The following is a 62,880-nucleotide window of genomic DNA, read 5'->3' as shown; positions in this document are numbered from 1 at the left end:
CCTCTACTGCATGAGTTAAAGTATACATGACTGAGCCGAGAGAACCTGATAGTCTTCAGATATGTGAAGAGCTGTTAGAAAAGAGGGTGGTCATCAACTGTTCTCCATATCTGCTGGAGGCAAGACAAGAAGTAATGGGTTTAACATGCAGCAAGGGAGATCAGGGCCGCCCAGAGGGGGGGGCAAAGGGGGCAATTTGCCCCGGGCTCCGCAGGGGCCCTCAAGAGAACAGCGGAGGCTCCCGCCTCCGCCCCTCTCCTGGAGCCTCAGCGCATCAAGCGCCGAGTCTCCGCCGGGGCCCCTGAGCCCCGCCCCGCTCAGAGCCGCGTGGTGAGGGGGCGGGGCTGGGAGCTCCGCTCCCTCCGCTCGGCGTGGAGCTCCCAGCCCCGCCCCCTCACCACGCGGCTCTGAGCGGGGTGGGGCTCAGGCCCCGCCGGCCACACTCTGCGGCTGTTCCGGCGAGGCGCTGAGACTCCGGGTGAGGAGGGAGCCGGGGGTAAGAGGCTGGGGGGAAGCGGGACCCGCCGCCGAAGCGCAGCCCGGTCTTTGGCGGCGGGGGGCCCCTTCCGTTCCAGGACCCGCCGCCGAAGTGCCCCAAAGACCCGCGGCGGGGACCCTCCCCCGCCGAATTACCGCCGAAGACCGGGCTGCACTTCAGCGGCGGGTCCCGCTTCGGCGGTAATTCGGCGGCGGGGGGGCCCCCGCCGCAGGTCTTCAGGGCACTTCGGTGGCGGGTCCCGGAACGGAAGGGCCCCCTGCCGCCGAAGACCCCGGGCCCCCGGAATCCTCTGGGTGGCCCTGAGGGAGATTTAGGTTAGATGTTAGGAAAAATGTTCTAAGTATAAATGAAGTTAAGCCGTGGAATATAGTTCCAAGGGAGGTTGTGGGCCCCCCAACATTGAGGTTTTAAAGAACAGGTTGGACAAACATTTGTCAGGGATGCACTAGGTTTAGTTAGTCCTGCCTCAGTGCAGGTGGCTGGACTTGATATTTTGAGGTCCCTTCCATCTCTACGTTTCTATGAGGGATTGTCAGGCAGGCTGATGCAGTCGACATCCTGTTCTGGATTAATTTTAATTCCTCCCTTCCCTTTCCCCCCAGTTCAATTGTGCTTTTCTCCTTGGTGATTTCAATTTCAGGTGCAAATCATGACACTGTAAGATGTCTATGAGTTTAATTCTTTACTAAGGTTGTTTATAAAGATTCACGTAAAAAACTCATTTTCCCCATTCTTTGAGATTTTTCCCCTTTGGCTTTTAAAGAAGCACTTCATAAGCCTGCATGCTGTTGAGCATAACTTCTGCAACTATCTGTCTTAGTACTTACCCAATCCCTTGCATCACTGTAGCATCCTCACACCTCACGGTCTTTAATGTCGTTATCCTCATAACACCCCAGTGAGGTAGGGCAGTGCTCTTATCTCCATTGTACAGGGGGAGAACAAAGGCACAGAGAACTAAACTCTGTGGCAGAGCAGGGACCAGTACCCTATTGTTCTAACCACGGGAACATCCTTCCTCTCGGTCCATCTCTTTTTAGCACATGCTCTGCTGGTAATGGGGTGGATGCGTGATGGGGGACAAGCTTCTCAGCAACTTTAAGAGCAAAATTTATCTCCACTCTTTCAATCTGATTTAGGGCTAGAAGGCAGCCCACCACCAAAACAAGCAGGGCCAAGCTAAGGCATAGACATCATAGGCATGGGCTTAAGGACTTGACTTCCAGTCATGTGATGGCAACAGAATCTAACTTTTCTATTTTTAAAGTATGTGTTTCTGGCTTTCCTGGTTGTAAAGAAACTGTGTAGCTGATGTAGTGCTGTCTGCCTAACATTTATGTTAATAAAGCCTGCTCCCTGTGCATCCACATCTGACAGGTAGAGCTCATGCTGATGTTTAGAGCCTTGCAAATCTGCGGATCTATGTGGATGTAGGTAGTCACAGGCCATGTTTGCGGATCAGATGTGGCTACAAATTTTGTATCCACGCAGGGCTCTACTGATGTGGATGTTGGGGTGACTTTCCAATATAAACTGATGGCAACCTCCTCCCTCAGCTTTGACCTTGATGATTACAGATCTCTGGCAGTGTGGAAGGTTGGGCTTTTGGTTAAAGCATTGGCCTGAGACTAAGGACTCAAGATTTTCAGAAGTGTCTAATGATTTTTGGGTGCCCAACTTGAGATACCAGTAAGGGCTCTGATGTCCAGAAAGTGCAGAGCATTGAATCAGACTTCTTCCCATTGGACACCCAGAAATTGAGGCACCCAGTATCACTGGGCACTCTTGGCCAATATGTGATGCCATGGCCGGGTCATATTCATCTAAGGTAACCAATTACAATGGGGTAATAAATGATTAATAAAAGTTTTAAGCATGTAACAGCCATGAGTAGTATGTATTAGAGGCACATCGGGGAAGGTGTCAGGTGGCTATAAGCAGCCTATTGGCTTCACAATTGACTAACCAATTATTACAACAGCTATTAATTGATAAAGGGTCAATAATCTATTTATAAATATAAAAGATAACATGTGAACCAATTCTTAATATACTGTAGGACAACTCAATTTTTCTGCTGTGGCACTAGGGTTTTTTCTGAGGCACCTCCCATATACTTGGGTGTTTCCACAATGCTCCGAGTCATAGGTTTCTTAGTTCTTTACAATGCTTTTGGTACATTCTGTATTTCAACTGGATTTTTATTGCTTTGTAATATAGCTAACTCTTATATCATGCTGTTCTTTCATAGACCTCAAAGCGCTTTTACATTAGTCCCATTTACACATGGGGAAACTAAGGCACAGAAGGGTGAAGTGACTTGGCCAAGGTGACCCAGCAGGCCAGTAACAGAACTGGGACTAAAAACCAGGCCTCCTGAATCACAGTCCAGTGCTCTATCAACTAGGCTACACTGCCTCCTCTTAGTCGGGGGGAGGTGGGGCAGGTGATGGCTCTTGGAATAAAAGACCAGTTGTCCTGAGCTGAATAAGAAATAATGTATTTATAGAAAATAGCAAAAGAGAAATCACATTATAATCTGACAGGTGTCTCCAGCATAGGCACAGCCGTGAGGTTACAGTTCTGTAGACAGGCACATTCCACAGAAAACTTCATCCAGAACAATTTGTGTAACACACAAGAAACCACAACACTTGAACCTTTTTAAACCCTGTAATTGAAGAGGGGCGGCAACATGGTCAGTGGCTAGGGCCCTGTTTTAGGAGAGCTGGGTCTGTTCTCTGCCACTGGCCTGTTGTGGGACCTTGGCGGGACGTTATACCTGCCACCATAGGCAGTTAGACCAGCCTTGGCAGTTAGAACAACAGCCTATGCCAGCAGATTGGATGTTGTGCCAAAGTGGAATCCCACTGAAACTGGGAAGGGGAAAATGTCCCATTTCTTTACTGGTTTAAATGCACAATCCCGGCTGCTGGCATCCATGGTACTTGAACTGCACAGTTCTTCATTCTTCCCTGCTTTGCTTTTGTCCCCTTTTTCTTTTTCTTTCCCCTTTAAAATAAATCAATGCAAGTAATGGCTGCATTTTCTCCTCCCTCCTACATGCCCTAGTTACATCCACTTTCAGATTCGATTGCAAGATCTTTCAGACAGGGACTTTGGGTTCTTGCTGTGTGTTTGTAAAGCACCCAGCACACTGCGGCTCTGATCCTGATCACGGTTTTTGGGTGCTACCAAAACAGACATAACAAAGGAGTAATGAAAGCAACATGGAGACTGGTGATATAAACACACAAACTGGGATAAAGTCAATGTTCTCAGAACAATGTCAACTCACCTCTAATCATAGTGAATACACAGTAGTATTGCTGATCAGACTGTATGTAGTTAAATGTAGACCTTAGTATATAGGGCATGTTGAATGTGGCCAAGTTAACATTGCTCTAGGAACGCCTTAATTTACTTCTGTGCATTCACATCATCAGCTGGAGGGTTGCAATAACATCATTACTCTGCATTTGGTAGATTTATACCTGTGTCCTCTAAAACTGATAGAGGACTAAAAAATGGAAAAAGTGCTGTGTCATTTTTGTGCTGTATTCTATAGTGTCCTCTTCCTAGTTATGTAATAGCACTACAGGGTCAGCTTTTAATGTGCACTAATATTGTAATAATGAATAGTTGATGGAATTGCAAATAAATCAGATTTGTTTACTTGATTATATAACACTCTAAATATGTGTCTAAGTGTAGACATTTTTGTCCAGATTCTCAAAGGTATTTAGGTGCCTACTTTCCAGTGGGAGTGAGGCACCTTAAATAACATTGAGAATCTGGCTTTTAGTTCTAATTCTGCACTCCATGCAGTCAATGGCAGAACTTCCATTGACTTCTTAGCTATAGAAGCTGGCCCTCAATGAGAAGGTAGTCAGTGTGCAAAATACAAGTTAATTTAGACTGAGGGTAACATTTTCAAAAGTGCCTATGTGATTTAGGAGCCATTGGAAGTTAATGGGACATAGGCTCTTAAGTCACTTGGGTACTCTTGAAAATTTTCTCCTCAATTATTTTGGTGTGGGTGTTTACATTTCAGCACCTAAGTCCATATTTAGGCCCCTATATATTCAGGTTGGTGATACTTGATTGGCAGATCAAGCGGCACAAGGGAATTCAGTGTGAGCTGACAGGACTCTGCATTTATGAAGACTGAAACATTTATTTAGGTGCCTAATATGGGTTCAGGGGCCTCACCTAAGGCCCCCATATTTAAAATATGGGCCTTTGACCTAAAGTCCAGATCTTCAGTGGGAGTTAGGCAGCAAAATACTGTTGGGAGAGTCTTGGCCTTGGTGTTTGTGAAGGTGCTCCTGGATTGATGGCTCAGGAGTCTTAAATTCTCTGTTTATTCACAAGGCTGGTGCAAGCCAGGTAGCAGTGTTACATGCTTCCTTACACTGCTCTGCCATTGTGGGACCATATCTCTGGGTGCGAGGATTCTTAGTCTCCATAGTGAAGTCCTGGCCTTTTTGCTGAGCTTGCAAATGAGAGCCAATTACTTTATGTCAAGAATGGACATGAAATCACTGATAGCAAATAAATGAGCGTGGGTGTCTGTATCCTACTTAGGCAAAGGAATGTAAAATCATTGTTGTTATGGCTGTCTGTTTACCAAGAAGTGTATAACCTAACTGGGAACAATGAAAATAATTCCAAAGTGGCTGGGAAGGGACTTGAGTCTGCCTTTAATCCTGTGGTGGTACCCTACACCACAGTGACATCTCGTGGTCAAAGTGCAGATTACTTGTTTCAAGAGCTCATCCTGTATGATACCCCCTGAAAGGCACCTGTTTGGATGCCACTCCGAAAGAAAAAGCTCTGGCAAATTCATTTCAGCTAAAATTGCCATTCGTTCTCAGGATGTGGTGGGAAGTTTTATCATGTAACAATAATGTGGTGTAAAAACCAATCCGATTTTAATATTTAGGCAGGACAATGCATCCCAAAGTACTGAGCAGATTCTCCCTCTGTTACTTATAACCCCATTACTGTAGCATCTGTACAGAACCCCTGTGAGGTAGAGAAAAGCAAAAATCACAGAGGGACTACACTGCACTCAGGAGGTATAGGTGGTAGCACTGTGAACATGGCCAAGCTACCTTTGATCTAGCTGGCCCCACGCATCCGGACTCTGGGTGCATACTTGAGAGGCCGCCACCCATGCCACTGCAGCTTCACTACTATTATTAATCGAGCCAGCTAGATCAAAGGTGGCTTAAGTAGGTCTACATAGGCTACAGTCACACCCCTGACTGCAGTATAGACAGACCCCCCAGTGTTTCAAGGTCACACAGGTCATGTGTGGCAGAGTAAGGAATTGAACCAGACCTCTCAAGTCCCAGGCTAGTGCTCTAACTATTGGCCCACCCTTCCTCACCAGAGTGCTGTGACTATTGACTACTGCATTCTCCCCACCACCACCCCGTCATGTCCATGTAGGCCCCCAAAAAATCAGTGGAAGGCTCAACACTGACTTCAGTAGCATTGAATCAGGCCCATCCTGCTTTACAAAGAGAAGATGTTGGCATTTCAAGTCTACTTTGAATTTCTCCGTCATATTTACTGGGTAGTTTGAAAAGCTCCAGAAAGTTTCCTTTGTTTAAAGCTTCCTGATCCTCTCTGTGCCCATGTGAAGATATTTGCTGTTTAGCACAGAACAGTACAATATCAAGCACCCCTTTAATATGCTCCCAATTTGTATCTATTAAGCGCGTATTCATTGCTTCTTTGTTTAACTGGTTAAGAATATTTCCATGGCCTGATAACTGACATTGTTGGTAGCTGACATATTTAGTGAATGCCACTGCATGTGCTTTACTAGTCTCATGTCTGGAGCAGGCCTGGTGCATATGCTTCCAATCACTAAATCCACTGTGACTGAACCTGTCTTCGGAACAAGTCACCAGAATGCCTACACATTTTACAAAACACTGTGTTTTTAGACACACTATATATTCCACCCACTGATGCGTCTCATACCAATGTGTTGCAACGCTTCGTTTTTTACCGCTGATAACAGAAGTGTGAAAAGACTGACGTTTCGGCTGAGTCGGTGGTTTGTTGATATTTGACATATCGGAAGGCCATTTTGTAGTTTTAGTAGAAACAGCATTAGTTGCAGCTGTACTGGTCCCAGGCTCACTTTTAGTTTTACATGTTACCATTTCCTTTGCTGAATCAGATGAAGATGGAGAATTTGCAGATTTAGTGGAAAAAGATGACACGTCGGTTGGTTTTGTGGATTCGCTTTCGGTCCACCATCTTTTTAAGAAATTAAAGCGACTAGTTTGTTTTGACATTTTGATTCTCTGGTTCAAGCATCACATGCAGCTATACAGTGTAATAGAGCTGAACATTAAAACACTTTCTTTGAAGTACTTCCGGCAGATAAATTCCAGTCTCATACATCATACTGGCAATCAAATATTTCTTGCTTATAGTTGGCTGTATAAGCAAAGATCCCACCCACACATTTCCTTACAGACATGGCTTTGTTTTTAATTGGCTCAAGTCTTTTCAAAAATTGTATCTTTACCCAATAGGATGCACCATTTAAAAAAATCCCGGTTGAACTCTGCATTTTTAATGCCGGGTGTTGTGTGAACTAATAAAGATTAATGATTTTCTATGCCAAGTCCTGGCCTCTTTGCTGAGATTGCAAACAAATGGGGCTACGAGTCTGTCACGGACGTCATGGATTCTGTGATTTTTCGTGACCTCGGTGACTTCAGGGCTTCGGCTGTCAGTCCCAGCCCCTTCCTCGGCTGTCAATATGGTTCCACATGATTGAATTTCTGCTTTCCTAGTTCTCTTTTTTAAAAAGCCTAGGAAATTTAACAAATTTTTGTTTGTAAAGATCATAAAGGTTGCAAAGTCAGGCACTTAAGAGTTAGGAAATGCCAGAATTAAGGATGCCTGTGCAAGCTTAATTCAACCCCCTTATGCATATGCAGTATGATACCGTCTTTAATGACATGATCTCATACTTCTTGTTCTACAGCAGCCCTGCCTCATTCACAAGATAGACGGTGAATGAGGTAGATGGTTGCAAGAAAAGAGTGGATGTTCTCTTCTCTTCTGGATATGGTACTGGACCGAAACCCAGAAGGGCTACATTCTACTCCTGGCACAGACTTCTTATATGATATGGCAGGGGAGGGCAAACTAGGGCCGCAGGCTGGATCCGGCCCATCAGGGCTTTCAATCCGGCCTGTGGGATTGCCAGCCTGTAAACGGGTCGACTCACCCCTGCGGTGCCTCCTACTGGTTGCTCTGGGAATTCAGCTCAGTCCAACCCTGGAGCACCCTCTGCAGGCTGGTGATCCACCTGTTCGTAGGCCCCCGTGTCCCTCCCTGGACCCGGTGCCCTTCTACATGGGGTGCTGCCCCCTAGCAGTAACTCCTTTCTCTCTGGGTCTCCCCTTCTGTCTCAGGGAACCCTCACCCTCTATCCCTACCTTGCCTCAGTGTATGGCTACTGCCAGTCATTGTCTAGCCCCACACTCTGGGGCAGACTGCAGACTCAGCCGACTCATCCCTGGCAAGGAGGGTTTGGACCTGCTGCTTTGTCCTACCCCTGGGCTGCCCTCGGCAACCCCCAGTACCTTTGGCCCACTGCTAGGCCGTAGCCTGGGGCTTTCTAGGCTGGAGCTCCCCAGCTCCTCAGCCTTTTCCCCAGCCCTGCTGCACTCAGGTATTCAGCCTCAAGCTAAGCAGCCAGGCCCATCCCTCTCTGAAGGCAGAGAGAGACTGTCTGGCTTCTGGCTTCCCTGCCTTCTTATAAGGCCCTGTTCTTCAGTTTGGGGCGTGGCCCCCAGCTGCAGCCATTTCCCTGATCAGCTCAGCCTTGAGAGCCACTGCTCTCAAGCCCTGTCAGGCCACTTTTTAAACCCCTTCTCAGCAGGAGCAGGATCCACCCTGCTACACAGCCCCATGGCACATTGGGGCTAAGGCAGGCTCCCTGCCTGCCCTGGCCCCCGCGCTGCTCCCGGAAGCGGCCAGCACCACATCCCTGCGGCCCCTGGGGGCGAGGGGGCAGAGGGCTCTGTGCGCTGCCCTCACCTGCAGGCACCACTCCCCACAGTTCCCGTTGGCTGGGAACAGGGAACTACGGCCAATGGGAACTTCGGGGGTGGTACCCACAGGCGAGGGCAGCGTGTGGCGGAGCCACCTGCCCCGCCCCACCCCGAGGAGCCACTGCCGGACATGCTGGCCACTTCCGGGAGTGGCACAGGGCCAGGGAAGGCAGGGAGCCTGCCTTAGCCCTGCTGCCATCCCAGAGCTGCTCGAGGTAAACAGCGCCAGGCTGGAACCCACCCCCCAACCCCCTGCCCTGAGCCCCCTAACCCCCTGCCCTGAGCTCCCTGCTGCACCCCTCCTGCACCCCAACCCCCTGCCCTGAGCCCCCTCCTGCACCCACACCCCGCACTCCCTCCCACACACCAACCCCCTGCCCCAGCCCTACATTCATGGCCCTGCATACAATTTCCCCACCCAGATGTGGCCCTCGGCCCAAAAAGTTTGCCCACCTCTGTGATATGGTCATGCTTGACTTTGCAACTTTAATATTCTTTTAATAAAGTGTTTTGTATGTAATACGTACATATGCTAGATGAAAAAACTTCCCAGATATTCCAGATGCCGAATGTAAATAATGCCTTATTTTTTTTTAAAAAGGAACATATTAAGAGATGAGCAATACATGACAGTCATTTCAAACTGTGGTTAGTAGACATATTTACACGGATGCCTGAAGCAAGGGATCAGTATTTTTAAAAACCATTCAGCAGAAAATGAAGGGCAGTTAGAACTTTATCATAACATTGCTCTTCCTCCTACCCCTTCTGTATATGTAGTCGCTTTAGTGATGCTACACTATTTTGGTAATGTTTGGTTTCTTACAAAGATGGCTGTTAGATAAACTGCTAAAAATATTATAAAAGTTAGCCCAATAAAAGATGGGGGGTTACTTTGGGGAATATTTTTTTTAATTTGGAAAATATTTAATTTACACTCTGTTTAGTTTGATATATGAAGTATAATCATTACATAGAGTGCGGCAGATCCCAAGATGCATTACACAGGGCTACTCTCCAGGTCCTGCTTTGAGCAGGGGGTTGGACTAGATGACCTCCTGAGGTCCCTTCCAACCCTGAGATTCTATGATTCTATGATGACCACTTGCTTCGTGTTTCTGTGGAGAAGTAGCTGAAGCCACGCTATACTCAGGGTGGATTTGATTTAAATCACTAGTCAGGACGACTCAATTTAATCATAGATTTCTACATAAAAGTGCATTCTTGTTGGTTGTTATAACCTTAATACATATTCTTCACAATTAGAGGAACTTCATTAAAATATTCCCAAACTGGGTCTCTTTTACGGCCCGCTGCCATTCTAGGTTTTCCCTTCTAGTGAGAGAATGGTATGGTAGATCTCAAATCAATGAAGGCTACACTCAGAAAGACCTCAAGACTTCTGGAATATGCTGCTCAGTTTCACTTTTGTTGCTACTGCCTGTCCCTCCCTTCTCACATTTATCTCCAGACGTCTTCTCCTTGTCCAGAACTATTCTGCCCCCAACAATCTTCTATTCACTGAACTTTTTGAAACTTTGCACTTTTAGAGAGAGGTCAGGGATTTTGAAGAGGGACAATAGGGTTGAGGTCTGTTATTTCTCACTTCTATATGTTATTTATTTATTTATTTTAAAACACTTTTGCTGTTAAGAAGCATGTTATCTCTGGAGACACAAATCCACAGTTTGAGAACTACAAAACTAAGCATCTCTGAAGGTTTCTTCGAGACACAGCACTGAGTCCCATTGGGTAGATAGAAAGATTAACTAAATAATCTATACAGAAGCCCTGGGAACCCCATAAGATTGGGTCCCTAATCCATGAACTATTGGAACTCATTTACAAAACTTTTCTTAAACATGACATGAATATATTGTCTCATGCTATAGAATTAGAATTTATAATCCCTATTCCATGATGAGATATCTTTGAGCTATAATGTATCTTAAAACTATCACTTTTTATCAAAAATAACCAATTTCAATAAAAAAATCCGATTTTTTTATTTTTTTGATTTTTTTAAAAAATCACTGATTTTTATCCACCCTGGCTATACTTCATCGCTCAGGACAGCAGATGGAAGGAGTGTGTTGGGGTGGACAGTCGATGTCTTAAGGCCCAACCAGAGATGCCCCATGTGCTGTTCTTCCCAATCCACTGCCATAAAGGCAGATGGGAGACCACTCACTATATCACCATATTTCTTGGCAGGCAGACACAGGGCTGATGACTGGTAAAAGGCATCACACACATGGTAAGTGTGCGGCACCTATCACCTTCAAGATCCCTCGGCAGCTTTCTCTAATGCCTCACACGAGAACGTATTTGGCTGAATTTCCAATGGGTGTCACCCCATCTGAGCATCCTGTGTGCAGGAGAGAGCCCAGTCATTCACCCACAATGTGACCAGGGCCCATGTTGCACTGAAATGAACACAGTCATTCTTATATTGGATGGCTTTAATTACTTTCTTAGGCCTGGTCTACACTAGGAGTTTATGTCGAATTTAGCAGCGTTAATTCGATTTAACCATGCACCCGTCCACACCAGGAAGCTAATTAGTTCGACCTAGAGGGCTCTTTAGTTCGAATTCGGTACTCCACCCCGACGAGGGGAGTAGCGCTAAATTCGACATGGCTATGTCGAATTAGGCTAGGTGTGGATGCAAATCGAACTTAGTAGCTTCGGGAGCTATCCCACAATGCACCACTCTGTTGACGCTCTGGACAGTAGTCCGAGCTTCGATGTTCTGACCAGCCACACAGGAAAAGCCCCGGGAAAATTTGAATTCCTTTTCCTGTCTGGACAGTTTGAATCTCATTTCGTGGTTGGACATCGGGGCGAGCTCAGCAGCACCGGCAGCGATGCAGAGCTCTCCAGCAGAGGAGTTCATGTAATCTCTGAATAGAAAGTGGGACCCAGCATAGACTGACTGGGAAGTCTTGGATCTGATCGCTGTGTGGGGCGAGGAGTCTGTGCTTTCGGAGCTGCGCTCCAAATAACGGAATGCAAAGACCTATGAGAAGGTCTCCAAAGCCATGAGAGACAGAGGATACAGGCGGGATGCAACGCAGCACCGCGTGAAAATCAAGGACGCCAGACAAGGCTACCAAAAAATCAAAGCGGCAAACGGACGCTATGGAGCCTGCCACCACTGCCCCACCAGTGACCGTGGACTCTGACGATGGGACAGTGTCGATGGACAGTTCCTCGGCGATGTTCACGGACGGGGAAGATGAGGAAGGGTTTGTGGAGGACGAGGCAGGCGACAGCGCTTACAACGCTGGTTTCCCCGACAGCCAGGATCTCTTCCTCACCGTCACGGAGATCCCCTACCAACCCTCCCTGGCCATTAACCCGGACCCTGAATCAGGGGAAGGAGCAGTCGGTACGTGCTTTAAACATGTAAACTTTTATTCTTAATATAACAGGAAGCTGAAGTATGTGAAAAGGAGGTCTCTACATATATGGGGATAGAATAGAAATCCTCCTGGGAGATCTCCACGAAGCTCTCCTGGAGGTAATCGAAAAGCCTCCGCAGGAGGTTCCTGGGGAGAACTGCCTTATTGGGTGCTCTGTGGTAGCACAGTTTTCCGCGCCAGGCTTTCATGAGCATTGCCTCCCCGAGCACGGCTGCATAGGGCCCTGGTTTGTGCTGGCTTTCACGCAGCATGCGCTCTCTATCTCCTTCAGTGACCCTCCTCAGTGCGATCTCGCTCGGCGACTCCTGCATCTAATTAGGGGAATTACTGTAATGTTACGCCTGGTCCAAAGTATGTTTAAAAAATCTCCGGACAGACGGCATAGCACAGACTCAGCACGCAGCTGCATGACGACCGTAACGGAAAGCCAAAGAATATAATGGATGCTCATGGAGGGAGGGGGGACTGAGGACGCAAGGTATCCCACAGTTCCTGCAGTCTCTGAAAAGCATTTGCATTCTTGGCTGATCTCCCAATACCTGTACGGTCAAACACATTGTCCGCGGCGGTTCAGGGCATAGCTCGTCAATGTACCCCCCTCCCACACCCCCAGAAGGAAAAGGGAAAAAAATCGTCTCTTGACTCTTTTAAATGTCACCCTATGTGTACTGAATGCTGCTGGTAGACGCGATGCTGCGGCACTGTACTGTAGCATCCTCCCCCCCCCGCCTCATGGGTGGCTGATGGTGCAGTATGACTGATATCCGTCGTCATCGTCATCAGCCTTGCTGTAGATGGTGTAGTGCAATACGACTGGTACCCGTCCTCATCATCAGTCCATAAGTAGACGGCCTGCTAACCGTCTTCATCATAGCAACAGGGGGCTGAGCTCCATCAGCCCCCGCCCTTCATGTGTAAAGAAAAGATTCTGTACTGCCTGGACTGTCATAGCAGCAGGATGCTGTTTTCCTCTCCCCCACACTGCTTAATGTCCTGTCTGGACAATCATAGCAGCTGGAGGCTGCTTTCCCCTCATTTCATTTCAGTAACAAGTCACTGTTTCTTATTCCTGCATTCTTTATTACTTCAGCACACAAATCAGGGGACACTGCAACGGTAGCCCGGGAAGGCTGGGGGAGGAGGGAAGCAACAGGTGGGGTTGTTGCAGGAGCACCCCCTGTGAATGCCATGCAGCTCATCATTTCTGCATAATCTGACACGAAGCGGCTGTGCTCTCTGGTTCTCTGAAACACTGGATCTCTACTACACTAGCCCCATCTTCTATGCAGGAATTATTCTATTTTTAGATACCATAAAGGAGGGATTGACTCGGGGAGTCATTCCCAGTTTTGTCTTTTGCGCCCCCGGCTGATCTCGGCCAGGAGCACCTATGACAGCAGCAGAAGGTATAATGCAATACGGCTGGTAACCATCATCACCTTGCCAATTTACAATGGCATGGTAGATGGTACAATATGGCTGATAACCATCTGTGCTGTCATGCAAAAGCAAATGAATGCTGCTGTGTAGCGCTGCTGAATCGCCTCAGTCCGCGGCATCTAGTACACATACGGTGACAGTGACAAGAGGCAAAACAGGCTCCATGGTTGCCACGCTATGGCGTCTGCCAAGGCAATCCAGGGGAAACAGGCTCGAAATGATTGTCTGGCGTTGCTTTCCCGGAGGAAGGAATGAGTGATTACATGTACCCAGAACCACCCGCGACAATGAAATTTGCACCATCAGGCACTGGGATCTCAACCCGGAATTCCAAGGGTCGGGGGACAGTGCGATGGGGTGGAACAGGGGAAGAGTTTATGCTTTCCTGCTGCAGGAGTGCAGACGAGATAGGTGCTGTGCATGGTGTTGTTCACAGACACAGACTAGACTGTGTTCATTGTTCGCAGAAATGTATGTTTGCAAGGAATTCACTCCCTCTTTCCCATCACACAGCTTCGACTGTCTCCAGACCTGCCACAGCATCCCCCTCACAGAGGCTGGCAAAGATTAGGCGGCGAAAGAGAAAGACACGGGACGAGATGATCGCTGAAGTTATGGGGTGCGCCCGAGCCAAGGCGGACCAGCAGAGCCACTGGAGGGAGACCCTCTCTCTGTACCAGCGCTCACACAGCGAACGGGAGGAGAGGTGGCGTGAGGAAGACAAGCAGGCGACTCAAACGCTGCTTGGACTAATGAGGGAGCAAACGGACACGCTCCGGCGCCTTGTGGATGTTCTGCAGGACCGCAGGCAGGAGGACAGAACCCCCCCTCCCCCTGCAGTGTATCTGCAACCGCCCTCCCCCGCCACAAAGTCCCATACCTCCCGTCACCCAAAGTAACCAGAAGGAGTGGCGCCAGGGGCCGTGAAAACTGTCACTGCACCCCAGCAGAGTGCTCAAGTACACAAAAGCTCTCATACCCTAATTTTTGAGAAGTCCTTCCCTTCCAGACTCACCCAAGCCCCAATCCCAGTTTCATCCCCTGACTGTCTGGTTAATTATTAAAAATACTTTGCTGTTAATTACTGTTTCCGTCATGCTTTTTTACACAACGCTGCGTTTGAAGGGGTGGGTGGGGAAGGGGGTAGGGTATTGCATAGGACAGTCACCTTTAGCAGCGTACAGAGACGGGGGCAGGATCAGCAGCAGGTCACACTTTACATCACCGCACACCCTACCCAGCACAGTCTGCGTCCCAGTTTCAACCCTTTAATGCAAAGTCATCAATAAAGAAACCTTTGTAAAGTTACAGTGGAACATGTATTTTATTTTTAAACGTGTGTTGGAAGTGGGGTGGACGGGGTATGTAACTGCAGATGCTGGTCAACAGTAACTTGGTAAAGAAACAGGGGCAGGTTCAGCTTCTCTGTAAAGAAACTGAACAGTCACAGGTCACGCTGCTCGCTGCTCGCTAGTACTTGAAGAGTTCCTTGTCGCTGTGCAAGGTGCCTGCATAGGGCTTCACGAGGCAGGGCATTAGCGGGTAGGCTGGGTCCCTGAGGATCACTATAGGCATCTGCACATCCCCAAGAGTTATTTTATGGTCCGGGAAGAAACTACCTTCCTGCAGGCGTCTAAACAGAGCAGAGTTCCTGAAAACACACGCGTCATGAACTTTGCCTGGCCACCCGACGTTGATGTTGGTAAAACGTCCCCCATGGTCCACCAGTGCTCGCAGCACCATTGAAAAGTAGCCCGATTTCTCAGCAGCTGACTGTGGAAGAGGTGGACGATAAGGTGCGAGGAGTTGACAACGGCCATAACTGCCGCGGGCTCCGTGCTCGCAGTGCTGTGGTGCCCGTGCTGTCACTGAGCAGAAAAGTGCATGAACAGATTGCCCGCAGGCGCTTTTTGGGAGGGAGGGAGGGCGTGATTGACGGTTCAATGATGACAGTTACCCAAAACCACCCTCGATACATTTTTCCCCCCAGCATGCATTGGGGGGAAATCCCAGAATTCCAATGGGCAGCGGGGAGTGCGGGAACTGTGGGATAGCTTCCCACAGTGCACCGCTTCCAAATTCGACGCTGGCCCCGTTACTATGGACTCAGACAGTCGAATTAGTGTATTTAGTGTGGATACACAAATTCGACTTCATAAGGTCGATTCCACAAATTCGACTTAAGTTGATTCGAAATAGTCTTGTAGTGTAGACATACCCTAAGTCATTGATTCAGTGTAAGTTTTCTAAGTTAGTCGCTCCATTGTTCTCCTACTTTATGCTTAGTTCATCACTCTCAGATGGCCTGACCATTCCAGCATTAACCCTCTTCACAGCTTCTTAAAAAGAGAGAGAGAAAACAAAGCAATATTTTACAGCTGTTGGTGTCATGTTAAAAGGTAAAACAGGCAATTTTTTTCACGGTTGCATGTAAGGGTACATCTACACGGCAAACCAAAAACAAGGCAGCCAGTCTGAGCCTGAGTCAACTGACTTGGGCTCATACAACAGGGCTAAAAATAGTAGCGTAGATGTTCCCACCTGGACTGGTCTCAGAGTCCGGGCTCCAGACTGAGTGGGAATGCCTTGTCTGCTATTTTGAGCCCCATAGTGCAAGTCCCGCAGTTGACTCAGGCTCTGAGACTCGTTGCACAGTTTTGATTTGGTTTGGTTTGGGGGGGTTATTTTTGCAGTGTAGACATACCCATTGATATCCGATATGCTTCATGGGTTTGTTCCTATAGAGGGCTAGGCACTTCAGCTCTGTGACAGCTCTGCTGCAGCTGTGCCACTGTAGCATTTCTAGTGTCACCATAGGTAAGGCTTTGCAGCAGGATCAGGCCCTTCATTTAATCCCTGCTTCACCCAATCGCAGCCTTTCATCTTTGTGTGGCTATTATTGTCTACATGAAAGAAAATAGATTACCACCGAATAAACAGAATTATTTAGTCTGGAGTGACCCCCCTGGAGGGCAAAAATTCATACGGTTCTATGTTTTAAACAGGAGATGGTGGTTAAATCTTACCCATAAATTTTCATTCTTTCTGTCCCCAGGCAGTAGCAGATGGAGTTTCCCAGTGCTAAATACTGATGCATTTTACATTCCTATTCAGCCTCAGGACGTTTTAGCTTGCCAAGTCTCAACTAAAACTGTGAATGCCAAGGGGACTGATGATAAATAGACATATTGAGCAGCAGGCCTGATCGCTACACCTGCCTCAAAGGCACTCTGCCACAGAGGTGACACCTACGTGATTGTATAAACTATTCCATAGCCTGTGACTGTCAACCCAGCGATGTGGGAGCTTGGATTAGAGAAGGCGAAGGCCTGATTCTGCTAGTCTGCAAGGAAGGCCCTGATACTAAGCAAGTGACTGTGGTCCCATTAGCTTCACTGGGACTACTCATATGCTTAAAATCAGGCATGTGCACTAAGAACCTTCCTGAGTAAGGGTCTTAATGCTCAAATGTCCAAGCTAATGACAATTAGTATAAAATACAGTTTTTAAAAGACCGCGGAGGGTAATTCTGTAGTTTATCAGTACTTACTGAGTACTGTACCTACTACATTCTATCTTACAGGACAATTTACCTCCTTCCTGTACTTACTGACCTACAAATGTTAAGACATTGTGCAAAAGAATATTACATAACTGACTCCTTTGGGGAGCTCACTCTGTGTGATAGCCTATCATGTTTCTTCTTTGAATACAAGTGTCCAAAATTCCTGAGCTGTAAAGTTCATATTCCTTTCCACCAGCTGTCTCAGTGCTTGGGCTTCTTTCTTGGATTGTTCAAAGCTTGGTATCCACATCTCTTGCAGAGCTGTCCAGCGTATGTTTGAAGAGGAGAACAAGAAAGCCTCAGGTTTCGGGCAGCTCAAGTGGTTAACCTGTGCATTCCATCTCCTGGGTGACAATCCCTGGCAATGGAGGAGAAACACAGGAAGGGTTTAATTAGACTCCAGGTCATGGATAGCTGCACTGATTAGTAGAAAGTATTCTTCCCCTCCTGAATTCTCCCTCTCAGTGAAAGAATATTTCACTGTTCCTTGCCCTTTGTGACGTTCATGCTCTGGACTGTATCCTGCCTGAGTGCTTTGATAGAATGGGCATAGCACATGCAGTGAAACTGAAAACTTCCCTACCCTGCCCTGCATATGATATACCTTAACGATGCCCTGGAGAGTGAAAGAGTAGATTGGTTTCCCTGCCCATCCACATGAGTTGTTTGCAGTGTGTTGTAGCCGTGTTGGGATATGAGAGACACAAGCTGGTTGGTCTTTTTATTGGATCAGCTTCTGTTGGTGGAAGACAGAAGCTTTCGAGCTTCCCAGAGCTTTTCTTCAGGACACTGTGTCAGCTCAAACGCTTGTCTCTTCCACTAACAGAAGTTGGTCCAATAGAAGATATTACCACTTTGTCTCTCTCACATCCACGAGAGTGGCAGTCATGGTGCTGATTTTCGGAAGGGAGACATCTCTTCACTGGGAACGGGACTGAAACCAAATTAGCTTTCATATAGGCCACCAAAAAAAGGAATCAGATAGTAAAAGCTTCCAGATGAGACAGAATTGGGCTACACTGAACTGACAACCTAACTGCGAAGGGTTCTATGTAGCTACCAATCCACTGAGTCATGTCAGCAACATATTCTAATCCCTGCTCTGGAGTCTGATCCTATGCTCGTTGAAGTCATTAGCAAAGCTCACACTGATTTCAATGGATCAGGATCACATTCCTAGAGAATAACAGTCAAAGCCTCAGCTCATATAAATTGGTGATGCTCTTTTGACTTCAACAGAGCTGCACTGATTTATACCAGCTGAGATTCTGACTGTAAGAGTTTAGCAATTAATTGTTATCATTTCAATATATATACGCATTGTGTGGTAGGAGCTATGAAGCAGGCACTGGTGAACTCAGCGGGCCTTTTGGTCCTGGAAGCCTCCTTCATTAGGGAGACCTAGCAATATGGGAACTAGGAGAATCTCAGCTTTCAGTTCTATAGTTACTCTCTCCTACACCTGCTTCCTACACTTGCATGGTTAAGCAAAAAAGAGGTTGTCTGACCAGAAATTTGCAGAGTCAGTTAAAGGCTCCATAGAATTGACAATCCTAGATAAGCTAAATGCTCAATAACTTGCATGGCAAAATTTTTACTCCCCTTTAACTAATTATCAGCAGACAAATAGCTGAAAATAACATGAATATTCTTAATCCCGTTTTCCATAGGAGTACAGTTCATCTTCCTAAGAGTTTTCTGTCTCCCCTTGCTGGTTGATGAGAAAGTGGTACAGTTCAGACTGCCACAGTAGAAAACAGCAGAGGAGATACAGTATCACAAGCCAGATTGTGTAGTGATGTAAATGTAAGCAAAGTTCCTGATTTGGATAAACAGATGTAAAAATAATTCAATCTATATTGATAAATGACCAAGGGGAAAAAATTCAAAATAGATTTTGGGCACCTCCGTTCTTGGTGTTTGAAATTGGACACCTAAACTTCTGTGGAATCTATAATCAGTGGCCACTTTTGAAAAGATGGCTGCCCATCTTTATTGCATGATGATTGAGGCAGATGTTAAATGAGTTTGTGGTTTCAGTCTAATTCCAGGTGTGCTGTGCCTCATCAGAAAAATCCACCACAAGTAGTAATCCCAGGAGAGAGGCCTAGGAGACAGAACTACTCTCTGACCCTAACAAGTGGCCCCTCATGATTGTAACTGATGAACTTATGAGGCAGTGTTCTCTAACTAAAGTGTATGTCGGTCTGTGTATGTCAGCATGGCACTGGAGTTTTAGCCCTGCTGGAAGATCAGTCAGATTCTATGCGCCAAAGCTAGCTGTACTTAAAAGAAAACAACCCCAAACACAATGAGAGTTATGAGTACCTTTTCCTGCCTTCTGATGTTTTCCCACACCCTATTACACACCATGCACTCAAACACATCAATATAATTGTCCTGCGTGATATCCTGGACTCCCCATTTGCGTTCTTGGATAGCAGCAAGCAGTCGTTGATTAGAGATGGCCCCTTTCACTTTCCATTCTAGGTAGGCCTCATACTCTTGGTCATTTGTATCCAGTGCCTTGATGTAGTGCGCCAGCTCCCTGGGATGTGAAAATCTTGTTACGAGGATTGCACTCTTATTGCTAGGAAGCCAGTCCGTAATGCTGGGGGACCCATAGTACACTGGTACCACTCCCAACTTGAGGGGCCTCCAGAGCTTTTCAGTGATGTAATCCTCGCAGACAGCGTTTTCAAAAGCAAGAATGAATTTGTACTGAGCAAGTATTCTATAGAAGTTACCGTCGTCCATGGAGGCTGGGTTTCTGAGGTGCTGGGGAAGGTCTCTGTTATGTAAGCATTCACCATAGGAGTCCACCTGGATGTAGCTCATCAGCTCACGCACGTAGCTGTCGCGGTCTGAAGGAGGGTCGCAATCGGACTGCACATACACAAGTGGTGCAAGTCCTTTTCTCAAGCTATTCTTCTTTTGCAACGGAACCATGTATCTCAGAGACTTTATGACCTCTATGCCTTCCAGATACTGAGTAGTCAGCGGCAGATGGGAGTGGCGACTGAAGGTAGCTGTATGGTTGAACAAGGTGATGGTAGGTTTGTGGAAGAGCTTGTAGTTGTTTTTGGGTGACTCTTCATGGAAAAGGGCCCAGTCGTGATGGCGTTTACGAGGGAGGGGTAAGCTATCTATATTAAAGTCAGTACCTAGAGAAACACAAATAATGTTACTAGCCATATCCTTAATATATTGAACTAGGAAAAAAAAATTTTAATCACTGTTAAAGGCCCTTGTAATTTACTTCGGGCCTAACTGTGCCACTGTTACTCACAATGAATACGATTGTATGTGTAGTAAGGTTCTGTTGACTGCAAAAGGACTAGTCCTGTAGTAAGGTACTACTCACCATAAGTAAAGGTGGCACAACTGGCCTCTTAATATTTCCAGTAAACTCTGTAATGGAATAGCAGTGTTTTAGATTACAGATAGGCCAAAAAGGGTTGTGTTAATTTTGCATTTTAGTGGACTCGTTATTATCTTTAATTGTTGTAAGACACTTAGAAATAACAGGATTGCTTCCTTCTCTGGAACGATGGGCCACAGAGTCAAAATAAAATTCCAGATACAATAAGTCATCATTATGAAACCAACAATTACAGCACAACAATAAACACTAGTTTGGGGATGTGGGGATCTGTACCACATGTTCTTGTGTAACCAAGTTCTCAGATTATGGGCTTTGGAGCATATGAGTTACCATTAAGGTGAATCACGTGTGATGGAGCTGCTAAGCTGGGGACTTCAACTCCCATGTGCCTCCTCCTCACTGTACATCCCCTTCCCCTGGCCAGGTAAGGTCCTGAACGAGGATGTGGCAGGGCCCTGTTTGGGACTCAGGAGTGGGAGCCACTTAGTGGCAGGAAGCTAAAGAGACACCTTGGGAACTGTTGACAGGGCCACAAATGGACAGGCTGTGACTGCTGGACATCATAGCTGGGTGCAGGTCTCTGTGGGGCTTCTGGAGGAGCAGCAGTAGCTGCGCAGGGAACCAGTGCAATGGGCCCCCACAATGAGGGACACTAACTGAGCCTGGCTTGGAAGCCTGCAGATGCTTATTTGCTTGAGTACAGACTGGACTGGAGAGGGCACCCCAGGCACCAGGCCTGAAGCGCCCTGCCTCTCGATTGGACTGCCCACAGGGGCCCAAAAAAGAACCACAATTGCTCACTTTGAACTGTAACTAAGCCTCTGTATCAGCAACCTTTCTCCTTTCCTGTCAGCCCTAGTAAAAACCTTTCCTTAGCCATGTGTCTGATTGGCTATTGGGACCCACCAGGGCTAGTGTCTACAAGACCTACCTGCTGAAGCACCTACCATGCTTGCCTGCAAAATGTGGTACCCCAAGCATGCTAGTGGGCACCCCTAGAGGTTTGGGGTACACAGTAACCCCAATAATTACACATGCTTATTGGAGCTTGTGCCCATTTACCTTTAAAGTAACTGTACTTTCCCCACCCCCCTCCAAGAATAAGAAAAAGTAGAAAGAACAGGAGTACTTGTGGCACCTTAGAGACCAACAAATTTATTTAGTCTCTAAGGTGCCACAAGGACTCCTGTTCTTTTTGCAGATACGGACTAACATGGCTGCTCCTCTGAAAGAAAAAGTAAGACATTATTCCAAAAAGCTTTAGTAACCAAATACCAAGCAGTTATAACAGATAAGAGAATTAGATTCACTCAGACCACTCCAGCAATGCAAAGTAGCCATAAACTTGGCCTTTCAACTGTCCCCTTAGACCGGGTTTTTGGCTGCTTTGCATCACTAGAATGGCCCAAAGCAGCCAGAGGATGGTGGTAAATTAGACACTCTCGATCCAGTACTTCTTGTGTGAAGTTCCTTTGATTAGTATGTGATTTGTGTTTTAGGATTAACTGCAAAGTGCTTTAAAAAATTATATTAGGACAACTCCTTATTGGTTGGGGGCTATGGCATATATTATTTGATTGTAGTTTAAGTACTAGCAGTTTGGAGATGATATTTTAATCATTATTCTCGATCCGGGGATCTGGCCATGGAACAAATGTCCAGAGGTCATCAGGTGAAGCCAAAGTCTGACCATCTTTAGGAAACGCAGCAAGACCTGATTCTTTGAAAACGACTCCCATCATAAGAATGACACTCTCTTCAGTCCAACCAGCTCCTACAGTGATGGGTGGCAGTATAAAATCCTAATACCAATAGTGCAAGAGCCATAAATGACAATGGATGGTATTTGGGGGAGCTAAAGCCTTCTGTATCCTCTTCTTTTTACATATGATTCTGTGTGGTGACCATATGCTCCCACGATGAGGCATCATACTGCACATAGGAAAATGATCCTCATTTTTTCTGTTTTCGCTGTTGCGATGTGAGCTGCTAGCAGTGGAGGTAAATTATTAGAACAGTAGCTCATGAGGGCTATTTTATTTTTAAAACATGCTTTCAAGTGGTGTTAGGAAGAGCTAAAGCGTAGAGGATAGTGAAATACCATAGGCTTCTGAGTAACCTTGACTTCACTGGCTTTTACATGTACACTTCCTCTCTGAGGAGGTGTCAAGAAAAACGGGACTATAAAGAGGATGTGAGAAAGCAGAGTGAGATGAGGGAGTGGAAATGGGAGTGTAAAACTGACTAACTGAGAAGAGGAGAATTAGGCAAAGGGAAGCCTGTAGAAATAGGCACTCGAGGTAAAAGTACTGAAATGATTGATTCCAATAGCACACACTTAATCTTGGTCAAGCTGGTAGACAAAGAATTTTTAAGGATTAAAGAGATGATGACAGAACCTGCCACTGTGGGACAAAGGGGAATTAATAAGATTATGATGAGATGAAGGTGGAACAAGATGGAAAATGCTCATAATTATAGTCTCCAAAGTATTAATTAGGAAACCGTGATACGTGGCGAAGTGCAGAGGGGAATGGGGGATATGAAAAGGCTCTGCTCCTTTGAAGGCACCTTGCACACAGGGTTTCATCCCCAGGGGTAGACAGGGCAGAACTCCCCGGCTCTTAAGGTACGTCTACACTGCAGTCACCGGGTGCGGTTGCAGCTCGTGTAGACATACCCGAGCTAGATTTCATCTAGCTAGCTCAGGTACCAGAGCAGTGAAGCTACACGGTCAGCCTATACTGAGCATGCACTGCCTGGCTTCTTGGCTCCAGTGCTCAAGCCAGCTGGATTAAAGCTAGTTTGGGCATGTCCACATCAGCTGCAATCACACACCATGACTGCTGGCTTTGGTAGTGGGTACGCCACCCCCTGCCAAGAGGTTCACTTCTAGCAGCTGCTGCCTTGGCAGAACCTTCTGAGGGTTTGTCTCCACTGCAATCCGGGGTGTGACTGAAGCTAAGAGAGATATACCTGAGCTAGCTTTACTTGTGCTAGTATGGCTAAAAATAGCAATGTAAATGCAAAGCGCGGGTTTCAGCACATGCGGGACCCTAGGTACATAGTCACATTACTAGCCCGTGCTGGGGTCCGTTCTTCCACAGCTATACTGCTATTTTTGTCATTCTAGCTAGATTAAAGCTAGGCAGAATGGCTACCCTAGCGTCAATCACATGTCTGACTGCAGTGGAGACATACCCTTAGTTGGCTCCTAAATCCACAGGAAGTAGGAGCTCTCCCTGCAAATGTAAACACTGTGATCACAGTTTTTAAAAGGGAACTGCATGGAAACCCTCCCACGGGCAGGACAAGAGTAAAATCCACTGTTGGGAGCAACGCTCCACCTTTGAACAGAACCCTGAACTCTGAGGAGAGGAGTGGGCCTTTGTGTGATACTTTTCAAAGAAGGGAAATGACAGGTCAGCAGCGCCTCTTTAGAGACATCACCCACACAGGATGCCTGGGAGAGTACAGACGGATGATTCACCATAAACAAAAGCAAGTATTGCTAGTAAAGCAATTCCACCTTTTACTTTAAGGCACAAAATCTTCTGAATATCCACAGGCAAAAATTTCAGAGGCAGAGCAGGGACGCTTCTCCTTTGAGGATGCAATTCCCTGGCAGGTATCTAGAGCTGTGGTTCTCAACCTATTTACCATTGTGGCCGCATCTATATGGCCATGAGGATGCCAGCTCTGTGCTGACTGGGCTGCAAGCAGCCCGCAGGTAGAGATCTTGAGATACAAACACCCAGATTTCCACCCACAAGCCAATGGCAGGTGTAAACTTCACAGTAGTAAACTGCACCCTCCAAGAGATGGTTGCCCTTGTGAAAAGCTTATGCAGAATGTACAATAAAGGCAAGTTAATGCTAATACGAGAGCTTGCTCTATGCATTCCTTAACTTTCCTATGTTTAAATATGTGACAGCCTAGCATTAACATAGGGTTTCTTTTCCACATTTAATATAATAGGCGAGCTTTGAGTCTGCTTTGACTGGCAGTGATAGATCATTCCCTGCTATTTTAAAAATGAACATTTTTTAATTTGCCTTTGCAAAAGGTTTCAAAATGTGCACTGTCATCATGATTTTAAAAAAGGACTTGGAGGGTCTTTTTGCTAATATATTAATTCCAATTTAATTAAGTACATTTAATCATCTCCCCAAGCTTGGTACAATGAGCCACTTGTATTTCTGTTAGAGCTGGGGGTGGCAAACAGAAGCACTGTCATAGGCCAGAAATATCACAGACTTTATAGTACTGTATACGTGTGATGTAAGCTTTGGTTTCCTTTTATTTAAAATGGATCAGCTTTTGATTCCTTGGCTAATTTTTTCTTCCCATTCATGCTTCAGCACAGCCTCACTAATAGACTAAACTGACCTACTTATCCTTTGGAATTTGGTGTAATTTAGAGCTCTCAGAATGGAAGAGATGGGAAGTTTGTGTTAAATAAAGCTAACTGATTATCACAAGCCATTTCTTTCCTGTAGTTCACATGTTGTAAAAAAAATAAATAAATAAATAAAAACCACATGCACCTCCCCTGAGCTAATGAATCAAGGTACTGAACCCTGAAATAGTCTAATATCAGATATTTTAGTTGATGGCAGCCTACAGTCAGAGAATAAAAAAATCTTCCTTGCACTAAATGCATAAAATGCAATTTTTCTCTAAAAAGAAATTCTGTAAAAATTGCAGCTTCTTAACTGATACAGTTTGAGTTATATCTGCTTACATTAGTGACAAAAATGTTGCTTCTGCTTTTGACTTCTGCTACCCTGCAGAGCCAACACTGCTCAGAGAGAGAGCCAGATTCTACTCTTTGGGCATCGTCAATGGTAATTGTTTACTACTGAGTTCCCCTCACAGTCAGCTAGTTACCCCTTTGGCGTGGAAGGGAATGGCACTGGTATCACATAAGACAAATGGGCGAGGCTAGGAAAGAAACAAGCTTGACTCTCAGATCTGAGGCTGACTTTTCAGGGCTGGCAGGGAGAAGAATGTCCATGTCACATGTAAACCGAGCACATTTGATCTAGAAGTCAGCAAGAGACAATACACAAGTCATTCCACAATGCCATTTCACAAGATCACTTCTCAGAGTAAGTGCCAGTGGAGATACTTGCTAGTGCACTGAGTCACCGAAGAGACTTTAACAACTTCTGCTGTGGAGGTTTACAGTTGCTCTGTACTTGATCTATAACAGAGAAATAGCAGGGGAATAACAGAAATAGTCACTCATTTAAAATGACTCAATTCCTTACCATAGAAGAGAAAGGCTTTTGTCATGTGATTATGCTGGTAGGTCCTCTTGATAGTAAAGAAACAGACATCCTGTCCACACTGACCTAACCTCCCAGTCTCGCCAGTCAGTGGGGACCACCAAAGCAGGATAGGGTATCTGTCCGCATCTAAAACTCTCCTGGTATTGCTGTAGAGTTCCTGTTTATTAAAAAACTGATATGCATGTTTCTGCTGCTCCTCCAGTTTTAATGAACCATCTTGTAAACTGGAGACTTTTATCTTCCTTTCAGACTTGCCCAGTTCAAGAACCACCTTTGGAGAAAAACACATACATTTTAACTTGCATGGCCAGGGACATAGAGTTTGGCTAGCAGATGCTAATTTCCTTGTGGAAAGTTTGTCGGTGAAATGCAGCCATCTCTTGGGGGACTTCGGCAGCTGTTTAGTAGCATTAAGCAGCACTTGATGGCTGTTTTAGTATAGGAAGTGAAAAATACTATACCCATTTGAAACTGTAAAGGGAATTTAAGTAGACAAAGTAAATTATTCAGCTTGAAGCTGGTGAGGGCCCCTGTGGTTTATAATATACCTTCTGCTGTCTTTCTGGTAAAGACTTACAAAATGGAGGGTGGCCCATTTTTAAAATTAGCCCTGCCTGTTACAGGCATGCTCTAGAAAAGGGAGGTGTCAGAAAACAGTGAAATTACAAGAGAAGAGGCAAGTAGATGACGCTCGAGAATACACAAAATTGCCCCGGGTTTTGTAGGAACACTAAAACCTTGTTATGTTGCACTGGAAATGGTTCTTTGTGCACAGGGCGAAGGATGAGATTGCTTAATAGTTGGGAGCAGGGGCGAGGGTTACACGCTAATATCTATGATTATATAATTCAACTCCTGGCCGGATCAAATGAACCTGCTTAGCTTGTGAGAGCTATTGAGATTGCAGCCTAGAGGAGTCTGACTGCAAGCCAAGACTGACTTACATTAGCCGTGGTTGCTGTCTATTAATAAAGGCCAGTCTGGTCTAAGGCAGCAGCAAATTAAGATACTGCCATGCCGGTTCAGCTGTGCCGGCTGGCATGGTGTGAGGCAGAGCAACGTCCCACTGCTCTCCTCCCAGCTGCACTGGGTGGAAGGAAGTGGGCACACAGCAGACTGAGAGATCCTGGAGGGCGGAGAGGAGGGACTCAGACTTCAGGAGAAGAGGACCAGCAAAACGCAGGACAAAGAACAATTTAGGGGCGGGAAAGGGGAAATGAAGCCCCAGCTTTTTTCAGGGGAAGAGGAACTGCCCTGAAGATACTGCAGGAGAAATGGGCCTGTTTTCTGCTTTCCAAAGATGTGTTAATTAAATATACTCTGCAATCGGTAAGATTATTTATATATCATGGAAAAAGATGAGCATATTTATCTTTCATATCAGACTTTTTTGCTGGCCTGACACTGTGCTTCCTACCACCATAAATGGCCATTGGGTCAGTACAGACTTGGAAGGAAGAATGCCACTTACTGAGTCACCATCACCATCCGTGGCAGCGCCTAGGTTTCCCTGGTGGTCTATTGTCCAAGAACTTAACAGGTGGCCCTGCCTACCTCATGGGAGAATACAAGCCCCGGGCTACTATGGAATGGCTGCAGGTCCAAACCGCCAGGATTTAGGAGTTTTGTGATACTATGATTGAAGGACAATGCATTGGAGACAATGCTCCAGGAGACACCCAGCTCTGAGAACACTTTCTCAACTCTAAAAAGAACAGGAGGACTTGTGGCACCTTAGAGACTAACAAATGTATTTGAGCATAAGCTTTCGTGGGCTACAGCCCACTTCTTCGGATGCATAGACTGGAACATATAGTGAGGAGATATATATACACATACAGGGAGCATGAAAAGGTGGGAGTTGTCTTACCAACTCTGAGAAGCCAATTAAGTAAGAGAAAAAACTTTTGAAGTGATAATCAAGATAGCCCAGTACAGACAGTTTGATAAGAAGTGTGAGAATACTTACATGGGGAGACAGATTCAATGTTTGTAATGGCTCAGCCATTCCCAGTCTCTATTCAAGCCTAAATTGATTGTATCTAGTTTGCTTATCAATTCGAGTTCAGCAGTTTCTCATTGGAGTTTGTTTTTGAAGCTTTGCAGTTGCAAAATTGCCACCCTCGGGTCTGTTATTGAGTGACCAGACAGGTTAAAGTGTTCTCCTGCTGGTTTTTTTAATGTTATGATTCCTGATGTCAGATTTGTGTCCATGTATTCTTTTGCGTAGAGACTGTCCGGTTTGGCCAATGTACATGGCAGAGGGGCATTGCTGGCACATGATGGCATATATCACATTGGTAGATGTGCAGGTGAATGAGCCTCTGATGGCATGGCTGATGTGATTAGGTCCTATGATGATGTCACTTGAATAGATATGTGGACAGAGTTGGCATCGGGCTTTGTTGCAAGGATAGGTTCTTGGGTTAGTGTTTTTGTTCAGTGGTGTCTGGTTGCAGGTAAGTATTTGCTTCAGGTTGGGGGGCTGTCTGTAAGCGAGGACAGGTCTGTCTCCCAAGATCTGTGAGAGTGAGGGATCATCTTTCAGGATAGGTTGTAGATCTTTGATGATGCGCTGGAGAGGTTTTAGTTGGGGGCTGAAGGTGACAGCTAGTGGTGTTCTGTTATTTTCTTTGTTGGGCCTGTCTTGTAGGAGGTGACTTCTGGGTATTTGTCTGGTTCTGTCAATCTGTTTTTTCACTTCAGCAAGTGGGCATTGTAGTTTTAAGAATGCTTGATAGAGATCTTGTAGGTGCTTGTCTCTGTCTGAGGGATTGGAGCAAATGCGGTTGTATCTTAGAACTTGGCTGTAGACAATGGATCGTGTGGTGTGTCCTGGATGGAAGCTGGAGGCATGTAGGTAAGTATAGTGGTCAGTAGGTTTCCAGTATAGGGTGGTATTTATGTGACCATCGCTTATTAGCACAGTAGTGTCCAGGAAATGGACCGCTTGTTTGGATTGATCTAGGCTGAGGTTGATGGTGAGATGGAAATTATTGAAATCATGGTGGAATTCCTCAAGGGCTTCTTTTCCATGGGTCCAGATGATGAAGATGTCATCAATGTAGCGCAAGTAGAGTAGGAGCATTAGGGGATGAGAGCTAAGGAAGCGTTATTCTAAGTCAGCCATAAAAATGTTGGCATACTGTGGGGCCATGCGGGTACCCATAGCAGTGCCGCTGACTTGAAGGTATATATTGTCCCCAAATGTGAAATTGTTGTGGGTGAGGACAAAGTCACAAAGTTCAGCCACCAGATGTGCTGTGACATTATCGGGGATACTCGTGCTCTCTGTATGTGTATATGTATCTCCTCACTATATGTTCCATTCTATGCATCCGATGAAGTGGGCTGTAGCCCACGAAAGCTTATGCTCAAATAAATTTGTTAGTCTCTAAGGTGCCACAAGTACTCCTGTTCTTTTTGCGAATACAGACTAACACAGCTGCTACTCTGAAACCTTTCTCAACTCTGTCAACTGTATCAGGGCTTCCTGGCCACAGTTTGCAGTCAGTAGTTGAGTCCAAACTTATTAATGATTTTAGACATCTTTAAACATGCATCAAAATTTCATTTGTCTGGAGGAGAAGGGCTACTGATGAATGCCTATAAATAATAATAAAAAAGTAGAAAGATCAGACTTTAAAGGAATTGTGGCCTTTTGTCTTCATTTTTTATACAAGATGCCATAATTATTAGTATCATTGAAAATTTTCTAAGCCCTTATTACCCACATTGAGTCTTTGCCCTTGGGTTTTGTCTTTTCTCCTTGTTTTGTAAGAAAGTTATTAATTCATTTACCTTTCCCCTCCAGCCCTGTGCTCTCAGTGAAGTACACAACTAATAGAAATTCTTTACATGGATTCTTCCGAAAGTGTTATTTATTAATGAAAATATTCAGGGCCTTTTATGGCATCTTTGTCCTGCCAGAATTGTGCAACAGTTGGAGTGCAACCACATCCATCTCTTTTCCCTCCCTTCCCCGACTAGAACTCTTCAGCTACCCAGTCTGAGGATTAACAGTACCTGGAGTGTAACAAGAAGAAAAAAGAAGGCCGTAAAGCAGAAGAAAGATGCCCAAAGTCTCTTCTTCCCAATTCTAATCATGCTGCGCTGCCAGGCACACAGAGTGCCAAGTGGTGGTCAAGGCCTGTTATGATGGATACTAGCTCCTCCTGCAGCTTCAGTCATTCCTGCCGTGCCTTCCCATTCTGTCATTGTTTTTCTCAATGGCCACAGCTGCTCAGAAGGAGGCTCCATCAAGGACTGTATTCCAAGCTCAGTGTTTGGTTCAGTGTCTAGACAGGACTGTGTTCTTCTGTAGACATCAGAGCAGCGTTTTGAACCAGAGAGACCTTGGAGGTGGATGCACTAGCTAAATCAAACACAGAGTGAAGGGGCAAATATTAGAAACCTATGTGTTGTAAACACAAATGCAGTTAAAATTAGTACCAGGTGGAAGATTGAGATGCACTTAGCTGATACCTTTACTACCTACATTTCAGATAGAAGCCAGGCCTGCAAAGCACACTAACAAACTAGACAGAACCTGATTCTCCACTGATATGAACTGCATAGGCATTGACCTGTGTGCAAAATGGGTATAAAATACCTGTAAAAACACCTATGTCACTGAACGGAGGATTCTGATTTGCACTCTCTGTACACAGGTGTAAAAGATCAGAGCTTGACAATTTACCCAACACCTACGAGCCTGGGAACTAATAACAAGAGCTAGAAATACCTCTATCCGCCCCATCAGAAACCATTTATTATTATTTGTCCTTGCTATCAAGACAGTGCCTAGAGACCCCCTTGTGGACATCACCAGCTGGAGAGGATTAAAGCACCCACTAGGTTGCTCTACTCTGCGCCTGGCTGGCCTCAAACTGGGCCTAGAATCATGGAGCTACGACCGGCTCCTTTGTGAACCCCCCCTCAGACAGAGACCAACACCTACAAAATCTTCACCAAGCATTCTCAAAACAACGACATCCACACGAGGAAATAAGGAAACAGATCAACAGAGCCAGACGTGTACCCAGAAGCCTCCTACTGCAAGACAAACCCAAGAAAGAAACCAACAGAACTCCACTGGCCATCACATACAGTCCCCAGCTAAAACCCCTCCAATGCATCATCAGGGATCTACAACCCATCCTGGACAATGTTCCCTCACTTTCACAGGCCTTGGGTGGCAGGCCAGTCCTCGCCCACAGACAACCTGCCAACCTGAAGCATATTCTCACCAGTAACTGCACACTGCACCATAGTAATTCTAACTCAGGAACAAATCCATGCAACAAACCTTAGAATCATAGAATCTCAGGGTTGGAAGGGACCTCAGGAGGTCATCTAGTCCAACCCCCTGCTCAAAGCAGGACCAAACCCAACTAAATCATCCCAGCCAGGACTTTGTCAGGCCTGACCTTAAAAACCTCTAAGGAAGGAGATTCCACCACCTCCCTAGGTAACCCATTCCAGTGCTTCACCACCCTACTAGTGAAAAAGTTTTTCCTAATATCCAGCCTAAACCTCCCCCTCTGCAACTTGAGACCATTATTCTTTGTTCTGTCATCTTCTACCACTGAGAACAGTCTAGATCCATCCTCTTTGGAACCCCCTTTCAGGTAGTTGAAAGCAGCTATCAAATCCCCCCTCATTCTTCTCTTCTGCAGACTAAACAATCCCAGTTCCCTCAGCCTCTCCTCATAAGTCATGTGCTCCAGCCCCCTAATCATTTTTGTTGCCCTTCGCTGGACTCTCTCCAATTTATCCACATCCTTCTTGTAGTGTGGGGCCCAAAACTGGACACAGTACTCCAAATGAGGCCTCACCAGTGCTGAGTAGAGGGGGATGATCACATCCCTCAATCTGCTGGAAATGCCCCTACTTATACAACCCAAAATGCCGTTAGCCTTCTTGGCAACAAGGGCACACTGTTGACTCATATTCAGCTTTTTGTCTACAGTAACCCCTAGGTCCTTTTCTGCAGAACTGCTGCCCAGCCATTCGGTCCCTAGTCTGTAGGAGTGCATGGGATTCTTCCGTCCTAAGTGCAGGACTCTGCACTTGTCCTTGTTGAACCTCATCATATTTCTTTTGGCCCAATCCTCTAATTTGTCTAGGTCCCTCTGTATCCTAGCCCTACCCTCCAGCGTATCAACCACTCCTCCCAGTTTAGTGTCATCTGCAAACTTGCTAAGGGTGCAGTCCACACCATCCTCCAGATCGTTAATGAAGATATTGAATAAAACCGGCCCCAGCACCGACCCTTGGGGCACTCCACTTGATACCGGCTGCCAACTAGACATGGAACCATTGATCACTACCCGTTGAGCCCGACCATCTAGCCAGCTTTCTATCCACCTTACCGTCCATTCATCCAGCCCATACTTCTTTAACTTGCTGGCAAGAATACTGTGATGCCAACTCTGTCCACATATCTACACCAGCAACACCATCACAGGATCTAACCAGATCAGCCACATCATCACCGGTTCATTCACCTGCACGTCCACCAATGTAATATACGCCATCATATGCCAGCAATGCCCCTCTGCTATGTACATCAGTGTAAACGGGTCGACTCACCCCTGTAGGGACCTCCTACTGGTTGCTCTGCAAATTAGCTCAGTCCAGCAGTGGAGCACCCTCTGCAGGCTGGTGATCCACCTGTTCGTAGGCCCCCCGTGTCCCTCCCTGGACCCGGTGCCCTTTTACATGGGGTGCTGCCCCCTAGCAGTAACCCCCCATCTCTCTGGGTCTCCCCTCCTTAGGGAACCCCACCCTCTATCCCCACCTTGCCTCAGTGTATGGCTACTGCCAGTCATTGTCTAGCCCCCACACTCTGGGGCAGACTGCAGTATCAGCCTACTCATCCCTGGCAAGAAGGGTTTGGACCTGCTGCTTTGTCCTACCCCTGGGCCGCCCTCTGCAACCCCCAGTACCTGTTAGCCCAATGCTAGGCCGCAGCCTGGGGCTTTCCAGGCCAGAGCTCCCCAGCTCCTTAGCCTGTCCCCAGCCCTGCTTCACTCAGGTACCTGGTCTCTATTTCCCAGCAGCTAGGCCCATCTCTCTCTATAGCCAGAGAGAGACTGCCTGGGCTCCTGGCTCATAGCCTTTTATAGGGGCCAGCTGTGGCCTGACTGGGGTGTGGCCCAGCTGCAGCTACTTCCCCAATCAGCCCAGCTTGAGAGTAGCAGCTCTCAAACCCTGCCAAGCTGCTTTTAAACCCCTTAAAAACCCCGGAGCAGGGAATCCACCCTGCTACAATCAGCCAAACTGGACAGTCCCTACGGAAAAGGATAAATGGACACAAATCAGACATTAGGAATGGCAATATACAAAAACCTGTAGGAGAACACTTCAATCTCCCTGGCCACACAACAGCAGATTTAAAGGAAGCCATCCTGCAGCAAAAAAACTTCAGGACCAGACTTCAAAGAGAAACTGCTGAGCTTCAGTTCATCTGCAAATTTGACACCATCAGCTCAGGATTAAACAAAGACTGTGAATGGCTTGCCAATTACAGAACCAGTTTCTCCTCCCTTGGTGTTCACACCTCAACTGCTAGAACAGGGCCTCATCCTCCCTTATTGAACTAACTTCATTATCTCTAGCTTGCTTCTTGCTTGCATATATATACCTGCCCCTGGAAATTTCCACTACATGCATCCGACCAAGTGGGTATTCACCCACGAAAGCTCATGCTCCAGTATGTCTGTTAGTCTATAAGGTGCCACAGGACTCTTTGCTGCTTTCCCCTCTCAACTGTGCCCCACAGAAGCTGGTTGCAGCAGCAGCAAATGTTGCCCAATGAGTTTGCCACCATGTTCTCCATCTGTGCAGCGTAGGGCTGAACTATTAGCATGCTGAGGTGAGAGGGTTTTACACGCCCTTTGCATAGTATAATTGGCCGCACACATTGGCGCGGGAAGTACAGGTGCTGGATCTCCTGCATGCTACAAGACTGAGCCAGAGGACATACATCTCTACATTGGGATGAATGGGAAACTAGACGGTTTCAAAGCTCTTTGAGGCAAACTACACCAGGAGTTCAGCTGGGAGACCCTATCAACATAAGTCTGTAGTGAAAATCAAGCCTTAGATATTTCATAGACTAATATTTAAATGGTTCAATAATTTTATATTAAAATGTCTTCAACCATATCTCTTTTCCAGGGTCTTCCTCTGGAGTGTGCTAGACTTTTTGTACCTTTCTGCTTGTTAACAAAACACATTCAAATGAATTCCTCATTAATATTTTCATTGTGTACAACAGTTAATATTAATATAAAACATCCAAAACCACGACATTAAAAGCATATTCACATTACAAAGTTAAGCACTCAAAAGTTTTTCCATGTATTTTATGAAACAGACTTTAATTACATGATCACATACTATTTTTTCCACAGGACCCGGCCTCCTTCAGTGAATAAGTGGTTATTCAATAACTCTATTATCGTCATTCAATAGGTGGCCTTAAACCTTGTTTACCACACACCATTCAAACCCCAGCACTGAATACAGAATTATGAATTTCCACCCAAGTGGAGAGACTTTAACTACCTGATCAAGGCCTTTGACATAATGAATCACTAGGGCCTATGGAAACTCCTTCATACACTTAGTGGCCTGGAGAAGATGATTGCTGTTATTCACTTATTCCACGGTGGCCAGGGTGATGGAGTGTGCCGACTCATCAGAAGCCTTCATTGTCACCAGCGGCACCAAATAAGGCTGCGTAATGGCTCCAGACCACGCTTTTGTTTGCATTCCAAAACTTTGATGGAGGTGTACACAGCCAGTTCAGATTGGATGGGGGCTTTTCAATCTACAGTGACTCAGGGCCCGCACCAACAGGGGCAATACTAGGGGTGGCTTGTGGGGCTATAGTCACCCCAAAATTTGCCTTAGCTCCCCTATAGCCTCCCTTCCCCAATCAGGAAGGGCTCCCGCCACCGGACTGCTCATGTTCCCACAGCTCTGCTCACTGTCCCCTGCCATGCTGCTAGCACCACTGTTTTCAGTTCTCAAACTGGGGGGCACAGAATGTATTTGGGGTGGAGTGAGTTCTGAAGGCAGGGCAGAGAGCAGCGTCTGCTGGCCGGGCACCCAGCTCTGAAGGCAGGGCGGAGAGCAGCGGCTGCTGGCCGGGCACCCAGCTCTGAAGGCAGGGCAGAGAGCAGCGGCTGCTGGCCGGGCACCCAGCTCTGAAGGCAGAGCAGAGAGCAGCGGCTGCTGGCTGGGTGCCCAGCTCTGAAGGCGGGGCGGAGAGCAGCGGCTGCTGGCCGGGCGCCCAGTTCTGAAGGCAGTGCGGAGAGCAGCGTCTGCTGGCCGGGCACCCAGCTCTGAAGGCAGGGCAGAGAGCAGCGGCTGCTGGCCGGGCACCCAGCTCTGAAGGCAGGGCAGAGAGCAGCGGCTGCTGGCCGGGCACCCAGCTCTGAAGGCAGTGCGCAGACCAGCGGCTGCTGGCCGGGCGCCCAGCTCTGAAGGCGGGGCGGAGAGCAGCGGCTGCTGGCCGGGCGCCCAGCTCTGAAGGCAGGGTGCAGAGCAGCGGCTGCTGGCCGGGCGCCCAGCTCTGAAGGCAGGGCGGAGAGCAGCGTCTGCTGGCCGGGCACCCAGCTCTGAAGGCAGGGCAGAGAGCAGCGGCTGCTGGCCGGGCACCCAGCTCTGAAGGCAGTGCGCAGACCAGCGTCTGCTGGCCGGGCGCCCAGCTCTGAAGGCGGGGCGGAGAGCAGCGGCTGCTGGCCGGGCGCCCAGCTCTGAAGGCAGGGTGCAGAGCAGCGTCTGCTGGCCGGGCACCCAGCTCTGAAGGCAGGGCGGAGAGCAGCGTCTGCTGGCCGGGCACCCAGCTCTGAAGGCAGGGCGGAGAGCAGCGTCTGCTGGCCGGGCACCCAGCTCTGAAGGCAGGGCGGAGAGCAGCGGCTGCTGGCCGGGCGCCCAGCTCTGAAGGCAGGGCGGAGAGCAGCGTCTGCTGGCCGGGCGCCCAGCTCTGAAGGCAGGGCGGAGAGCAGCGTCTGCTGGCCGGGCGCCCAGCTCTGAAGGCAGGGCGGAGAGCAGCGTCTGCTGGCCGGGCGCCCAGCTCTGAAGGCAGAGTGGAGAGCAGCGTCTGCTGGCCGGGCGCCCAGCTCTGAAGGCAGGGCGGAGAGCAGCGTCTGCTGGCCGGGCGCCCAGCTCTGAAGGCAGAGCGCAGAGCAGCGTCTGCTGGCCGGGCGCCCAGCTCTGAAGGCAGGGCGGAGAGCAGCGGCTGCTGGCCGGGCGCCCAGCTCTGAAGGCAGGGCGGAGAGCAGCGGCTGCTGGCCGGGCGCCCAGCTCTGAAGGCAGGGCGGAGAGCAGCGGCTGCTGGCCGGGCGCCCAGCTCTGAAGGCAGGGCGGAGAGCAGCGGCTGCTGGCCGGGCGCCCAGCTCTGAAGGCAGGGCGGAGAGCAGCGGCTGCTGGCCGGGCACCCAGCTCTGAAGGCAGGGCAGAGAGCAGCGGCTGCTGGCCGGGCACCCAGCTCTGAAGGCAGGGCAGTCCTGTAGGCGGCCCTGGTTTGTGAATCTCTCTGAGGTTTAGATGGGAGCTAAGCACCCAGACACCCACAAGGAGGCAGCAGTGCACACAGGACTGGCTCTAGGCACCAGCAAAGCAAGCACGTGCTTGGGGCGGCACAAATCCAGGGGCAGCTTTCCTGCCTTTTTTTTTTTTTTTGGCTTGGGCAGTTGCGCTCTCAAAGCTTGGTGCGGCAAAATTTTTGCTTGGGGTGGCAAAAAACCTAGAGATGGCCCTGAGTTCACATGCTCAGAGGCAGAAATGTAAGTGCCTAAGGAACTTTTACTGCAAAAACTTAGGAGCTTAGTGAGGCTAACCTATAGGATTTTAGCTGGAGTTGTTTGCATTGCATTGGTGCCCAAAACTGGGACGTGGATGCCTAACTCCTTTGGGGCATTCACACCTTTGTGCTTCGTCTCACAATAGTAAGATTGTCAAAAGAGCTGAGTTCCCATTTAGGTACCTAAATGAATCAGCCTTTTTAAAATGTGCTCAGTGCCTCAACAGCTCCTATTATTCTCTGTGGGAGCTGCTGGCTGCTGAGCATGGTGTTCCCTCAAGAAGTGAGGGGGAAAGCAGTTAAATATGCTATGCCATGACTTCTAAAAACGGTTGCCTGAAGTTAGGCTCGTACGGGTGACTTGGCGAGAGTTGGCAACACTGGATTTTTATTACATGCCTCGTGGATTTGACATTTTTATTAAAGCCGCAGCTCCTGATGTCACATAAATACATGCCAATCTCAGCTTCTGTTTTTAAAATCGTACATTTCAAATAATCTTTATCGCTGCAGACAAGAGTTTGAAAACATGAATCCACTCTGAAAGCTGAAAAACCAGAAGACAAAGAACACAACATGTATTATTATTTTTTAGGTCTGTCTGATGATTTTTGAATGCTTTGGGGTTGCCAATACTGCCGAGGTGCTCAGCACTTTTGGAAATCAAGCCACTTGTTCTGGGGCTGACTGCAGTGCTTGAAATGCACAGGAAACAAAGTGCACATATATAGTGAACTAAATTCTACCCTCTGTTAGACTGGCGTAAATCCAGAATATCTACATCCAGAGCACAACAGAATTCAGTTCGGTGTCTTTAATACAATGCACCATCTCTTTTCCTGCTTAGACCAAAACTAAGAATCTGATTGAGTAAAAAATTTCAGCTAGAAATGAGGCTAGCGTTGCTAATTTTGGAGGATGGGGGTGACATTTCCTTTCTCCACAAAGTACTGGCATGTTGTGTCTGACATCTGTGATGATATTACAGGATCATGTGCTGATGCACTGAATCTGCAATGCCCAAAGTAAGTTCAGAACTTTCAAAAAGTGGTAACAGTAAATATTTGTTTTATGGTAGCACCCCTAGTTGTTTTGAAAGCTTAGCTGGCCACCTATCACTATCAGGATTGCCCAATGAATTTCAAAATGGGTGGAGATGCTTGGGATTTGAGCCATGACTGGAATACATTACAAACTTTTAGTCTCCTATGGAGTGAAACAACCTCATTTAAATTCACACAAATGCATGTTGGAAACCTCATCTATTCAAAATGCCAGATTTTACAGCCCAGCAACACACGTAGATTAATTGTTTTCCAACATCCAACTACATCTGTTTAAACAATCCAGTTCATAACAACAATCAAAGGCTCTAGGGTTTGCTGATCCTGTTCTCCATCTCAGCCCTTTACAGGGTTGCAGACAGCTCTTTGCATCTTTCTCAGCATCCCTGCATCCTATGCTGTTAGATAACCAAGAAATCCACACCAGTGATGATTTTTTTTCCCTTACCTCAGGAAAACTGCTGCGCTCTTATGCCATTGTTGCTATGCACTTTTTACTTTCAGTTTGTGCAGCTGTTCGAGATCAGGATAAAAACCTGGAGCTCAGATTATTTCTCTTAGCAAAATAAATATGCAGAGAATCCCTCTGAGAGGGGCCAGTTCCTGTTAATCCAGTATCCATAGTTTCACTAGTCCTATTGCAAAGCAGAGCCACAGCCAGGATTGGAATCAAATCTTTTCTAGATCCTGAATGTTCTGCAAAGGAAAACTCGGGAGACTAATTACATTAATTGTGCTATCATTTTTGTGAAGATTGCGCTTCCTGGAAGTCCCGGACAAGGAAATCTCAGCAAAGATCTGTTCTCTGTGATGACTTCTTTTTTTGATAACAGTGCAGTTATTTTAGCCAGTCCCAGTCTCCTAACAGGACTTAGATTCACAGTATTCTGCCAGAGGAGGGCTGTTCAGTTGTAAAAAGAAATGCGTCATAAAAGTTTGGAGTTGTGTGCTCTGTGCTTCTCAGGCCAAGAGCAGGCTAAACTTGGCGAAGTCTGTGATCAGATGTGTCACTTGGAAATAAAGTTGACATGTCGAGTATAAAACTGGCGAGACCGATTCTCTCTTGCCTGGTGCATCTCTCTACATAGGCATCTCTCTACTGAGCAAAGTGAATGTAAAGCAGGACTATCCCAAGCTGCTAGCACTCTGTGTAGCTGGAAGTGCTACGCACAGGCAAAGAGAACTCAGGCCCTCTGGGTCGAAGAAGCCTATGGAAGTTGCTTCCATTATTTGGATTAAAGATGTGCTTGTTTTTGAAAGCAGGTTTGTAGTGAGGCGGCCTGGCTCCCGACGGCCCCAGAGAGAGAGGAACCGGAACAGCCACCTCAGTGGGCGGAGCCACCGCCACCTGTTCCCGCCCCCGGAAGTCAAGGGGTGGGACAGGAAGTATAAAAGCCCGGCCTCAGCGCTCAGTTGGAGCCCAGCGGCCGGAGAGGACAGACGCTCCTGATCGGGCTCCTACTGGACCGAGCCTGCCCCGAGCCCGGTATCCTGACGTGGACCGACCGAGCCTCCCTCGAGCCAGGTATCCTGACGTGGACCGAACGAGCCTCCCTCGAGCCCGGTACCCTGAGGTGGACTGGCCGAGCCTGCCCCGAGCCCGGTACCCTGAGGAGCAGCCCGAGCGTATCCCTGACCCAAGTCCGGAGGAGCAGCTCGACCTAGACCGCCTTCAGCACGCCGAGGAGCCCATGGTGTGGGACCCCGCTGCCGAGCCCAGCGATGAGCAGGTACCCGAGGAGGGGGAGATGGAGTGTAGCCTGGGGGTAGCCAACCCCTGTCCGGCTGAGGGCACCGATATGCCCATGTCAGTGTGTTGCGGCCAGGATCCCCACTGACTGCAGCGGATCCACGCCACTGCTAGGGCCCCGGGCTGGGACACAGTGGAGTGGGTGGGCCTGTGTTCCCCCTGCCACCCCACTCACGGGTGGCAGACTCCCCCTCCTACCAGTGTTCAGGCAGAGAAGCCTGCACTTACCTGGGCTTCCTGAACTGTTGTTACAGCTCAGCTCCTGCTACAAGGACCTGAGCCTTGAACTATTGTTTGTTGCCCCGCCCTGACTAAGGGCCTGGGCTTCCTGAACTGTTGTTACAGCTCAGCTCCTGCTACAAGGACCTGAGCCTTGAACTATTGTTTGTTGCCCCGCCCTAACTAAGGGCCTGGGCTTCCTGAACTGCTGCTACAGCTCAGCTCCTGCAACAAGGGCCTGAGCTCTGAAACTGTTACTACTGCTCAGCTCCCGAGGCAAGGACCGGAGCCCTAAACCTCGTACTAAGTTTGGTGCCCCGCCCTGAGCTAGGACTTGGGCTTACTGACTCTGTGATTGCTCAGCTCCGGCTGCAAGGACCGGCGCTTAGAACTGGTTTGCTGCCCCGCCCTGACTGAGGGCCGGGGCTTATTGACTTTATTGGTGCTCAGCCTGCAGGAAGGATCTGAGCCTAGAACTAGTGTTTGCTGCCCCGCCCTGACTGAGGGCTGGGGCTCATTGCAGTGACCGTGTGCCTTCTGTTCAGCCCCTGCCTGAGGGGCCGAACCCGGAGACTGATTTGGGCCATGTAGTGAGGCGGCCTGGCTCCCGACGGCCCCTGAGAGGGCACGGCCCCAACACTCGACTATTACAAGGTTACTTTGGCCCGAGTTGGGTTTCGTTTGTATAAACTAGAAAATCTCATGTTTTATGCCTGGCACATCAAAGGGGCAAGTGGATTGTGTTTGGGGGGAATTAGAATTCCCTGCTCCCCCAGAATATAGGTGTCTTGTTCTGCAACTGATGGCCCAAGATGAGCCCAGCCTGTGTGTGATGTAATTAATGGTGTGGGGGAGGGGGGCTCAATGATGGAGGAGAACTGAGAAACGGATAGTAGTGGAAGGGAAGGTTCATGGGCTATGGCGAAGGAGACTGGAATGGCAAAGCAGTTTAAAAGTGTGGAGAAGCGTTTGGGTGGGACTTAGGTGGGGCTGGTGGTGTTGGGGCGGTGGGAGGGATAGTAGGGGAACATGGATGGTTTGGGAAAGGAAGGTGGGGATGGAGAGAGGGGGGCAGGGAGAGAGACAGGATCACTAGAAGAAGGGAATGGAAGGGTATAAATGACAGCTTTTCCCAGCACAGGCATTTTTAAGGACTGGCTGTAGAACTGTATGAATAGACATGGACATTGTTGTAGTGCAGAGCATTGACTTAGGAAATCAAATGTTAATTGGATGGTGCATGCTCCTGACCCCACCTGGTTTTAGATAGAGCTTGTGGCGATATGGTCTAGCAAACAGTGCCAGCATCATTTATAATGTTCCTGTCAGTCAACTATTGCGTGGAATAGAGCATGCAATAACCATAAGCTATATAGAGATTCTCAGATGGGGTCTAGTGACTAGAACACTGGACTAGGAGGCAGGAAGCCTGTATTCCATTCCCAGCTCTGCCTCTAACCTGCTATGTGGCCTTCGGCAATTCACTGCCTCTCTCTGAGCTTCTTTTTCCCCTTCTACCCTTTGTCGTATCTGTTTTGACTGTAAGCTCTCTGGGGCAGGGATTGTCTTGCTACATGTATGGATAGTAGCTCTGTCAATGGAGCTCTGTCTTCTCTTGGAGCTTCTGGGTGCTGCTATTATGCACATAATCATTGCCACCAAACTACTGGGACATATTTTAAGAGTCTGAATACAGGCGAGTCTCATCTTACGCGGGGGTTCCATTCCATGGTTAGCGCATAAAGCGAAAACCACATATAGTCAAAATTACATTGAGTTGAATTGCGGGCTAAATCGCCCGCACTACAGATACAATATTAAAATTGTTATTTTTCTCTTTTTTTGTTTTGTTTTTTGTTTTTACCAACTGCGTAAAGCTGAAATCGTGCATGTTAAATGCACGTAAGATGCGACAGACCTGTAACATCAGTGCATCTCTCCATTGTTTGTTCCCAGTCTGTGGTGCTACCTTTCAAAACTTTAGCACGTCTGAAATATTTGATGTTTTTCTTAAGGGCCCAGCTCCTGGAGTCCTGTTATTAGCTGGAAATCTCAGTGTAGCAGGGTGAACTCTTGCTCCTGCCCTGAGGGGTTTAAAAAGCAGCCTGGCAGGGCTTGAGAGCTGCTGCTCTAGGCTGGGCTGATTGGGAAAGTGGCTGCAGCTGGGGCCATGCCCCAAACTGAGCCAAGGGCCTTATAACAAGGCCAGGGAAGCCAGAAGCCCATATAGGCTCTCTCTAGAGAGAGATGGGCCTGGCTGCTTAGGAGCTGGAGACTGGATACCTGAGTGAAGCAGGGCTGGGGAAGGCTGAGGAGCTGGGGCGCTCCAGCCTAGAAAGCCCCAGGCTGCGGCCTAACAGTGGGCCAACAGGTACTGGGGGTTGCAGAGGGCAGCCCAGGTGTACGCCAAGGCAGCAGGTCCAACCCCTTTGCCAGTGATGAATAGGCTGATACTGCAGTCTGCCCCAGAGTGTGGGGCTAGACAATGACTGGCAGTAGCCACTACTGAGGCAAGGTGGGGATAGAGGGTGAGGGTTCCCTAAGAAGGGGAGACCCAGAGAGAAAGGGGTTACTGCTAGGGGGCAGCACCCCATGTAAGAGGGCACCGGGGTCCAGGGAGGGACTCGGGGGCCAATAGTAAACAGGTGGATCACCAGCCTGCAGAGGGCGCTCCAGCGCTGGACAGAGCTAATTCCCGGAGTCACCAGCAGGGAGGCGCTGCAGGGGTGAGTCCGGACCTGTTACACTCAGCTTTCGTGGTTTTTTTAAGTAAGTTTCTAGCCTTCATGGTTGCAGAGACTGAAAATATGATCCAAGTGCACCCTAAATGGTCAGGAACCAGAAAACAAATAAAATGAATGCAAAATCTCATGATTTTAAGTTTCTCGTGATTTTTGAATACGATGAGTAGTCCAGGGTGCAGCAGACAGAATCAGAATTTAGGGGCTGATTCAAAGTCCACTGAAGTCAATGAAGGTCACATTGATTTCAAGGGCTTTAGATCAGGCCCTCATTCTGCTGCTAGATGGTCATGAGACTGTCAATGTTTTGCTTCTTAAATAACACCTCCCCATATTTCATAGTCTGACAATGTTCATTCTGGACAGAGTATCCCTTGTAGTTAATGCTGATAGCAATATGGTGTCACACCGTTATAGAGTCTGGAAAGAGAAAGTGGGTGTGTAGGTGGTCCAGCTGTGCCATCCAGAGGAATTAAGCTGCTATTGCAGCCTCTCACCTGACCAGTTCGCACAAAATAAACATTTAGCAATGATTGTATAGACATGAGCAAATTATGCATTATATACAACATGCTCAGCATCATGGGGGGTTAGTCCTGCTGAAAGCAGAATGATCAAGGAAGAATAAACATCATGGTTAGAGGCTATATCCCTCAATTCCCAGTAAAAACCTGCAGTGGCAGATTCAAATTAATGTGATAGATGAGGGTATAACTGAGTGTGAGGGGGAGATATTAAGAAAAAGAAAATGTGGTCCAAGCATCACGAAAAGCCTGACAAAGTGGTGTATGAGGCTGTAGACTAATCTCCCAGGGAAGTGGTGCAAACCCTTTTGCTTAGGACTTCATACTGTAGGAAGCAATGGTATTCTCAGAGAGAGACTGGATGATGTAATAATATTCTAATTTAATTTCTATGGTCCATATCCATAATATCATCCTCATATTTTTGTTGCCTTTCCCTCAGTGTAGGATCTATTAATTTTATCTTCTTCACATCATTCATTTTTGATCTTGAAATGTCATTGCATGCGTCATCTTTCATAATCCCAAAGTGTAATGAGCCAGATCCCCAGCTGGTGTAAAGCAGCAAAGCTCAGGATTTGCCCAATAACATCACTGTATGATTCAATATCTCTTTTTATTTTGCTTTATATTTTCTTTATATTTCTCTGGTCAAGTTTTGTCTAAAACCCAAGAATTATTTTGCTTGTGCTCATTTTTCCCTGCCCTGCATTTCTATGTGCTTTCGTATGCTTCCCCATGGTTATGTTCGATTTCTCTTGACTGTGTTATGTAAGTTGCATGATGGAAATTTTTCTCCATTCCTTGTATCGCTCTCTTCCAGCATATGTTACATTTTCTCAGTATTGTCTATCATTTTTCTCTCTTGGTTTTTCTGGAGTTCTTGTTTTATTATTTTATATGCTGCATTTTGTAACAATTATTTTAGCTATTTTGGGTTATCTGCTCTCCCATTTTGTATGCTGTTCTGTTTTCTTTGTGTATCTATTCATAATCCTATAGTTCAGAACAGCCTTTCTTTACCTTACACTGGTTAGTCCCTTACTACGTTATATCATTTGTATTACAGTCGTGCCTATAGGCACCTACTGAGATAAGCACTTCATTGTTCTGTGCGCTGTACAAACCCAGTGTGAGAGAGAATCTATGGCCCAGAGCACTTGCACTCTAAATAGACAAGACAGATGAAGAATGGGAGGGGAAACAAAGGCACAAGGAAGTAATTTGACCAAAGATGTGCATTAGTTCAGTGGGAGGGCTTGGAATGGAACCAAGGGCCCTGGGTCTCCATTGCGCTACACCTTGTATTGTCATTTATATCAGTGCAAAGTGAAGTAGTGTTTTACACCCACCTCACTTTGCACTGGTGTAAATGACCACACAAGGTGCATGGCAACGGAGAATCAGGCCCTGCAGTCCCTGGCCCCCAGTTTGGTACTCTATCTACCACACTATGCTTCGGCCTTCATATGGAATATACTTCAGTACTTCTCCCCAGTGCTCAAGCATTTATCTCCCTTCTGTAGGTTGAATTCACTATAAAATAATATTTGGCATTTCTATAACACTTTTCACTTAGGGACCTCAAAACACTTTACAAACATTAGAGTTAACCCTTTTAATCCCTTCTGAATGAAGTGTCCCACTCCACTGGTGACGCAGCACAGACACACACAACCCTTGGCATGCTGCGCATCCCAGCAATCCACACACACTAGCCAGTGAACACCAGCAAACAACCCCCAGACATCACAGCCCACCCCTGCCTGGACTCAGGGCCGGCTCCAGACCCCAGCACGCCAAGCGTGCGCTTGGGGCGGCGTCCCGCGGGAGGGCGGCAGGCGGCTCCGGTGGACCTCCCGCAGACGTGCCTGCAGAGGGTCCGCTGGTCCCGCAGCTCCGGTGGAGCATCTGCAGGCATGCCTGCGGGAGGTCCACCGGAGCCGCGGGACCAGTGGACCCTCCGCAGGCACGTCTGCAGGAGGTCCACCGGAGCCGCGGGACCGGCGACTGCCAGAGCGCCCCCCGCGGCGTGCCACCCTGCTTGGGGCGGCGCAAATCCTAGAGCCGCCCCTGCCTGGACTACATCTAATGTCCTACACACCCACCTCCCCAGAACTCCACCCCACCAGGCACCATAATCTGCCACCTAGTACCCCACCAATCCAGAGGCCTGGCTCCCTCCCCACTATCAACATCACTGCCCAGCTGCTATGGAGCCTTGTAAGGAGGGACATGATGCTGCTGCTGCTGCTGGGGAGCTCCTAAGGCCTGGCTCCACCTCTGGAAATAATAGACTACAGGGGGTATCTGTGTGCTATACTGGCTGCTATTGGGGTTTTGCTGTTGTTGAGGGGTTACTTACTACCTCATCCCTGTCCTCCTGGGCCACTGAAATACTGCTGTCGTAATTACTTCCCTGATCAGGCTTCTGGTAGTGGGAGGGATTTAAAAAACACTTTCTCCTCACCATCTATCAGCTTACATGGCCCCCATCACTGAAGTGTCCAGCAATCACTAAGGAAGTTTTGCCATCACCACACTCTTGTGAGGCAGGGCAGTGCTATTATCCCCATGTTACAGATGGGGAACTGAGGCACAGAGAGACTATGCAACTTTCCTAAAATCACACAAGAATTGAACTTGGGTCTCCACGTTTATCACAAGACCAGCATCCTTCCTCTCTAGGTAGTTGGGGCTCTCCTCCCACTGGTACACTGCAGAATAGCTTCTCTGAGACTGTATTGGAAGGCTGTTCCTCATGTATTTAATATGATTTTATTCCCTTTTCTGCACTGAGGCCTCTATTTTCTTGTGGTTGGTTGCAAGAACCCATGTTTTATATCTATATTATGTGGGCAATATTGGTTAGAAACCCAGGTAAGGTCAATCCTCAGAAGAGACCCTATTCAGTCTCCAAGAGAAACTGTATCATTAGAGGTGAGACAAGCCATTGACTCTAAAGAGAACAGGCCTCAGAGTTTTGAGAATATAAAATAAGGCAGTGTTTCCCAAACTTGGGACACCGCTTGTGTAGGGAAAGCCCCTGGCGGACCATCTGCAGGTTCGACCGATCACGGCTCCCACTGGCCACGGTTCGCTGCTCCAGGCCAACGGGGGCTGCGCTGCGGGAAGGGTGGCCAGCACATCCCTCGGCCCGTGCCGCTTCCTGCAGCTCCCATTGGCCTGGAAGCAGTGAACCGCGGCCAATGGGAGCCGCAATTGGCTGGACCTGCGGATGCGGCAGGTAAACAAACCAGCCCGGCCCGCCAGGGGCTTTCCCCTACCCAAGCAGCGTCCCAAGTTTGGGAAACACTGAGATAGAGCAATGAAGTCCCTGGTCTTGTACTTGCAGTATATTATTCAACCACTACGCGTTGCTGTGTGCTGTATGGAATATGGGATAGGATGTGGTTCCTGGAGACCAAGCTGGGACTGGAGCTGCGGGGAAGCTTGTCTGTCTGTACGTGGTAGCCCCTTTCTTTAGTAAGCCCCTCGGCTGTACGGAGGGCTGATTCCAGAGCGCGGGGGTGACGCAGCAGTGCTCTGCAGACCTTCCTACAGCTCGCAGGGGGTTACACGTTCTCGGAGGGGCTCCCTGCTGACCTCACGGGTCTGTCTACACTGCAGTTACACACCTGGGCCTGGCCTCTGCCCGCTAACTGCGGCTCAGGGGGCGTGGGCGGCGGGGCTGTTTAGCTGCACTGTGCACAGCGGGCTCTGGGCCAGGTCCCAGCCGTTAAACAGCCCCGCCGCCAGCCCTAACAGCCGTGTAGCCAGGCCCTGGGTGCTCTGCGCCCCGCCACGCCTGACGCGCCGGTACAGTCCCGGCTGGAGCGACCTTGCGCCCTGGAAGTCAGAGCTGGTAGCCCCGGCGGCGCCTGTATCCACCCCCGCGGGCGGTCTGAGGCTACAGCCCCGGCCGCCTCTCTATGGTGTGCGGAGGTGTCCCCGGGCCGGCTGAGCCGTGGGGCCGGGCGGGGCGCCGAGCGGCTACGGGCTGTCCAGGTACCAGCTCCGCAGGGACGCAGCCGCTCAGTGCCCGGGCGGGGCAGGCTCGAGCCGGACGCTGGGCCCCGTCACGGTGACGGTCTCCTGGCTCCGCCCCCCGCTCTGCCTGGAGCCAATAGGCCGCGCGGGGGGAAGGACCGGAAGGGCCGAGGCTCGTGGGCACCGCCCGTCAGGCCCCCTGGAGGAGACTCTCTAGCTAGCCCCGGTCTCCTCTCCATGGTGTGCGGAGCTGTTCCCGGAAGCGTCCCTCCCGTCTCCCGGCGATGGCGGAGGTGCAGGGCCCGGAGGCGCAGGACGGGGAGCCCCTGGAGCCGGAGCCGGAGGAAGGGGAGCCCCTGGAGCCGGGCGGCTACCTGCTGTACAGGTACCGGTCCCTTCCGCCAGAGACCGGAGCAGCCCCGCGGGGGCCTGGGCGCTCCCGGGGGAGACAAGCGCCCCGTGCCCGGGGGCAGAGACGGGTCTCCCGCCCGCCAGTGCCCGGGGGCTGCGCGCAGCAGCGCAGCGTGTCCGGCCTGAGGGGGCGGGGGGCAGGCAGGTGCTCACAGCTCCTAGGCCGCGGGGTTTGGCTGCTGTGCCCGTGTCTCTTTGCTGGGCGTCAGGCGGGGGCGGCCCAGCGCGGGGGGAGAGAGCCCCTGTCGGAAAGGAGAGACGCTGTCAGGGGGGTGGGAGGCTCGGAGCTTCCCCGCTGGGAACGTATTACGTGCCACCAGATACGTTCATGTAAACGTACCTGCCAATGATTTGGGGTTCTGGGGTGCCTGGTAAAGTAACCCTCGTTAGTCCAAACATTGAGCTGTGTTGAGAGCACAGCATTTGAGTTTGTGCAGCTTGTGGTCGAAACTCATGACAGAAATGAGCAAGGTCAATGGACCCGAAGAAGAGCTCTGCATAAGCTCCAAAGTTTCACTCGCTCACCAACAGAAGTTGGTCAATAAACGATATTACCTCACCCACCTTGTTTCTCCAAGATCAAGGAACATAGTCGCTCTCTAGGCTGCATGACCAGCTAATGTGACTTTTACCATATCACTTATGTCTGTATCATACAATTCTATGGCAAAGATAATGACCACTATGAAGAATGGTGCAGCTGAAATACATGTGTTTTTGGGGGGTAGCTTCAGTAGTTTTTCCTAATAAAACATTGAAAAGAAAATGTAAATTTACAGGCACAGAAAAGAATGGGCTGACATCGAACCAGTACCTCAAAACGATGGACCAAATCCTGTGGTTCAAATCATCTATAGTGAAAAATGTAAGTTTGTTTGTTTGGTTTTTTTTAAGAGTTTAAGTATAATTAAACCTTGGTAAAGTGAAAATAGCTGTGTAATATGTCAGTGGCACCACTGAAGCTAGACTTTAGTTTTCAGTAATATACGTTTTTGTGCTGGATGTCACTGCTAGTAACTATATAAAAACATGAGTTGTCTTTAAGGTTCCTGTAGTCATCTAGAAGTGAATTTTAAATGTTGAGAATTTAATATTAAAATGGTAAATACACTAGATAAAATTACCATACACATTTGGTTTTTTTGATTATTTATTTGTTGTAAACCAACTTGAGCCTAGGACAAAGCTTAGGTATTTCACTTTGTCATAATTACTGGGTATTATTGAAACTAAAAAACTGAAGTATGGAAATGGCCTTAATACTGTCCTTGTTTTTAAAGGAACATTTCCATAAACTTGCATTTTTCTAGAGACTGGAGAATCTTGAGTTTCTCAAAGCTCCAAAGATAATGTTTGCCTGCTTTACAACCTTCACATTCTGCAGTTTGTTTAAAAACAAAGACAAAACCCTCCAGTTTCTTTTCAATTTTTCAGAAATGATCTTTTAAAAATTACAGAGTTTTTTAAAACTACTTGGTAGGCATCCACGTTCCAGGTAATGCAAGCAATTAGGATGGTGTGGCTAGGCCTAGAGGAAAATACAATAATGGATCTCAAGAATGTAGAGAGAGAGCATGACTCATAGTGCCGTCATGACTATTTTGGACATTATCTAGATGATATGTTGAAAGATGTTTTAGGAGCTTTCTAGTCTGAGCTCTGTAAAGCATCCCACCAGAATGATTCTAGTGAACGATGCTATTGTATCAGTATGCAGACTGTTAGGACCAAACACTTTAGGGAATAGTATTTGATGCACACAAATACATCAATGGGTTGCCAGTCTTAAATCCTCTATTCAGGATTTCTTCTAGTTGTTTTGGGTAACATGCTCTCATCTATCCAGTCAGAGATGTCTATGATTACTTTCGGGCTGTTCTGCAGCGGGATGAAAGGAGTGAAAGAGCTTTTCAGCTAACGGGGGATGCCATTGAACTGAATGCTGCAAATTACACAGTGTGGTAAGTAATAGTCATTAAATTACCTGATTAGATTACCTGATTTCTTTTTCAACTATCCTGGCAGTGTATTGTTCAAAATATGACTGGCCTTGCTTGCTTTCTGGGAGGCTGAGGATTATTGGAAGCAGTATTACTAATTTTGATGCAGTATTGCTAATTTCTGGGAAATGCTATCTGATAGTCTAAACTTTCAAACAAGATTAGGACTAGCCATTAAAAACCACCACTGATTAAGATGACATGACAAATCATATTGAAAGTGTCTCTCTGATGGCACACATTCCTAGTGAAAAGATTGGAACCATTTCCTGCTTGTTTCAAAGGAAGTTCTTGTATCTAAATATATTAGCTGCTAGTTTTTTGTAGTAAATATTACTGAAGTAATTCTATAATCCCTTTTGTAATACCTGCCAGTTTAATTTTCAAGTAAATACTCAACTTGTAAGGCCTTCTGAATTCACAGGACTAGATTTCTCAACCAATAGGTACTGTCATAGAATTATAGAATATCAGGGTTGGAAGGGACCTTAGGAGGTCATCTAGTCCAATCCCCTGCTCAAAGCAGGACCAATTCCCAACTAAATCATCCTAGCCAGGGCATGTCAAGCCTGATCTTAAAAACCTCTAAGCAAGGATATTACACCACCTCCTTAGGTAACCCATTCCAGTGCTTCACCACCCTCCTAATGAAAAAGTTTTTCCTAATATGTCAAATACACCTCTACCCCGATATAACGCTGTTTTCGGGAGCCAAAAATTCTTACTGCGTTATAGGTGAAACTGCCGGAATGTGCAGCACCGCCCCCCCAGAGCGCTGCTTTACCACATTATAGCCAAATTCATGTTATATCGGATCGCGTTATATCAGGGTAGAGGTATACTTGTATACCTGTGTATTTTTCCTACTAATATGATTGCACTGATTTATACCAGTTATTTTCATATCAGGTAGACCAGGGGTCGGCAACCTTTCAGAAGTGCTGTGCTGAGTCTTCATTTATTCACTTTAATTGAAGGTTTTGCGTGCCAGTAATACAGTTTAACGTTTTTAGAAGGTCTCTTTCTATAAGTCTATAATATATAACTAAACTATAGTTGTATGTAAAGTAAATAAGTTTTTTAAAATGTTTGAGAAGCTTCATTTAAAATTAAATTAAAATGCAGAGCCCCCCCGGACCCGTGGCCAGGACCCGGGCAGTGTGAATGCCACTGAAAATCAGCTCACGTGCCATAGATTGCCTACCCCTGAGGTAGACGATGTTCAGTGACATTGCAACAGGTGTGGGGTAGACAAGTCTTCAATAGAAACTTAAAGTTGCCAAGATCTTGGATATTAATATATTTGTAACCTTACCTATTTTGATTACCACCAGCTACCCAATAATGAATACATCTTCAGAATTAGTTGTGTTCTTTAAAATTGCTTTAATTCTTAAAGTACTTTTAACTGAATTTACTCCAGCTCTTTTTTTTTTTTTTTTTTTTTAATAAACCTCCTAAATGGTATGTGTGTGTTTTATTTTTCTTTAGGCATTTCCGGAGAGTCCTCCTGCATTCATTGAAAAAGGACCTTAATGAGGAAATTAACTATATTACAGCTATCATTGAAGACCAGCCAAAGAATTACCAAGTCTGGTAAAATCTTTTTGATTTCTAGAGACAAACTGTCTTACCTTTTACCATCTCAGAAATGGACATGGCTGCCAGTTTAAAAGTGCGGAGGTGAGGATTCACCCTTCCTCCTTGGATGGAGCCAGTTTCAGAGGTGTTAAACAGGACTGCCCCCCGGCAGAGTTCTCCATAACTCTCTACTCCAATTCTATGAGTACTAAGTAATGTAGTTAGGCATGTGAAAAGTTTTTAAAACTACCAAACTTATTCTGACACAACAAAAATGAAGCAATTACAAATGAAGAATTTTAGCTTTCAGCAGCTCTTGGATGTTGCTTTTTTGTTGTAAAAATCCTCCCAAATGAAATGCATGGAGAGAGATGACTGTGTTCTTTTTTTAGAGAAATTATCAGCTTATAGGCCATTTATCTCTGGGAAAGGCCATGGCTATGAATTCTAACAGGGAGTGGATGTATCTTGTAGTAGAGTATACAGAAATATTTCTGCCAAAGATACAGGTGGGTGAAGTTACATATCACAGCAGTTTCCAACCATGTAAAATAAATATACAAAAGTGTCTCATCTACTTAGCTTTCCACTACCTGGAAGCCTACAGAACAGTTATGTTGCTGGTCTGCAGATCTTCCAGTCTAGGGCAGAGCCATTGTCAACACACTGCAGAACAAACCAGGGGACAAGCTGGCTGACCGTCCCAGATGCTATGAATGCTTCAGATATGCTGGCCTTCAGCTATTCTAGTCTCATGAGACTTTATCTCTTCATCCAAGGTGAAAAGCACCAAACAGGGCAGGAGATTACCAGTATGCTTTATAAGGCCTTGAATTTAAATTGTTACTTTATTCTTAGTGCAAGTTTTGGATTAGAACAAAAAGAATGCGAGGTTAGCCCTTGGATTTTATATTAGAGGCTCATTTGGGCAAAATCTTCAAAACTCTGTGGAAAAATACAATAGTTTTTTCAATAGAAAGGGCTTCCACTTAATACCTTCCTGGACAGCCATTACTAAAATGGCTACTTTAATAGAGGGTGATGGGGGAAATGCAAGGAATCCACAGGCCTGAAGGGATAACTTTTTAGCTCACGAAAGACCAAACTGAATTTTCTTGTTGGGTATTTCATACATTTGGGTGGACTGGCCAACTGCTCTGAGAAATATTGATATGAAGATGAGTGAGACCTATTGTGTTCAGGGAAATGAGGACACTTCTTATTGCTGTAGGATTAATTTCTAAGGGCTGAGCCAGACCTATAGCCTTGATTTTATTTATAGGGAGTATCTGTGACATATTCCAGCTTTATGCAGGGTGACCAAATTTTCAGTGTAGCACTGAGCAGATCTTCCCCAGATCCTAGGACTTTGTGGCATGGTAGAGTGCTTCCTGGCCATCTGTATCTGGACCAGCTTAGGGCTATTTAGATTGAAGGCAAGTCTATGCTGCAGCGCTATATATTCACACCCTTGAGTGACGTAAGTTGTATCAACTTAGGCTGTGTAGACCTGTCCAAAGAGAGAGACTTTGCAGCGAACCTTAGCCACAAAGGAAAGAAGAGGGAAAAAACAGGTGAGGTGCCTGGGGCAGTATTAAGACAAGGAACCCACTGCTCTTAGTTTTTTGTGCTTGCATCTTGGAAAATCAACCATGAGTCTTTGCATTGAGCTTTGATGCAAAATGAATCAAACTTTGGGACTCCCCATAGGACTATTAACATATGAGAACATGTTTGAGATCCTACACCATCTAGTAAGGTTGTCCAAGTGTAGTGATACTTTGATGTGAACCACCTTGAGTGAGTAAAGGAAGTTGCAGCTGAGCCTACTGAAAAGGAAACATATCATGTTTCTGGAGCCTCCCTTTTCAGATGTGCTGTGGTCAAGGAATTGTCTGGTATGATTAGAAGATGTGTTTCTCTGACTGCGGAGTGGCCTCTGGGAAAGAGCAAAGGTAATTTAATGAATCCTGCTCCTCTGTCCAGGAAGACTTTGGGTGGAAGTGTCTGTGCCAACTGGAGAAAAAGCCAAGAATAGCTGGAGAAGATGTATAAAGGAAGACAACTAACAAGTCCTTTGGAGACAGGAGTTGAAACCCTTGGTCATTTTATTTGCCCACTGAGATTTTCTGGTAGTCCGTACCTTCTGCTTCCCTCCATTTGAGTAGTGTGGGAAGGAGAAGCTTGTATGCTTCTCGAATAGCATATTTGTTATGGAGGAAGTGCATCTGCCCATTCATTTTGGCCTCTGAATCTGACAGCTGATGAGGATTGGATAAATTAAGGTTTCACTGCCACCTCTGTCCCCAGATACAGAGGAGGACAGGTTGCAGGAGCAAGCAGAACATTTGCAAACTTTTGTGCTCTCATCTTTAGCTGGAGACCGACCACCAATATGATGCCTGAGCAAGCAGCAAGAAACTAATTGGGTGTCACCTCTGCCAACCCTGACCCAAAGGGTAGTTAAATGTTGCCATGAAGAGGCCTCTGAAATCTAAGTGCTGGGTCCCAAGAATAGGAAAAATCATATTAGGGCTACGGAGTAATGGAAGTCTCTGAAATGTTGTTCACTGCTTGACAGAGGCCAAAGAATTGAATTGGATAATTCGTGCTAGGGTGATCCTTGCTAATGTTATGACTGGCTCTGCTTTCTGACTTCATTTGAGAAACTTTGGTTTGAAACTAGTACTCGTGCCCTTGCTCTGGTTTCCCAGAAATGAAGTGGTGGGACAAATAAGGCCTTAGTAAAATGTTTACAACACTTACTTTAGAAGTTGGGAGTGACTATGGGCAGGTTTTCATGTGTACTGGAACACGCTGAATCTGAAAGCTTAGGAAGGCATTCTAAATTCAGTGACAAATGCCAATGTAAAATAGATGGGGAAAATATTTTGAAAAAAATAAGCGATAGAGAGAACTTCACAGTGTTCATAGGGAAAAAATTGTTAGGTTTTTAGGTGGGTTTCTATTAGAACGATTGGTCTAACCGTGAAGATCACTTGTTGGCGATATGCCAAGTTTCTAAGTGTGATACTATCTCAAGCACAACCCATCTTGTGTACTCAAACTCAGTTCTATTTAAATTATTATACCCTCCTTCTGTGTGGCTTTTCTCACCCACTTCTCAAGCATGTCAAACATAGCAATTATCCTTCTTTAAGAGGTTATATGCCAATATGTAAATTCACTTTTGGCATTTTCTTGTTGTAAGTTTACACTGTAGCAATCCCTAGAAAAGCTAGGTGAAATGTTTCATGGTTCTTTTAAAAAGTACTAATCTGGTGATGGGTTGGTGTCTTGGTATTTTGTGTTTTGTTTTTTTGGTTTTTGGTGGTTCTGGTAAATATTGTAATTGGGTGGTATCTTTATAAAGTCTAATGTTCAGGCAGATATTGGAAGGGAAGCTTTTTAAATTCTCATACTTTGTCTTTAGGCACCACAGACGGGTGTTGGTAGAGTGGCTGAAGGATCCATCTCAAGAGCTTGAGTTTATAGCTGAAATTCTTAACCAGGATGCCAAGAATTACCACGCTTGGCAGCACAGACAGTGGGTTATTCAGGTATTGTATCCAGGTCTGCTGCTTTCTCTGGAGGGAGAATCCTCCCAAAATTGTAGAGGTTTGTTTCTTAAATTTAACTTTACACGCTGACTTGTGTAGATGGAGTGAAAACAATTAAGTGGGTGTGAACTCAGAATTCAGCTGTAAACTAACCTTTCAGCTAACTAGTTCAAAAATTTGCTGCTGGCTACTTGCCTTTGTGCCTTTTGTTACAGGAAGCACTAGTAGCACCCTCTATAGCAGCGTTTCTCAAATGCTGCCACTAGCTGCGTTTCTTGTGGCCACAGCCTCCTGAGCTGTGATTTGGGGGGAGGAAGGGCAAAGCAGGGGCCCCTCCCCCTACATGTTGCTTCTGGATGCATCGCCTTGGTGTTGTCTGCTGGGGCTGCAAGCAGGGGTGGGACACAGCTGGGGCACAAAGCTGGAGGAGCCTGCAGCCAGTGAGTTTCCCAGCTTCCCCTGGGGTGGTGGGGCAGCAGGCTGCGGTTGCACAGCTTCAGACTCAATCCCCGTCTCCTGGCCACAAGGCTTTGGGCTCTGGCTACGGGACTTTAGGCTCTGGCCCCCCATTGTCTCCCCCCGGACTGCCCCCAAATCTGTTGCCCCTGGCCCCTACTGCCTATCCTGACCTTCTCCCCCCCCCCCATCCCCATCCAGAGCTTAATTTGTCCCCAGGCTTGCCGGGGCTGATAACGTCTTTCTTTTGTGAAAAGTGATACTTTTATGTTTAATATCACTTTTCACAAAAGCCTTAGTATCTAGCAATAAATAAATTACAATGATTTGGACATGTATATATGCATATTTATTTGTTTTTCCTAAAGCTAACTACGTAGCGGCCACCAGCAAGAGTTCATGGCCATACTCTGAGGCCACCAAAAATTTGTCCTGAGAACCCCTGCTCTGTATAATGAGGGTTGCCTAACACTTCCCATTATACTCCTGTTTTTCCTCAAAATTTACTAATTTCACAACTTACTACATTGATTTCTTCATCTAGATCTAATCTTGGGGTCCAGAATGTGAAAAGTTAAGTTGGAATTCTTCAAATGAAGAAGGAAGTAACTAGAATTTGTTAAAACATGTTTAAATATGTGTGGGGGGTTATTTTGTTTTTCTCTTCTCACCATTGTAGGAGTTCAAGTTGTGGGATAATGAACTGGAGTACGTAGACCAGCTTCTGAAAGAGGATGTGAGAAACAACTCTGTTTGGAACCAAAGATACTTTGTAATTTCCAACACTACTGGCTACAACGATCCTGCTGTTCTAGAGAGAGAAGTCCAGTTAGTAATACTGTGCACAATTACATTTGGTGCCCTCCATTTCTCATAGGCAAAAGAAGTGAGGCGTGTTCTTGAATGCTTCAGAGGCTTCAGCTCCCCTTGACCTTTCCCTGTCTGGGTACAGAATAAAAGCTACACTGCTGGCATTGGTCAGAGATTTTGAAAAATAATCAGGAGATCAATCATCCGTAGCTCATGTTAGGTCTATCAGATGCCTTTGATACCGTTGATAATTAGGTGATGACTTGTCTGCAAGCTACTTTTGGGTTGGAGAGGCCAATCTTGAGTGGCTCTCTTACTTGCTGAGCATTCTGAAAGGTTGATAGTGGGTAACTTCTTTTCCTCCCCCACAGCACTCATGAAGGGTTCTATCTTATGTCCCCTCTTGTTGAATGTATATCTAGGTCTATTTGGGACAGTTAGTGTAGAGATATGGATTGCGGTATCCTACGTATGTAGATGACACCTAGTGCTTGCTTGAGGTTGGGGCATGAATGAGAACTAGGTGGCCAAGGCTCAGGCGAGGTGATGTTGGTCATGAGAAGAAAGCAGAAAAATGTATGGTGATATCTGTCCTTCTGTGTCTTGTTTGTTCAAGTTTGCAACCTAGTGGACTTGTTAGAGTCTCAGCTGCCACTGGCTGATCAGAGCTCAGCAATAGCCAGAATGGCTTTTATGGGGGTCCGACGGGTAGCACCTGTTTCTTTGATGCAGAACTTGCTATTTCTTTCCATGCCTTTGTCACCTCCAGCTTACATTACTACTATGCAGTTGTGTTTTATGCCACCACCTCAGATGAGCAGCAAAATGTCTGCTTTAGTCTGTATTTTAAAAAGCCTGTGCAGAGAAGGGTTGAGAACAGTGAGATGGGGAGGAGGCTGCAAAGGAGATCTGAGTCTGGGTAAAGAAAACATGTTTCTCTTTTTGGCTCGTTGACCTCTGACAGAAGTTTAACCCGTGTTTTCCCTCACAGGTACACTCTAGAAATGATCAAGACAGTGCCACATAATGAGAGTGCATGGAACTATCTAAAAGGGTGAGACTTGTATTTCATATCTGTGGGGTGAGGGCTTCTGGTAAGGGGGATTGTTGCAGGTTGGTGTTACTTGCAGGCCATTTCACTTTTAATGTTTCATGCCTAGACGTGTGTACAGCTCTGGGAGAACAACTGAAAAGCAAGGATCTAGATGAGCCTGAGGTTATACCCACATAAAGGACTAATATAGTAACCTAATCTCCTGGCCCCCCTTTCTGTAAAATTACTGACTAGGTAGCTTTGACAGGGGGATCGTCAATACTTTTCACATTTGAAAGTGCCCAACAGGTTGTTTCTATTTACTGGATCCAAAAAAAAGTCTTAAGTACTTATATGGTATTTTTAAATTACAAAAAGAACAGGAGTACTTGTGGCACCTTAAAGACTAACAAATTTATTTTAGCATGAGCTTTCGTGAGCTGCAGCTAAAATAAATTTGTTAGTCTTTAAGGTGCCACAAGTACTCCTGTTCTTTTTGCGGATACAGACTAACACGGCTGCTGCTCTGAAACATATAAATTACTTTATTCATGGAGTGCTGACAGTGTGCTAGCCTCTCTGCAGAAGATGGTGCTTTGTAAAGAAATGAAAAATCTTTGATAGTACAGAACGTGGGAAGAGAAATGGTAGCGCATAGTTAGTTGGTTGACTGGAGGCAAGCGTGTCTCTTTTTGGGTCTCATCTGAATGAGGTGGGTGGCGTAGTCAGCTTTCTGATTCTGTTTATTAGAGCATACTGACAGTGTCTCCAGAATCCCTGTTAAAGATGCAGTAAAGAGAAACTGACTTTCCCTGACCTGGAAGAGTTAGAGTTCTGCATTACATAGTGCCATGCTGCTCCTGTCATCACACATATACTTTCCACCTCTCCTTCCTAGCTGTGCTGACACTGAATTCGGTTTCTCAGACGGGGCTGGTGATAGGAAGGAGATGGGACTTCAGAGTCCCAACAACTTAAAATATTTTCATAGTAGTAGAGGAAAGCAGTTTATAACCTTTTTGCTTTATCCTGCTCCTCTCTCTGTGAGCCGTACTTAATAATGGAAGGATATGTGGCATAAAACCACCAAAAGTTGACTTAAAAGGGGGGGCCAAAATAATAGTATTAGGCTATCCCTGAGCTATGCGCTAGGAGGTTGTTGGCTAAAGGCACCTTGCCTCATGTCTCCCTGTGCACTTGAGATGTTCCTCAATAGCTTACTGCAGCAGTGGTTTTCAACCTGTGGGCCCCGGGGGTCTGCAGATTGTCTAAGATTTCCAAAGGGGTCTGCACCTCCATTTGAAATATTTTATGAGTCCGCAAATGAAAAAAGCATTGCTGTAGCAGTGGTTTTCAACCTGACTTGTTGCTATATTGAACTACATCTGTTACCCTCTGCCTCTTTTATATTTATAGCTCCTATTAGATTAAAATCTTCAGATACATCTATCAAGCCAAAACTTGCTTAATTCTTTGTCAGAGCTGCCAGCAGTACTTACTAATCTCTGTTTTAGGATTCTGCAGGATCATGGTCTTTCCAAATATCAAAATCTATTAGAGCAACTGGTGGATTTACAGCCAAGCCACAGTTCTCCGTATCTGATTGCCTTCCTTGTGGATATATATGAAGACATGCTAGAAAACCAATGTGACAACAAGGAAGAAACACTAAACAAAGCATTAGAGGTGAGTTGAGAGAGCTCACATTTTCTATCTCAGTGAGTTTGTCTAGCTGAACCTATTGCCACACAAAGCAAAGACTGGATTATTTTAATGGAACAGCTGTCTTGTAAAATAGACTTGTACACTAATTGCACAGTTATTAGGAGATGTGATAGCATTAAGTAGTTGTTTCCATTACTGTAGAAGCAGCAAAGAATCCTGTGGCACCTTATAGACTAACACGTTTTGCAGCATGAGCTTTCGTGGGTGAATACCCACTTCTTCGGATGCAAGTGGTGGAAATTTCCTGGGGCAGGTATATATAAGCAAGCAAGAAGCAAGCTAGAGATAACGAGGTTAGATCAATCAGGGTGGATGAGGCCCTGTTCTAGCAGTTGAGGTGTGAAAACCAAGGGAGGAGAAACTGGTTCTGTAATTGGCAAGCCATTCACAGTCTTTGTTTAGTCCTGAGCTGATGGTGTCAAATTTGCAGATGAACTGGAGCTCAGCAGTTTCTCTTTGAAGTCTGGTCCTAAAGTTTTTTTTGCTGTAGGATGGCCACCTTAAGATCTGCTATTGTGTGGCCAGGGAGGTTGAAGTGTTCTCCTACAGGTTTTTGTATATTGCCATTCAGACATTAGGAATGGCAATATACAAAAACCTGTAGGAGAACGCTTCAACCTCCCTGGCCACACAATAGCAGAACTTAAGGTGGCCATCCTACAGCAAAAAAACTTTAGGACCAGACTTCAAAGAGAAACTGCTGAGCTCCAGTTCATCTGCAAATTTGACACCATCAGCTCAGGACTAAACAAAGACTGTGAATGGCTTGCCAATTACAGAACCAGTTTCTCCTCCCTTGGTTTTCACACCTCAACTGCTAGAACAGGGCCTCATCCACCCTGATTGATCTAACCTCGTTATCTCTAGCTTGCTTCTTGCTTGCTTATATATACCTGCCCCAGGAAATTTCCACCACTTGCATCCGAAGAAGTGGGTATTCACCCACGAAAGCTCATGCTGCAAAACGTCTGTTAGTCTATAAGGTGCCACAGGATTCTTTGCTGCTTCTACAGAACCAGACTAACACGGCTACCCCTCTGATACTTGTTTCCATTACTGTTACTGTGCACTGTGGTTAATAAATTGTTACTGTGCAGTATCTGTCTACTACTACTACTCATTATACTGAAGAGAAATCCTCTTGGCCACTCAAAAGTTCAAGGATGTTGGTGAGTGGTTTTTTCTCTGCACTCAGAAGGCATTTGACTTCCATTAGCAGTGTCCTGTTCTTAATAATCATACAGTATATGAATCCTCAGCCTCTGACTGTCAACCAGTCTGCATGCAAGAATTTTCATTGTAGCTTGCCAGCAACAGAGGCCACCTCTGCTTCACCGACAGAAGTGAAAAGCAGAAAGATCCCAAACATTACATGCAAGAAAAGGAGGAAATGCCAATAAGTAAAGAAAATAAATGAGCTTTCAAATTGCTGAAAGAGCAGTTTTGTTTTGTTTTTAAAAAAAAACCTTTGTGTAAGTTCCTAACATGCTCTTACTTCCCTCTACCTAGTTTAGCAGAGGGCTCTTATCCTCAAAATAACTGATATATGTATAGGGAGAATCCCTTAGCTTCCTGGTCCACAAGACTGGCAGTGCAGAACTCAACATAGCTCTTAAAGAGCTTTTTTTTAAATCTCTGAGGGTAACAGTAATGGAATTTAGCATGAGGTAGATCGATGGACCTGTCCTGCATGAACTTACTTAGTTCTTTTTTGAACTGTTATAGTCTTGGCCTTCACAACATCCTCTGGCAAAGAGTTCCACGGGTTGACTGTGCGTTTTGTGAAGAAATACCTCCTTTTGTTTTTAAACTTGCTGCCTATTTTCATTTGGTGACCCCTTGTTCTTGTGTTATGAGAAGGAGTAAATAACACTTCCTTATTTACTTTCTCCACACCAGTCATGATTTTATAGACCTCTATCAAATCCCCCCTTAGTTGCCTCTTTTCCAAGCTGAAAAGTCCCAGTCTTATTAATCTCTTCTCATATGGAAGCCGTTCCATACCCCCTAATTATTTTTGTTGCCCTTTTCTAACCCTTTTCCAATTCTAATGTATCTTTTTTGCGATGGGGCGACCACATCTGCATGCAGTATTCAAGATGTGGGCGTACCATGGATTTATACCATTCATTCTTCACAGTCCACCAGCACCAAAATTTGCCTTGATGCCTTAAAATTTCATACCTCTTAAGTGTCAGCACTGTTCTGCTCAGCATTTAATATATTTGAGGCTTAACGTTGGTGGTACTGAGCTCTGGCACATCAAACAAGGCGCAGTGTTCTGCTTAGCAAAAAGAACTGAATGGGACATTTGAAGGGCAGTATACCCAGGGGATGGAGCAAAATATCCGGATGTCCTGTGAGGTGGGGAGGGGAAGATGGGGGCAGAGAAAGCTATTAGAGTTAACCTAGAACTGGAGAGTCACAGGAGACAAACTTCTGTTTGGCATCCAGGGCTGGATTAACGCAGGGGCTGTAGGCCAGGGCCTTGGACTAAGGGGGGCCCTGCAGGCCCATGGGCCGGATGCAGCCCACTGCTTCTTTTCATCCAGCCCCCAAGCCTCAGCACTCCCCCACTCCCACCCCCCACGGTGGGGCTGGAGCTGCAAGCGCGGACTCGCCAGCATGCCCCTGCGGCCCCTAGGCGAGGGGGCATTCAGGGAATCTCTGCATGCTGCCCCCAGCACCAGTCTTGCAGCTCCCATTGGCTGGATATGCTGGCCAGCTCAGGGAGCAGAGCAGCACAGAGCCAGGGCAGGCAGGGATCCTGCCTTAGCTCTGCTGCACTGCTGACCAGGAACCGCCCAAGGTAAGCGCCTCTGGGCTGGAGCCCCCGCCCCTACCCCAGCCCAGAGCCCCCTCCTGCACCCAAACTCCCACCCAGAGCCTGCACCCCAAACCTCCTGCTGCACACCAACCTCCTGTCCCATCTCAGGTCCCACCCCCCAGCTAGAGCTGCACCCGAATCCCCTTCCCCAGCCCTGAGCCCCCTCCCATACTCCAAACCCCCTAGTGCTCCACAAAATCTAATAGTTAATCCAGCTCTGTGGGCATCAACTATAGAGATCATTGATTTCCTTTTAGGAAGATGCATGTATCAGAAGTCTATGGATACTAGTGCAAAATTTGTGGCTGAAAAGCCATGCTTTGCTTGCTGAAGAGAAGGCCATGCTTAATGTGTGTTTTTAAGGGTTGTTAAGGTTTTAGTTTAATATATCGCAACTTTGTAACTTTTCCTTCTTAGTTATGTGACATTCTGGCTAACGAAAAAGACACAATCCGAAAGGAATATTGGAAGTATATTGGAAGGTCCCTTCAGAACAAGCACAGCACAGGCAGTGAACCAGAGTTGCCGACAGATCCGCAGCAATAACTGCAAGTGGCAGAAGATGGTGTCAAGCTCTAAGATACTTACAAAGGAACTCCAAGTAGGGGGGCACGAGCCAGTATAAACTTAGAGGTACTATTCCCCTCTGCCTGAGTGTGATGTAACTATATGTGCACTGCACAGGTGTTGCTTTTAACAGGAACTGAGTGAAGTGTTCAGTATAACACAATCCCCTTTGGTCACTGCTGCTATTGACAATAGCTATAGGTAGATCAAGTAATTAAGACTTCAATTCATTTTAGAAGTATGCAAAATAAAGGACTTGTTCTTAATACGCAATACATAATGCTCTGTTTGCTATTTTTAAGGCACTGAATAAATTTCTCACACTCCAGCCTAATCCACTCCATGCCGCCCCCCTCCCTTTCCTAATGCAGAACTTACAAATTATCTGCAATGAACCTTATATGTAATGGTTATAAAGCAACTTAATTTTAGTTACTTTAAGCAGGGAATGCAATTGTTGCCATAGGCCAGAACAGCTCTGCAGCAGCAACGCAATTGTGCTATTATTGTACCCAACTAATGCCAACAACCTGGTTTTGTAATAAAAGTGTAGATATACGAGTACTTGAAATATGTGTTTTAGCACATTTCTCTCTTCTATACACAATGTCTTGTAGCACCAAGACATTGCTTCCTGTCATTAACTATCTCTTACCATAAATTAAAAGACAGGCCTTGGAGGTGTACACACTCCAGCATACATGCTTTTTAGGTGTCAGTCCCTGGGTTAGGCGTTTTAAACTCCCATGTTGCTTTAATGTATCTTGTGCCTTGGAATATTCTGATCTGGACAGAACCAGGGAGCTTTCATCATACTTGACGTAAAGAGCAGCCTTGAGTTATTTGTATGGGACAGCGACAGTGGTGAGTACCTTGAACTTCTCAGAGAGCCAACCAAACCCTCTCACAGAAGAACATTCAGACCCGTCTTCATTTCAAAATCAAAATGTCTGGGTGTTTTGTTTTTTTGTTTTTTTTCCCCCCTCCAGCTTCACCTAACCTCAGCTTTGTGGCAAACGGAGGAGCAATTTTGCTCACATAGATCAAAACAAATGCAATCAACATAGTGTCACTCTTACCTAACTAAATCTGGATGGGCTGA

At 46.6% G+C, this 62,880-nt stretch overlaps 2 protein-coding genes across 7 annotated transcripts; one reads left to right on the top strand and one right to left on the bottom strand.

Moving 5' to 3' along the window:
- Positions 1-15,267: 15,267 nt before the first annotated feature.
- Positions 15,268-38,117, bottom strand: FUT10 (fucosyltransferase 10). 5 transcript variants are annotated; one of them, XR_006580141.1, is made up of 6 exons: positions 38,033-38,117; positions 29,728-30,076; positions 25,681-25,972; positions 19,351-20,186; positions 15,676-17,380; positions 15,268-15,325 (listed from the first exon to the last, which is right to left on the bottom strand). XR_006580141.1 is itself a non-coding variant. In XM_045020148.1 (6 exons), the coding sequence occupies exons 2-5, from the start codon at positions 29,806-29,808 to the stop codon at positions 17,150-17,152; spliced, it is 1,440 nt and encodes a 479-aa protein (XP_044876083.1). In that variant the 5' UTR covers positions 29,809-30,076; positions 38,033-38,117; the 3' UTR covers positions 15,565-15,796; positions 17,134-17,149. The 5 variants fall into 5 exon arrangements, 2 of the variants coding, with proteins under 2 accessions (XP_044876083.1, XP_044876082.1); XM_045020148.1 differs by lacking the exon at positions 15,268-15,325 and having other exon boundaries at positions 15,565-15,796; positions 17,134-17,380; XR_006580142.1 differs by lacking the exon at positions 15,268-15,325 and having other exon boundaries at positions 15,565-15,796; positions 16,162-17,380.
- A 989-nt stretch (positions 38,118-39,106) lies between these two features.
- FNTA (farnesyltransferase, CAAX box, alpha) lies at positions 39,107-62,051 on the top strand. 2 transcript variants are annotated; one of them, XM_045021837.1, is made up of 9 exons: positions 39,107-39,314; positions 47,999-48,084; positions 49,066-49,180; positions 50,711-50,815; positions 54,234-54,360; positions 55,496-55,644; positions 56,618-56,680; positions 58,174-58,345; positions 61,629-62,051. In XM_045021837.1, the coding sequence occupies exons 1-9, from the start codon at positions 39,307-39,309 to the stop codon at positions 61,755-61,757; spliced, it is 954 nt and encodes a 317-aa protein (XP_044877772.1). In that variant the 5' UTR covers positions 39,107-39,306; the 3' UTR covers positions 61,758-62,051. The 2 variants fall into 2 exon arrangements, with proteins under 2 accessions (XP_044877772.1, XP_044877771.1); XM_045021836.1 differs by lacking the exon at positions 39,107-39,314 and adding an exon at positions 47,018-47,193.
- Positions 62,052-62,880: the final 829 nt, after the last annotated feature.

This window comes from Mauremys mutica, chromosome 6 (genome assembly GCF_020497125.1).
Source record: "Mauremys mutica isolate MM-2020 ecotype Southern chromosome 6, ASM2049712v1, whole genome shotgun sequence".
Lineage (NCBI taxonomy): Eukaryota > Metazoa > Chordata > Testudines > Geoemydidae > Mauremys > Mauremys mutica.
Note: the sequence above shows the minus strand (reverse complement) of the source record. Positions and strands in the feature narration are given on the sequence as shown.

Excerpts from the sequence above, each read along its gene's own strand:
- FNTA (XM_045021836.1), top strand. The coding sequence starts at position 47,093 with ATGGCGGAGGTGCAGGGCCCGGAGGCGCAGGACGGGGAGCCCCTGGAG. Across the intron at positions 47,194-47,998 it reads GGCGGCTACCTGCTGTACAG|GCACAGAAAAGAATGGGCTG; the intron begins GTACCGGTCCCT and ends GTAAATTTACAG. Across the intron at positions 54,361-55,495 it reads ACAGACAGTGGGTTATTCAG|GAGTTCAAGTTGTGGGATAA; the intron begins GTATTGTATCCA and ends TCACCATTGTAG.
- FUT10 (XM_045020147.1), bottom strand. The coding sequence starts at position 29,808 with ATGATTAGAATTGGGAAGAAGAGACTTTGGGCATCTTTCTTCTGCTTT. Across the intron at positions 25,973-29,727 it reads TTCTTCTTGTTACACTCCAG|GTGGTTCTTGAACTGGGCAA; the intron begins GTACTGTTAATC and ends TTTTCTCCAAAG. Across the intron at positions 20,187-25,680 it reads AAAAGCCTTTCTCTTCTATG|GTACTGACTTTAATATAGAT; the intron begins GTAAGGAATTGA and ends GTGTTTCTCTAG.